General features: G+C 47.1%; 9 protein-coding genes and 1 long non-coding RNA gene across 12 annotated transcripts; 2 read left to right on the top strand and 8 right to left on the bottom strand.

Moving 5' to 3' along the window:
- Window positions 1–1991: 1991 nt before the first annotated feature.
- Window positions 1992–4124, bottom strand: LOC101764241 (purple acid phosphatase 2). The gene is made up of 2 exons (XM_004955028.4): window positions 3227–4124; window positions 1992–3121 (listed from the first exon to the last, which is right to left on the bottom strand). The coding sequence occupies exons 1-2, from the start codon at window positions 3714–3716 to the stop codon at window positions 2232–2234; spliced, it is 1380 nt and encodes a 459-aa protein (XP_004955085.1). The 5' UTR covers window positions 3717–4124; the 3' UTR covers window positions 1992–2231.
- A 75-nt stretch (window positions 4125–4199) lies between these two features.
- Window positions 4200–7277, bottom strand: LOC101766271 (two-component response regulator-like PRR1). Its single transcript, XM_004953063.3, has 6 exons — window positions 6612–7277; window positions 6251–6412; window positions 6032–6165; window positions 5740–5907; window positions 5468–5549; window positions 4200–5356 (listed from the first exon to the last, which is right to left on the bottom strand). The coding sequence occupies exons 1-6, from the start codon at window positions 6769–6771 to the stop codon at window positions 4506–4508; spliced, it is 1557 nt and encodes a 518-aa protein (XP_004953120.1). The 5' UTR covers window positions 6772–7277; the 3' UTR covers window positions 4200–4505.
- A 3628-nt stretch (window positions 7278–10905) lies between these two features.
- Window positions 10906–13114, bottom strand: LOC101765856 (glutaredoxin-C6). Its single transcript, XM_004953062.3, has 4 exons — window positions 12808–13114; window positions 12234–12322; window positions 11419–11517; window positions 10906–11223 (listed from the first exon to the last, which is right to left on the bottom strand). Exons 1-4 carry the CDS (start codon window positions 12861–12863, stop codon window positions 11120–11122), a joined length of 348 nt encoding a protein of 115 aa, XP_004953119.1. The 5' UTR covers window positions 12864–13114; the 3' UTR covers window positions 10906–11119.
- Window positions 13115–16705: 3591 nt separating this feature from the next.
- LOC101765182 (39S ribosomal protein L41-A, mitochondrial) lies at window positions 16706–19410 on the bottom strand. Of its 2 annotated transcripts, XM_004953061.4 has the most exons (4): window positions 19289–19410; window positions 19013–19213; window positions 17560–17624; window positions 16706–17077 (listed from the first exon to the last, which is right to left on the bottom strand). In XM_004953061.4, the coding sequence occupies exons 2-4, from the start codon at window positions 19158–19160 to the stop codon at window positions 16988–16990; spliced, it is 303 nt and encodes a 100-aa protein (XP_004953118.1). In that variant the 5' UTR covers window positions 19161–19213; window positions 19289–19410; the 3' UTR covers window positions 16706–16987. The 2 variants fall into 2 exon arrangements, with proteins under 2 accessions (XP_004953118.1, XP_004953117.1); XM_004953060.3 differs by having other exon boundaries at window positions 19013–19376.
- A 1541-nt stretch (window positions 19411–20951) lies between these two features.
- On the bottom strand, window positions 20952–21779 carry LOC111257374. The gene is made up of 2 exons (XR_002677763.1): window positions 21246–21779; window positions 20952–21160 (listed from the first exon to the last, which is right to left on the bottom strand). It is a non-coding gene; the product is annotated as an uncharacterized LOC111257374 (long non-coding RNA).
- Window positions 21780–24831: 3052 nt separating this feature from the next.
- On the top strand, window positions 24832–32976 carry LOC101764375 (polyribonucleotide nucleotidyltransferase 2, mitochondrial). The gene is made up of 16 exons (XM_004953059.3): window positions 24832–25259; window positions 25906–26061; window positions 26147–26317; window positions 26541–26666; window positions 26735–26896; window positions 27042–27161; window positions 27447–27584; window positions 28072–28234; window positions 29129–29254; window positions 29826–29956; window positions 30071–30290; window positions 30367–30438; window positions 31098–31177; window positions 31332–31475; window positions 31687–32364; window positions 32560–32976. Exons 1-16 carry the CDS (start codon window positions 24909–24911, stop codon window positions 32656–32658), a joined length of 2937 nt encoding a protein of 978 aa, XP_004953116.2. The 5' UTR covers window positions 24832–24908; the 3' UTR covers window positions 32659–32976.
- A 9360-nt stretch (window positions 32977–42336) lies between these two features.
- LOC101763964 (serine/threonine protein phosphatase 2A 55 kDa regulatory subunit B beta isoform) lies at window positions 42337–46080 on the top strand. Of its 2 annotated transcripts, none has more exons than XM_012843244.3 (13): window positions 42337–42643; window positions 42733–42944; window positions 43054–43176; window positions 43244–43357; window positions 43525–43616; window positions 43713–43831; window positions 43951–44074; window positions 44202–44328; window positions 44434–44502; window positions 44644–44735; window positions 44842–44919; window positions 45418–45488; window positions 45606–46080. In XM_012843244.3, exons 1-13 carry the CDS (start codon window positions 42451–42453, stop codon window positions 45743–45745), a joined length of 1554 nt encoding a protein of 517 aa, XP_012698698.1. In that variant the 5' UTR covers window positions 42337–42450; the 3' UTR covers window positions 45746–46080. The 2 variants fall into 2 exon arrangements, with proteins under 2 accessions (XP_012698698.1, XP_004953115.1); XM_004953058.4 differs by having other exon boundaries at window positions 42338–42643; window positions 43249–43392.
- LOC101763556 (ATP-dependent DNA helicase MER3 homolog) lies at window positions 46035–55118 on the bottom strand. Its single transcript, XM_004953057.3, has 27 exons — window positions 54774–55118; window positions 54416–54530; window positions 53975–54158; window positions 53712–53873; window positions 53381–53618; window positions 53240–53276; window positions 53113–53159; window positions 52584–52621; window positions 52434–52455; window positions 52122–52334; window positions 51806–51962; window positions 51677–51728; window positions 50634–50705; window positions 50474–50523; window positions 50236–50353; window positions 50093–50156; window positions 49929–50012; window positions 49187–49312; window positions 48913–49109; window positions 48631–48819; window positions 48299–48547; window positions 48175–48224; window positions 48051–48068; window positions 47703–47785; window positions 47332–47608; window positions 46988–47031; window positions 46035–46869 (listed from the first exon to the last, which is right to left on the bottom strand). The coding sequence occupies exons 2-27, from the start codon at window positions 54493–54495 to the stop codon at window positions 46049–46051; spliced, it is 3672 nt and encodes a 1223-aa protein (XP_004953114.1). The 5' UTR covers window positions 54496–54530; window positions 54774–55118; the 3' UTR covers window positions 46035–46048.
- A 119-nt stretch (window positions 55119–55237) lies between these two features.
- On the bottom strand, window positions 55238–57104 carry LOC101763150 (GDSL esterase/lipase LTL1). Its single transcript, XM_004953056.4, has 5 exons — window positions 56777–57104; window positions 56573–56700; window positions 56225–56467; window positions 55818–56070; window positions 55238–55698 (listed from the first exon to the last, which is right to left on the bottom strand). The coding sequence occupies exons 1-5, from the start codon at window positions 57015–57017 to the stop codon at window positions 55463–55465; spliced, it is 1101 nt and encodes a 366-aa protein (XP_004953113.1). The 5' UTR covers window positions 57018–57104; the 3' UTR covers window positions 55238–55462.
- Window positions 57105–61368: 4264 nt separating this feature from the next.
- Window positions 61369–66495, bottom strand: LOC101763439. The gene is made up of 8 exons (XM_004955027.2): window positions 65025–66495; window positions 63993–64104; window positions 63759–63863; window positions 63545–63679; window positions 63246–63455; window positions 63041–63166; window positions 62872–62978; window positions 61369–62253 (listed from the first exon to the last, which is right to left on the bottom strand). Exons 1-8 carry the CDS (start codon window positions 65433–65435, stop codon window positions 61615–61617), a joined length of 1845 nt encoding a protein of 614 aa, XP_004955084.2. The 5' UTR covers window positions 65436–66495; the 3' UTR covers window positions 61369–61614.
- Between the last annotated feature and the right edge of the window lie 195 nt (window positions 66496–66690).

The raw sequence follows: 66690 nt of genomic DNA, 5'->3' as shown, positions 1-66690 counted from the left end.
AACTGTTGACCTGCATGGTCTGAGGCCAATCGTGGGTGGGCTGGACACGACGGAACGGTCACACAGCCCAAATATTTCAGAAAGCCCACTTCCCGAGCCTCTTCTCCGGTCTCCCCCGTATACCCTAGCCGCCAGGTACCGTGCCGATTCCTTCTCGCCTCCGCTCCGCTCCTCTCCTCCGCCATCCTCTGGTAACTTCGCGACCCCTCCCCAATCTCTATTGGTTTCGTTTGCTGCGATTCTTTCCGATACCGGGAGTAATCACTCTTTTATTCTCGTCGGATTTATCAGGGCTCACCCCTGCTCGTGGATTCAAGATGTATCTCCAGTACTACATCAACGAGAAGGGGGACAAGGTTTACACCACCAAGGTATGTGTGACGTTGCGCTTAATCTTCGCTGAATAGCTGATGGTTTTGAGGTGTCAGCCCGTGCTGATGTGCGTATCTTGTTTCCTCCTTTGCAGAAGGAGTCGCCTCTTGGGGTGCCGACGCAGTCTGCTCACCCGGGTACGCCCCCTTCGTTCGATGCAGCTCCTTTTGTGCCTGCTGTTATCTTACTTGTCAAGATGTAATAATATGGTTTTCTTGTGTTGCGAAGAAAGATGTAGTCATGGACAAACGGTTGTTTAATTATTAGCGTGCGTAGGCATGTTTGTAGACTTGTTGGAGCTCCGCCCGATTTGTCAATAGTTTTTTGTGATTAGATATGCGCTGTAGATCCTTTTGGGGAACTTGTATTGATTATGCTTCTGTTAATCCGTTGCTAAACTCAACGTTTGTCAAACAGAAAGGCATGGTTTATTTGTGTCAATTTTAGTTTCTCAGTGTTGGAACATTATGCTCATGGAGCGTTGCTTGTTAGCACCAGTTGATCCTAGTTTCTGATTTGGTACTGGTGGTATAGTATTATGCTCATAGGATGCCAAGCATATATATTGACATTTTTGTATTTTGTATCTGAATCAATCCTTTTCCATCAAGATATAATTTCCAGTGATGTTTATCCAATTGTACGATGTACTTTCAATTTCTTTTGAGATAAGGATCCTGGATATTTAAGCAGATTGCTTGCGCAACTCTTCTGTAAGATCTTATACAGTGTACAAAATTTCAGATCATTCTTTCTTTTCCAGCTACAAATTCTTTTGCAATATGACTTCAACTGACATTCATATATGACCGATTTTAGTCATCAATGGCCTTAACATGCACTGTTTGCCAGATTAGAGCTTCCTTCTCTTGTACGAGTATTAGACTACGTAGTAGAGATAAGGACCGATTTTAGTTTTCTTGATGTGAACACTTGTATTGTCCATGTGTAAAAAGGATGTAACGGGCAGAACTGGTACATGTGGAATTAGTTCTTTTTCATGGTTGCATTTGTGGTTTTGATTTATAATTCGAGTTTGTCTCACGCCCCTTTCTCGCGTCATGAATTACTGAAATCTTGTACTTGCGGTGCAGCTCGCTTCTCACCAGATGACAAGTACGCTCGCCAGCGGTACCTGTTGAAGAAGAGATTTGGACTGCTGCCAACCCAGAAGCCAGCACTGAAGTACTGAAGTTTCAACTGTCCCACCATGGATGTTGTGGAGAAAACCGTCTGTTTTGCTGCCTGCTGGTTGGAATGTAGATTAGCTATGTGAGAAAAGAAATCAAACGCTGCTAGGCACTACCATGGTGTCTCCCAGCAGATTCAGACACTATGTAATGCTATGCTGTTAATGGATCGCGCTTCCTAATATTATGTATGTGTCCCTCAGATCATTTAGACCTCATTCTCCTTTTTATTTCGACCTCATTCTCTTTGACTGCTAACATGCTTATCTACTAAAAGTACATCGGAGTCTAGACTTGTATTTCCTGGGCTCCTAGGAATTCCAGGCAGCTTCTCTTGGTCTTCTCGTTGGAGCATAACTGGATCCCCTTTCTAAAAAGGGAGGTAATCTAAGGCTCAGCTTCATGCTACTCCAGGTAGGTTATTCGTCGTTGAGTTTGCATGTAGTCGAGGCCTTATGCAGACTCTACCAACAATGGATTATTAATTATTAATAAGGGCTACAAGAAATGGGCAATGTTCATCGAATTTTAAGAACTCTCTACCTCTGATTCTCTAATCTCACAAGCTAGTTCCTCCGACTAATAATCCAAAAATACATTGCAACACTCTTCTATACCAATAACCTTGCCGATGAAACCACCGGTTAGGATCGATCGAGAGCGATTATATTAGTTGGTGTCGGTGGGCAGGAAATGCCGGTTGGTGAACCACGCCTCGTCGGCGACGACCTTGACGCCGTCGTCGTTGCGGTGCCACTGGTACAAGGCGTGCGTCCTGTTCATGATCTCCAGCGTGGCGTGCCCGAAGCTCGCCTCCCGGAACGCCGAGTAGTCCGGCTGCGGCCACCGGAACTTGTCGGCGAGGCCCTCGATGTTGCCGCCGTCGCCGATGTTCACGTACGCCGGCGCCGAGCCGTTGAGCACGGGCGTGGCCTTGCCGTTGGCGACGTCGTAGGCGACGTTGGACACGCGGTGGGTGCGCTCGTACGAGTGCACGTGGCCGGCCAGCACCAGGTCGGCCCTGGCGTCGACGAGCCACTGCTCGAACTGCACCCGCATCGTCTCGCCCTCCATGTAGTGGTAGTCGTTGCTGTTGTACCACGGCGAGTGCACGCACACGACCAGCCACGGCGTCACGGAGCGGTCGACGCGCGCCAGCTCCGCCTTGAGCCACGCCCACTGCGGCGTGTACTTGCCGTACGCCGAGTAGGACGACAGCACGATGACGTGCGCCGAGGCCATCCTCACCGAGTACCAGTGCGGCTGCGTGCTCCCGGAAGCCGCGAACGGCGTCGGGTACCGGTTCCGGAACGGCTTGAAGGGCTCCGTCTCGCCAATCTCCGGGACGAAGTCGAGCTCGTGGTTCCCCGTGGTCCAGATCCACGGCTGGTACGCCACCACCCTCTCGGTGAAGCGGCCCCACGAATCCCACCGGTTGTTGTCGTGCTGCGGGTAGTTGTCGGCGTACGACAGGTCGCCGATGAAGAGCACCGCGTCGGCGTTGGACGCCTCGTAGTGCGTCAGCGTGTCGTTCGAGTGGTACGTCTGCCCGAGATCACCTGCAGATAAAAGCACAATACAATGGAGCAGTGTGAACGATCGATCAGATGCAAATTGCACTACATCCCGAGGCATGCAAGGAATAGAATCCATTATTGACCAACCAATCAAGCCGAACTTGAAGGGCACATCGGGGCCAGGCTTGGGAGGCGTCTTGAAGGAGAAGGTCCTGACGGCGTAGCCGAAGCCGATGCGGTACAGGTACCTGGTGCCGTACTCGAGGTCCGTGAGGGTGGCGTGGTGGATGTACCCCGACTTGTACGACGGCCCGAAGGTGTAGCGCTGGACGGTGCCCTCGGCAGTGAACGTGAGGTGGTGGGCGGAGAGCCCGTAGCGCACGACGTTGCTGCCGGCGTGCTCGGGGGTCACCCACGACACGATCATGGCGCGCCCCGTCTGGTCTCCCAGCGTGATGTGCACCTGCTCCGGCGCGTTGAACCCCGGCGGCGGGCGGAACACGTCGGCGTCGAGCGGCATGTCGGGGAGCATCTGCAGGCTCCTCCGGTACGGGCTCGTGACGCCGGCGGTGGCGCACGGGACGCCCGCGCGCGCCGCGAGGAGCAGGAGCATGGCCAGAACGCGCCCCATCGGCATCGTGGCTAGATCTCCTCCGGCTCTTTCCTCCGTATATCTCTGATACTGATAGTCTCTCTGTCTCTGCTGTTCTATTCTCTCTGACTCGATCTATATAGAACGTAGCGATGGCCGATGGCCGATGGCGGCGGCGGCGGCGGTGGCGGTTGACTGGTTGCTCTTCCCTCGCCTCTCAACAGACTGATGCGGCATTCCGCAACAGAAACTCCGTTTATCCGCGCCGGCAGGTGGCCCCTCTGGAACAGGTCGACCCAGCTCCTCTGGCCCCACTCAATCACGATATTTTCCTGTATCATAGACACAGGTCACTCCAGAATCCAGATTGTGCTTTGTGCGAGAGCCGAGAGGGACTGGGGAAGACAGGCTCAGCCCAAGTACATAATACAATTTCTATCATGGCTAATTCATCTAAACTGCACATGGACTGGGAAACCGAAATGTGGAATCAACTTAGAATATGCAGTATGTACGACAATAGCCCTGTTTACCTCAAAAAAGCAGATATCGGTCTGCAATAAGATTATATTGACTTACACTGGTCTGTGCGTCACTAATTAGCATAACTACAACAAAACTATCAAAAGATGATTCTCCAAAATGTCCAGAGTAACAATGGTGGTATTGCCACATGTAACATGTTTTTCAGGGACAAAAAGGGTATACTGTGTGAGCGGAAGGGTGTATTGCCTTTCCCAGTAGAAGAATGTATTGCCTAGGTCTACTGAGTTGTAACAAAGCGAGCAGTAATCATCTGCACTCTATCTTTTCACATAGAGGACCTTTCCACCACTACTCTGGAGAAGAAATAATCTCTACCTCCCTGGATGATGGATCATCATCTTCATCTTCGGAGATATCATCTCCAGTGCTGATAACATCGGTATTGCTTGCCTGCCTAACAAACTGCCCTCGTACCCTTGGCCTTGTTTCAGCAAGTTTCTTCCGATTTACATACCTCACTTTCTTGTCAAAACAGCGTTCTTTCCTTTTCTGCCTGAACTTGGCAAGTGCTGCGGCCCTCCTTTCAGAGCGACTGCATGTTTCCTCAGGCACTGGGGTGCTTGACACTGATGACCACATGTTTTGTGTCGGTATATGACTTGAGTGCATAACCATACCAGCAGGATTAAACTGAAATGATGACATCATAGGTACAGCATGGCATTGGGGATAAACATTGTACTGTGGGATCATTGTTGGTGGTGTATATGCTTGAGCATTGTTTATGTTTTCTTGAAAATTTTGCGCCGAAGAAAGTGCTATGCTGTGCTCTACCATCCCTGGATAATAAAATGGGTACTGGTACATAGGCGGAGTTCCTGAAGTATCATTTTGGCCTTCATTGCTTCGCTCCATATGTGTGTTAGAGGAAGAAAAGCATACCATAGGGTACTGTACAGGCATCTCAAAGCCTTCTTTATCCCGAATATTTACATCAGTACCAGTGTCACTTCTGTCAGTTGCGCTAGAGCAATTACCCTGGTTATCCAAAGAATCTAACCGACTGCCACCTCTTTGTAATTCACTATCAAATGAGCTGGTGGCTGGGGTGCTTGACTTAACATATGCTAGAAACGCAGACGATTCGCCAACCCTCAGGTTAGTTTTTATGGGGCGTGAAAACATTATTCCTGGTGATGCTGGCAATTAAAAGAATCAAACAGGAAACAGATTAGAAGTAGGAGTGATTAAAAATGAAAAAGGAAGACCAATTATTACAGGAAAAGACAGGTCGGACTGAAATATCTTACATGCTTGATCGGCATCTACAACAGAACCTGGCACACCCTCCATTTTGCCTCTTTGCTCAGGCTCAGCAACAGAAGGATTAGACTGGAAACACGCCAAGAAATGGAACAGAGCTTAAACAAGTATCTGAATGCATACATGTTAGCATGCCGTCATCATACAACATACAAGGAAACCGGGCACATCTTTGTGGCAACTCATCAAAGCAGAAAAATGGAAACCTACTAAAACAGCAAAAAGAATATCTGGAATGCGACAAACTTCCTAATGTTACCTCGTGTTCGCGTTGATTTGAGGTGCCCGTTTCTTGATTCATGTTTTCTTTTGGCCTATCATCTGTCTCATCTGAGAGGAGGGTGGTGCTATTGGTATTGGCGTCACTAGGTTCTGAGAGCACCAACTCGAAGTTGTCATTGAAGAAGTTCTTCTCGGGCAAACCAAGCTGCCAACACCAGTACCCAGTTTTAAAGAACAATTCATACAGGTACAGCAACACCCACAAGCATCTCAGCTTAGAGCATGCTTTTAACACAGAGGCTAAGGTGAATCAGCATAGTGGCCTTTACCATCCGTCGCCGCCGCCACACATGGGTCCATAGGTTCAGCAGCTCATTTGTGCGCAGCGGCTTCACCAGGTACTCTGCTGCCCCAAGCCGCAAGCACTTGACAACAACGGAGACCTCGTCTCTGTTGGACATCACTGCATAGCTCCATCAACAGGAGGACGATCACTACAAGCACGTCATGGGAATCGGTAGAAGACACAGAGCAGGAAGGCAGCTTACTGATGATGGGGATGTGGCGCAGGTCCTTGTTCCTGGCAATGTACTTGAGCATCTTGAAGCACTTTGTGACCGGCAGATCGACCTCAGCCAGGATGATGTCTATCTCGCCACCCTCGTAGTTGAGAATATTGATCACCTGCCGCGGAGACTTGGCGCAAGTTACTGAAACATAAAGTTCACCAGCATCAGCATCAGCACCAGCACAACAGTAAGCACACATGACGCGTAACAGATTCCATGATTAGAAGCGAACATATTAGTACTATATACTACAACTAATGATTAAGCTCACAGCGATAAGCAAAACAAAATCCTAATCCGGGAAACCAGGTACGGTTGAAATTGAAGAGGTTTGACTAACCTTGGTACGAGCAGTTGCAGAGGAGCCGCAGCACCTCCCGCGAGCTGGTGGCGTCGCCGTCGCAAAGCAGGATCCTGACCTTGCTCCGGTCCACGAACTGCTGCCCTCCCCCCACCCCGGCGCCGCCGCCAACGCGATCCCCCTCGCCGCCGCCCACCATACCCAAACCGTCAAACCCCCCACGCACCAACCACGCGCTCCTCCACCAAGCGCGCGACACCAACCCGAAGCGTCCGATTCAGCACCGGCCGGAGCCGGAGACGTGGACTGTCGCTGGATCTGCGGGCGCCTCCTCCTCCGTCCCCGAGGCCGGCAGCATCGTCCCCCCAATCAATCCGGCGCCTGGCGAGCTACCACCACCACCGATGATGGTAGGCGAGTACAGCAATCAGCAGCGGCTGGGGTCGCCACCGGCGGCGGCGCGCTCCTCGGCCCGTCGCGGTCGGGCCCCCACCATTATCCGCGCCTAATCTATTCAGGGGCGGCACCGGCGGTGGCGACTGGCGATGGCGTCCGCTCTCTCCTCCTCTGCTGCTGCGGGGTGCTGCGCTGGAAGCAGGATATTTTCCTCGCTTTTTTTCGCTTTCCCTCGGTGAGTGCGGTGGGGCACGCAGCCACAGCAGCAGCCTGCCTCGCTCGGCGCGGAAGGGGGGAAGGAGAAGCCAGCCAGCCAGCCGCACGGCGCCGCGGCCGCGGAGTAAAATAAAACACGAGGCGAGGAGGCGACGGCTCGGCGCGCTCGGGCGTGCCGGCCGCGCGATCTCGGCCGCCCGCGCGCGCGAGGCGCGGGCGAGCAGGTGCCGTCCGGGCGCGGCTATGGGGCCCAGCCGGGCAGCGGGTGAGGCTGACCGGGCGAAAATATCTAGCTCTGGCTCCTCCGTTAAACGCTTCGCTTTTTGGCCTACGTGTCGGCGGGCGAGGCGTCCCGGAAATATCTTTAGCCCGAGCCGGCCCCACCTGGTGGAGCCACGCTTCTGGTCGCTGGGCCTTGTTAACGGAGACTCGGGGGGACAGACCGGCCAGCTGGGCCAGGCGGGGCTACGAAACGAGAGGCGGAGGCGGGCCGCGCCGGCCGGGGTGGTGGGCCGCGCGCGCCACGTCCTCGAGCTCATCCCCTCCCGTTCCCGGCGCGCCCATGCCCGCCACCTTCGACCGTTGCCCCCCACGAGCGCCGGCGCGGGCGGCCACGGTGGCCGCCTCCCCGCCCCTTGTTCCGGATCACGCCGCGGCCGCGGACGCTGACGCTCAGTTGTGATCTCTTTCTTCTCGTTCCGATCGTGGGAGAGAGTGACAGGCGGTGGTGGCGGCTCGTGCCGCGGGCGGGCCCCGGCGGCCCGGCTACGCTGTTTTCGTCGGGAAAGCTTCCGGAAGTTTTATCCATATCCAACTCCCATTATTTGAGATTCGTGCACGCAATACCAGCCGTTGGATGTGTCTCCACTCCTCCTCAACCCTAGCTTCTCCCACGGGCCACAGCACGCCGCCGCCTCTTGGCCCGGCGCCGCCGCCCTGGACTGACCGGCTCCCTGCCGGCCACGCGCGCCGCTGGCCGCGGGCACCGCCGACCCGCGCGCCGCTGCCGGCCCTGCGCGCGGCGCGCCGTCGGCCGCGGGCGACGCCGCCCCTCTGGCACCGCGCCGTCCGGTTGCCCGCCGGACTTGAGGAAGAAGACAGGGGGAAAAAATGTTGATTCTTATTTGGAACAATGTTTGAATCTTGTTTGTTTAAATGTTGAACAATGTTTGAATCTTGTTTGTTTAAATGTTGAAATAGATAGTGAAAAATGTAGAATGTTATGTTTTGTTACAAAATGTTGATCTATATTTTTAAAATGTTGAATCTAGTATTTTTAGATGTTGACCTGACTTCTACAAAATGTTGAATCTGACTTCTACAAAATGTTGAATCTGATTTGTTGAAATGTTGAATAGGTTTTGTTAAAATATTGATCTGAATTTTAATTGGGGCTAATGAACTTTATAGTTGTGGTAGTCACGGAGGAGCATGGTTTCGTTTGGCCTACCGTCGCCTCGGCTGTCTGCCATCGTGCGTGCGTTCGGCCTTTTGCTCGGTTTGACGATTCAAATGGTGGCTGTGGAGATGCAACCCTAGCAGCAGAATCAGCAATGGGCCATTTGGCTCGCCTCTGTTGTCCGATCAAAGGCGCAGTTGTAAATTCCTGACAAACTGCTGGCTAGAAATTGGCAATGTAACAGCATCAAAAATCGGAAACAACAGTTCATATGTGCCTGCATTGCAGTTACTCCAAGGAAGTATGGCTGCTAGTGAGCACCTGAAGGTCACCATTCCAGCTAATGACAATGAAGAAGTGGAAGCATGGTGGACAAGAGCGTTGCAGCTGTTCAGCACAAGATAGAGACGATATAAGGCAGCGTTCATATCCCTCACAACATGGAACATATGAAACGAACGAAATAGACGAGTATTTCAAGGCCAAACCCTCCGGCCAATGCAACTTTTTCACAAAATTCAGGAGGATGTCTGGCTGAGACGCCGAGCTCGTGGGAATCTAGACCTACGTAGTGTATCTTAGCTTCCTTAAATGCTTAAGAGTAGAGATCAATTTGAATTTTATAAATAAATTAGCAGTGCTCCTGCTTATTTTTTAAAAAAATAAATTCCTGACGAACGATGATCATGACACTGAACAATGATGCATTTTTTTGGCTATCTATTGTGTACTTGTGGATTGTGATAGATCTAAAACGAATAGCTCGGCCTAACATCCTTTTACCTCCCCCACCCTTTCTTATCCATCCACTCGCGCAGCCCGTCGTCCTCCCGACCTCCGCCACCCTCCATCCCACCGCCGCTGCCCTCCGCCTTGCCGACGCTGGCCCGCCTTCCTCCACCGCCCCTCCCTCCTCCCTGCCCCTTCTCCATTTGGCTGCTTGGTTGAGGTCCCCGGCGCCGGTTGCCCCTGCCTCTGTCGCTGCCCTGCCTGTCAGCGGCTCCCGCCGCCATCTCGACTGCCCCCACACTAATTCGTCGCCGGTGCTCGCCCCACCCCTCCACCGCCTAGCCGGGGTCCACCGCTGCCGCGACGAACGGTACCCCCGCCACCCCGCCTCGCCGCCGTCTCTACCGCCACCACCGCCCGCTATCCTGCCACCCCGGAGCTTCCTCTAGGTCTGCCGGAGATAGGTACGCCCCCAACCCCGAACCCTAAAAGCTCGTCGGAGCTCGTCGGGGCTCGCCGGAGCTAGAGAACAAGGGAGAGATGGGGGAAGCAAAAATTCGAGTGTGGGGAGCTGGAAAAAATGCCCAAGCATAGTTTAGCTTTCCTTTTTTTTATTTAGAGAGTGTCCGGGTTCCAGCCTCCCACTCTGGTTGCAGTTTACACAAAAACATGGCCCTCTGTCACATTCTCGCAGGGAATCTTAAACCTGATTGTTTGAACTTTCAGGACCCGTTTGGCATGGCTTTGGCTCGTGAAAAAACAGTCCTGGCTCTAGCTCATCTGAAAAGGTAGCTTTTTCTAGCTCTGGCTTATTTTGTATGAAAACGTTTGAAAATGGGTTCTCCTAGCTTTTTAGAATGGAAAGAAGATATCAAATATCCAAAATACGCTTATATTTTTTTTTCTCTTTTCTTTTTCTTTTTTCTCTTCCTTTTTCTTTTCTTTTTTATTTCTCTTTCCTTCTCCCCTTCTTTCTTTTCCCCTCCTCTCTCCTTATCCGATCGGCCTCTCCCTCCCACTTCCCATCCTGGCCTTATCCGCCACCCTGACCCTCCTCCTCCGCCCTTCCACCCCCCCCCCCATCGGCCCCGGCTCCCTCCGCCGCCACCCCGGCCCTCCTCCTCCGGCCCCGGCTCCCTCTGCCGCCACCACCAATCTTCGTCCGCCCTGCACCAGCGCCCAGGACAAGGATGGAAATGATGAGGAGGAGCCGGAATAAGCCACTATTTTTGGCTTCCGGCGGGTGGAGGAACGCAGAGACCGCATTTTGCGAGGATTCTGCTGGCTTTCGCGGGTGAGCCGTTTTGCATTCTAGCATTTGGCACGGCTTCATCAAAAGCCGCTCTAGAAGCCGCTCGATAAGTCGTGCCAAAGGGGGCTCAATTTTGGGGGGACGACTGTATGCTTGGCGCTACGGGTCTCTTACGCTCTATGTGACATGGTAATAGTGACCCCCTGAACTTACTGTTTGAAATCGTGACTGAATGGGATGTTGCAGACTTGCAGCGCCTAATCGACGCCACTTTACTGATAGGTTTTCTTTGAACAGAAGAAAAAAAATTTACTGATAGGTACAGGGCCGTACAGATGTGGTTAGCAGGAGAAATGATTTATTTGTGTCTGAAGATCTGCAAAGAGGCTTAATAGCCACCTGAAGCTACAATTACAGACTTACAGTCAACACCGAAGCCAAGAGGCAATTGAGGTCGATGAAACCCCTTATTCATCTTTATTATACGACAATCACATTAGTATGCAACAATTGCATATAGCCACCAAGCGACCAGAATGACAATGTAGAACCTGTCTACAAAGACGGAGTGGCAGTGGCCTTGGCACTGGCACTGGCAATTGCTCCAGCCTCCGCCAGAAGAGGCACCAGCTTCCCATCGTTGTGCATTGCTACGGTAGCTGCTCAGGAAGTGTTAATACCACCGTCAAGACAAATTTCAGATGCAAATGAGCAAGATGCTATTCAGCTTAAAACGCAGTGCACACAAAAAAAAAAATCTGACTGGCCAGTAAGACAGCAACAAAGTGAATGCAACTTATAGTTTTCTTGGGATCAGTACGATAATAACATGATTTCAGAAGGCAACGACTCACCATCACAGCCACCGATATGTTGCCCTTTAATGAAGACATTTGGAACAGTTTTCTGCCCAGTCCATTCAGCAAGAGCTGATTGCAAATCAGATCCATCACCTTCGCAAAGTGATAAAAACGTAATAGTTCAGCACAGGATTCTCATAGAATGCATGCATCTTGTTATCTACGAGGAGTACTTGAAACATGTTAAAATTGCTCATGTAATTGCACTGTCAAAAAAAGACACATGATATGCGTTGTTGCTAAATGATCTAATTGATCATGCTATTTCGTTAACATAACATATTTTCGTTCTTCATTCAAGGAGCAAATTTTTACAGTGTATTATTATGATAAATCAATCTGATAATGGCACTAAAACGTTAGGCAGATTCCTACATGGTTTGCAGAAGTACTAAGTAAGCTCTTATTTGATTGCCCCAATGATTACATGCTCAGTAGTATCCAGCCACTTTCAGGACTGCAATTTGATCAAAACAAGTGTTTTGCAGTGAACAATATGTAAAATTTAACAAGAACCAGACCAAAAAAAAAAAATTTCATCTCTTGGTTAAACTTAAGTAACAATATCTTTCAGTTGATAGATGAGCTGATAAGTCTACATATGATTGGTTTCTAGGAGCATCATTAGTCAATATCGTAAAAATTAACCTTCTTTAATAGGTTCAATTTCTTGACTATTAAGGTTTATGAATCAGACTATGTTCCTTGTAATTCTAAAGGAGATAACGGGTTCAAATTTTCAGAACATTTATCTGCCTAATTGCAAACTATACAGAATAAAAGAAGTACACTAAAATCAAAACACTCACTTTCCACATCCAGTTCAACAGCCTTGTAATTCGCCCCCAACTGTGCTAGCAATTGTTTCACTCGGGTGCAGAAAGGACAGTAGGTTTTGCTGTGGTCATCCAAATTACAATATCAGGAAATATCAAAATAAGACTTCAGGAAAGTTGAAGCAAAAATATAAATTCTGTTAACCCGTAAGCATACCAACAGAATTGCCTGACATGTATGCACACCCTTTCATCATAAATGTTATTAATGGATAGCAAAGGGAGTGATCATATTTTAGCTGTCCACTTGTTGGCATGAACAAGAACAGTGAACAAACACACCATGTGCAGCAGCATATTGTTAAATTACCGGTAAAAGAAAAGAAGAAAAGAATGAATCCTGATGTCTATCACAATCCACAAATGACCTTATGTTCTAGACCAAGCCGAGCAAACTGCAAATTAGCAAGGAGGCAAAAAAACAGCACCACCACGGATAAGGGATGACTACACGGTCACCTATGTATGATTCCAACTCTAAGATCCAGACCAAAGTTTGCTCGATCTGTAAAGGGCAGTAGAAACAAAGCGTAGATGGGGGAGAGACCTGAAGACGACGACGGGGGAGGAAGCGACGATCTCCTTGGCCTTCTCGAGCGCCATGGGCGGTTTGCTCGTTTCTTCCGTTGGTCGTTGGCTCGTTGCTGGGGCGGGCGAGGAAGAGGATGTCTGTGCGTGTGATTTTCAGAAAACTGGACAGCCGTGTGATTTCGGAGCCGACCCCGCCCGTCCTGTTTATATACGACCGGGCGGTGCAGATTTGTCGCGGGAACGGACGAAAAGTCGAAAACGAGATGGTTTTCTTGTGCGCCGCCGCTGCCCGTGTCGACGACGCCCGATGGCCTCGCCGCGCACGCTAAGCCAGGAGCGCACCCACGCACGACCTGACGTTTGCGCCGGTCAGCTGCGCGCGGACATTTGTGGGAGGGCTGAGGGCGTGTTTGGTTGCCTGGCTAACTCCTAGGCTAGCCAGGCTCCAGCAGGCCGCCCAACCCATCTTTGGTTACCTGGTTAACGCTTTAGCCAGGCTCCAGCTATGCAGCAACCCCCCATTAGCCTGGCTCCAGAAGAACGCGAGCAGCCCGCGTACCAGCGGAGCCAGGCTCACACAAGCCATGCTGCAGAAATCTCCTCATCGCCCTGTTGCCTGCCGTCCCGTCTCTCCATCCGCGCGGGGACGTAGCGCCGCCGCCTCCCGCACGCCCGACGCCGTTCGGGTCCCCTCGCCCGGCGTCTCGCGTGGAGCCGGAGGCCCACCCCGCCGCCGCTCTCATGCGCCTTCCAAATCGGACAGCTCCTGCAGGGCCAGGCTACTTCAGCCTTCGAATACTTAGACCGGTCGCAGCTGCGATTTCGGCACGAAGGGAGGTCCATCAAGTGTATATTAAGCCCGTATTGGCCCATCTATTTCAATAAGTCCAGATTGGTCCATTTGTGCAATCCATCAACTTCACGAAGTTTAGCCCATTGGTTGAATACACGAGTGGGCCAATCCAGGTCGAGCTCTGACATTGGGCTAAGATCAGCTGGTCTATTCCACGCGCAGAACCTGATATCATTTTGTCTGCCCTCAAAAAAAATGATTCATTTTGCCCAATACTGCGCTGACAGATATTAATCTAGTTATTATTATAGACAACAACCAGTTTCATACTTTCATAGTTTCATGTTTCATCCGCTAGATGCAGAGGATAGCAATGGGGTGACCTTACGGTTTGTATGCTGCTCTATTCAGATTGAATCTGTGTTCTTTTCCGATGTATTCGTCCACTGAACTTCGTCAGACAAACCACAAGTATAAAATTTGCCAACTAAATTGCAAATTCAAAAGACTGAGCAAAACAATGAAAATTGTAGTTCCTCGACGTCCCATCGCATCAAAAAGATCCGCGCCGGATAGCGAGAGGAACAGTCGCTGTTGCTTCACATTCTTGGCACTGCCCACGAACCATACGGGCTCACAGGCACAACGAAATCAAGGGAAGCCAGACACAAGATATGCTAGACCAAAACACTACTAAACAAGACTATAGATGGATTGATAAGCTGCTGAGACAACTCAGTCCCTTAGATGTTCTTTGACCATGCGATCATCTCCGCAGGAGTCATTACAGGTCTGTAGGACTCATCACCGTTGCCAGCAAGAATAAAAACAAAAAATGCTTTCACAAAACAAATCGCACATCAGATTAAACTTTAAAAGGGAAGAACTACCAGATCGATGGTGGGATGCGGCGGTAATTCATGTATGTAAGAGTCGCAGCGTACCCAGCGGCGCCAAAAAGATCCGAGGGCACATTACGAAGGCGAGCTCAGGATACAACAGGGTGATGTTGCTTCAAGGGAACGAGTCTACTGGGAACCGATTGGTACGAGACCGATCATCCCAGAGACCAGATGACGAAGCACAAGGGAGCCGCAATTTTGAAGGGAAATCAAATCAAAACGCAGAGCAAAGAACCAAATCTATTCTAATCCGCGAGACGAAGACGATACCAGCGAAGACGGAGGAAGCGGCGGCGGTGTTTAACCTGTGGAGGAAGGGAGGGCAATTTATAGTCGCCGCTGGTGATTGCCCGGCGGCTTGTGGGTTCGGTCTCAAAACCCTAACGGGCTGATAATGGGCTCTCTGGTTCGTCCGGTGGGCCTCCTAAGCAAATTTGGTGTTCTTTCTTTGCGTTCAGTTTTTTTTCTTTATACTGCCTCTATATATACTCCGAAAATGCTAGCTTCTCCGTAAAAACTAATGGCCTTTGGACTGCCCGCTCAAAAAAAAACAGCTCCACTCCACTAACGCCACCTTTTTAGATTCACTCAGCTAACTTCAAAAAAATAGAGAGTTATATACCTGTTTTGACTAACGGATGCAAATTCAGGTCTAGAAATTGTAGGAACTAGTAAGAACGGCCACTCTTATCTTTGGATGGTTTTTTCCGCGCCGCTTACCCGCGTACCCGTCGCTACAGTACAATAATAGGGGCAAGAATTTACATGGCAAGTGCAGTATGAATCTAATTTTACTCCTACACTTATTTGCCGCAAATAAACACAAAAAAGAAAAAGAAAGGGAAGTAACACAAGTCGCATGATTGATCACATTGCAAAACACAACAGCAAAAGAACACAGGAAAACACATTCTTATTGCTAATTACTCCCCCGAAGCTCTCGTCGTCTCGCTGGCATTCCCAATGGAGAGGAGCCATCACTACCTCCTCTGAAGGAATGCCAGGCGGTCGTTCTCGACGCCGACCACCTCCAGCGTGCGGTCGATGCGGCCGATGACGGCGGACTGAAGCTGAAGGCCTCGTGCGCGCGGCCGCCGCACCTGCACTGCATGCCGACGCCGCTCAGCTCACGCGGGGTGACTCCACCACCACCACCTCGCTCAGCGGCACCCGCTTCCGAGCGCCGCCGCCACAGGCGAGCTCTGGCCACTGCTTCGGCGCGCTCTGCGACCACACCTTCGCCTCCGAAGCCTGCGTGCTCGACATGTAGTTCCGGCAGCCGTTGAGCGACGGCGAGTAGCCCGCCACGGACTTGGGCGTGGTGGCCGGCGCGTGCACATGCACATACCGTGGCGTGGTCTGCGTCGTCGTTGACCGCACCTTCTCCAGCGCGCACTAGTCGTAGTCCGGGAACTGGCACGAGGTCGGCACGGCAATGCGCGGCGGCTGCGGCGGGTCGTCGGATAAGTGGCACGACAGCGGCGAGCACGTGGAGTTAGTGCACCACTCCTCGCCACCGCTGCTGTCGGCGTCGAGCAAGCAAACATCGACGGAAATAGCGAGACATTGGACGGCGCGTCGACGAGAGGCGTTCGTACCAGCGAGTAGCGCGACCGGGCGGGCGGGTGGTGGAGGTGCGGGAGGACGACTGGGACGCCGGCATGGTGCGCGCGCACAGGGGCCTGAGCGCGGATGAGGCGTTGCGAGGGAGAGGGGGCAGCGGCGGAACAGGAGATCACGAGGGAGGGAGCGGCGGCGGAACAGGAGATCGCGAGGGAGGCGTTGGTGTTTTTTTTCCCTCAAGCGTCACGTGTGTAAACAGTGGCATTGGTGTGTAATTTCCACCCAACTTTAAGAGAAGGTATGAAATTAGTTTTTTGGGAGGATAAAGGAGCTCCAGAAAAACCTTAAAGTTGCTCCCAGATCCAACTTTTTCCTGGAATTAGTATAAAGCTGGAGGTGTTTGGCAAGATGAATCAGGAGCGGAGCTGCTAAACTTGGAGCGAAGTAATCCCAAACATGTTCTTAAAAAACAGCTTCAGAAATAACTACTGTACTACTGACGTGAATTTTCTGACACGATAGATAGAGAAAGAGCACGCAGTATATGCCTCTCTACGTTAATTTTGTATACGCATCCGTGTAGTTAACATTCACACCGATGGACCTGAAAAGGACAAAAAAAAATCGAGTCCGTTGCCTGCTTTCTATCCTCAACGGGGTGCAACATAGCTTCAATCTTTACTTCGAAATGAAAATCAAATTTACAGGAAGAAACAGCGACAATTGTGCATGGGTACATGTGAGGACAAGAAAGTCGACACGATTTATACTGCGGCATGAAGTCTGTCATTACAAGAAAGCTATCTGAACAGTCCACATGTAGCTAGGCTGCTGATGGCCTGATGCTAAGCTCCGAACATCGGCACTCTCCACGAAAACATAAACTCTTGAGAGCATTCTTATAAAACGCAAGCATTCACTAAAGCAGATGCGTAAGATCAACTCTTGTTTTCAGAAGATTCAGCTGTAGTCGAGGATGTCGTGGACGCCGTGAGGTCCCTGGCGCATTGTGACACATATGGCTTCAACTGCAGTAATTTATATGGCAAATTTGTTACTCAAAACTCATAAGTGAGTAGATGAAGGAAATGGTTACCACTTCTAGGTCAAATGATACTAGACGTACTACAGGTCCTCTACCTTTGCAACAATGGTTAAGTCGCTTTTGCAATGGTACTGTATTTCTGAACATTCAAGTAACTGTATCTCAAATTCTCAATAAATTAAGACATGGAAGGCATCTCCAAATACTTAACTAATTAACAGAAAACATCAATAAGCATAAACTTGGAAATCTATATTTTGTGCTTGTGCTGAGTTTTCCTTGTGTGCACACTATTTTTTTTTGTTTCTTTAGTTTTCAACTACTTTATTATTTCCATATGTTTCTTCGTTCCATAAAATTTCATCATACAATGAATGGAGTGAAGAGCACAATTTGACACTTGATATCTAGCCAGAGCATGCAAATCAAGTCCATGAACTGTGGGGGGAAAAAACTGCTCATTACCTTGAAATCAGTCAAATCGGGGACTACAAATCTTGGCAACTTTTCATCAACAATCACATATCCACCTGCAAAAGCACACAGACTTTTTTAACAGATGTACAAAAACATATACAACTACAAGTCTAAAAGTTTAAATCTCATCAAAGCGATAGGAAGGATAGGAACTAAGAGTTTTGCAACATGTTTTATACAAACATATGGATTATCATGCAATAGCATTAAAGCGAATGGGGATGTTGACCGAATCAAGTAAAATCAAGATTGCAGTCAGAAAAAGAGCCCGATGACAGGACTATACATTTAACATAAAATCAAACTGCACTGCCATAGATAAGAATTTATACACCATTCAAGGCTTAGACAAGCATTGCCCGTTAAACGCTATCGCAAAGAGCCAACCTGTACTTCTGGAGGAAGAATGGACTAATACAAACGTAAGATTAATAAACAAAAAAAAAAGATAACCAGAGCACAACTTTGTTCACTCCACCTCTCACAATAAGATCGTATACACATAACTCGCTTGATTAAAACAAAGTTTCAGCTTACATCAATATGTAGTTCTAAGTCTTAAAATCTAGTGCAGTGCCACATCAAACGGAAGATGACCTGCGGTGATCCATGGATCGAATGAGTTCTGTGTGCTCTGATGTGTTTCGAGTTTTCCTTCCTTTTATGTGATACAAACTATTTAAAACAACGCTTGCTTTCCTTCTTAAATGAATGAGCAGTGCTCCTGCTGGTTTTTCGAAAATTAGTGTGGTGCCACATCAGCTAATAAGTGTCCATGGTTCAAACCTCAAAGTTTCTTCCGTTGCATTCATAATTCAGAATCTACTCGTATGGATGAATTGTTGCTATTCTATTTCTCAGAGTGGTAAGGCTGTCCCAATATTATCATGATATGAAATTGTTGAATTCTACGCCACATTACTCACTATTCTCCATGCCGTTTTTCAAGCAGTACGCAATAGTACTAAAGACACTCTGTGTCCATTAGCCTTATTGTATACAACATAGGGTGATGCATGCAAATATTTACCTGATAAATTCACAGTAAAAATTTTCATCCGAGCCTACCAAAGGAGTTGACCACTTAAACCCAAGTTTGTTTTCTTAAAAAAAAGAAATGCATAGTGTTCACTACTCATAAAATTCCATGGTATCCTAAGCTAGGAACATTTAGTTAGTCTCATAAAACTCTTCATGCTCGATATGCAGTGATGAATACCTCAATACATCCAAACAGAAACAGGGTAAACAGTTCGGAATCAGCTACCATTCCAAGTTTCATCTACGGTTAGTTTAGTTCCAAATCCTAAAAAATTTCACATTCCACTGCCGCAATCATTACCATTTTGTAAACTACAGAGAAACATAAATTGCAGAGCGAGGGCGACCATGAACTGGAAAAGCTAGACCCCAAGTCACAACCGATTGATTGTACTGTTACCTTTGCGGGTGTGGAACCCCGTGGGCTTGCAGTTCTTGCCCTTGTAGTAATCCCGGGGCGCACGTTTGGAGGAGAGGATGTCTAGCGAAGAAATCCGCTTCCGCCGCATCGACCGCCCGAGCGAACTCAGTATGAGCCCCAGCGGCATCCTTCAGCGCTGCCTGTACCAGCCAAGTGGCTTCTTTTTCCTCCCGCTCGTTCCTGCACACCGCAGAAGCAAAAAGAAAATGATTGCGGGAATGGCGGTCGCCGGAGGCGAGGGTGGCCGGAGCGTACGGGACGAGCGGTGAAGGGGGATCGGAGGCGGAGGCGGCGATGCGGCGGTGGTAGGGTTTGGACTTGGAAGCTGGAGAGTGTGGGCTGTGTTTGGGCTGGCCCACCACTTTGTTTGGTTCAGCCCATTCTCTGTTCGAACTTCGAAGGCCGAATGAGAGAACTTTGGAGCTCTGAAAACTGAAAGGCTGCTAGCGGCGCACGATGGACTATGATTTTTTTTTTTGAAGAACCACTGGAAAGACGAGTGCATTTTGAAACTAGCGCCTTTTGTTTCGAGAGTTCGAACTTTGAAGAATTGGATCTTCATGTTTCATTTAATAAGTTTGTAAAAGGTGGAAGGTAAAGTTTGCACAACTTACTACGGATTTAGCTCAATTTTCATCATATCCATGTATTTTTAGTGGCGGAGGGAAGAGGGCTGCTAAGGAGGCAAGGACTGTGCACACCTGAAGCTGGTACTAGTGCTAACGCATCCTAGCAAATCAAAACATGCTAGTAACTGATCTGATCATTTGAAGATAATTAACTTGGTATAGGGATGGTAACGGGTTGCGTGAGGTGCAGGTGGAGCAAAGAAACACGCGCGAGCCTGTTCGCGTCAGCTTATTCAGCCGGCCACCAAATACTATTTTTCTCTCACAACAAATCAGCCGTTCCAGCTTTTCAGCCGGCTTATAAGCTGAAGTGAACAGGCCCATCACCTGCCCTCGCAAACATCTTGGGGGTGAAATATTGCACCCATACATGTCGATCACTTGTCAGATTTCGAGCATCCTTTTAAGTGTGTTAATTGTAAAAAAGTAATATATTACCATGAATGCGTCAATGTGCACCACAAGAATTTATTTCCAAAATTGACATAAGAAACACATGTAGCTAAAAGGGTCATAGTTGAAAATTATTCCAAGTAATTTAGGCCAATTTTGCCAAAGAACAACATAATGCGTTAGTAAGGCTCGCAGAGGTCTTCTTATGCTCCACCTTGGTAGAGATTAGCAATACTGGCACTCACCCTTTATCCCTAATGGCATGGTTTTTTTACTGGTGGAACACTATTTTTGCACACCTAGAACATGAGGTAAAAATTACTCCACGAATAAAAAAATCAAATAATTAAGGGGGGAAATCAACGAGGAGGGGAGAAGATATCCATAAAGGAGAGTGGGACAAACCACGTTTTTTAGGTGGAAAAATAATTTTCGCGAGTAAATTAAAAAGCTCCATTAGGGTTATGGAGACCGGTGGCAGAATTATTCTCCTTCCGACCGGGTGAAGAAGTTGATAAAGTAGATTCGGTGGGCTCAAACCTCTCCATTCCTTCCACCCACTCCTCCCCAAATCAACAAAAGTTCATAGGCAAACTGGAAAAATTTATTGTTACTTATTCTCTTCGTCCTTAATTATACGATGTTTACTTGTTTAGGATAAACTAATTAGCTCATGCAGATTTAATTATAGCTCTCTCTGAACGAATGATCAAAGTTGCCAGTATATCTGCATTCTGCAACACCAGAGCTGTCGTTTCAGGCTATTTTCCAGTGTCAGTGAAAATTCCACTCATCGAGCAGCGTGTCGGCACTACACCTTCGGAATAATGCAGTTTCACGGTCCCACAGGGGAAGAATAATTCACCAACATGAGCCGAAGAGAGGCTTGGCCATACTTTTCTGAAAACATCAATGTTCCAGGGAAATGTGCAAGATATTTTCCCTGAATCGCCGATAGGTGCCTCAGGAAACAGGGAAATTTTCTGGATATCAGTCGCCTGAAATTACATGTGGTAGTACTACCATCAAACAGTATATATTCTTGCAAGTTGCAGGGAAAAAACATCTTTCGCTTAGCAGTAGTGTACGCAGGGTCAGCTTACAACTGCAACAATTCAGACCTTCAGAAAACCATAAATTTTGTTACTCCAACCTGAGAACCTGACTAGTATGTGAGTAGGATTCAGTACATGTCTGTGAGACTGGGGCACCACCATTCACTGTTTTTTCGCTAGCGGAGTTGGCTTCAGTTCACAGCAAGGGTTGCCAAAAATACGACAACCGTATCCTTCAAAAGGAGATCAAACAAGGTTGCAGAACCAACAACAGAATAGGTTACACGCCATCTTTACAAGGGTAACCACGAGCAGTTCAAAGCAGGATATTCCAAAACAAACAGAAAAAACATTGTCTCCAGAAAGCAAGACTTCTACTGAAATCTTCTGCTCTCACTAGATACAACTCTAAGGTAAAAGGAAAAAAAAGAAGGAATGAAGGAAAACGAGGAACAACAGGAAGAGGGAAAACTTAAACTGGTAGGCTCCTGTAGGAGCTCACCATTGCCGATTTCTGACTTGCCGGTTTCTGTCCAAGCCTCACCAAGCCATCTGGAACTGGAAGCCAGGGAAGAAGGCCATGAGAGGTATGGACAAATACAAACTGATCATTGATGAGGAGGAGGAGCTCAGCTGAGCGCAGCCATTGTCCTCCATCCTTGTGCTGCTGTACTGCTTACGCAGCTCTCAAGAACCATGCAGACGCTCCTGCCATGCGCCCTCCATGATCTGCGGGGTGTGTGTGTGTGTGTGGGGGGGGGGGGGGGTGCTGTGGCGCAGAGGAAAGGAGAGGAGAGGAATCCTTTTACCTGGTTGTAGTCGGCAAGTGTTGATGCAGCAAAAGCTCTTGTGAGAACCAAGAACAGCTTGCACGGTGGCATTATAAAGAGGCTAGCGGTGGTGTGCTTTAGTGGAAAAAAAAAGAATAACGAAAAGTCAAAGAAAGCTTACTGTATGGGGCGCGTGGCAATGTCTGGAAATCCCTATCCATGCTATTCCTGTCTAACCAAACATCAATTCTGCAGCTATTCCTTCTGCTGACAATTCTCCATTCCTATCCTTGTTTGGGGGCTGCCCTAGAGTAAATTACTGAGTGTAAATGTACAGCATCCAGCCATCCAAGGCATTCATGCTGGTAAAAGTTAAGACAACCTCTATACTGATCTCATTTACCTTTTTACTAGTAATAATTTGGTAGCAGCTTTTGACCAATTGCCATGCTTGCTGCCAAAATTTGGAACGCAGATATCCTTCTTACTTGCCACCCAATTGCTTAGCAATTAAGTGTCTAACAACCAACCTGAGGCTTAACCCAAGTAACCAATCTTTAACAACATACTCAGGGTACTCAAATTTTGCCTGGAGACAAAATCTACAGATCCACGATACAAACATAAAGGTGCCTTTCACAAAAAGTTGAAGAGGCAATCTCCTCTTTTGAGATGCACTTTTTAGAACATGGAGATTGGGGAGTGTGGCCTTCCTGTTTTGCCACTACTTCGTGCTTATCAAGCTTTCATTTCCTAATTCTTCAGTTCAAGTTAAAATCACTTCCATGCATCTAACTGAAGCAGTTCTGCCTGATATTGTCACAGGACCATAAAAGGCAAAGAGTAGAGAAAAACACCATGCAATATACTGTTAATCAGTCTGCCAATAAACAATTCTTCGGAATTAAAAGGGACTATATGATGCATATTTAGTGGAAACTGCTTCCACAATAAAGGAAAAGAAATCAATACCACCAAAGAATGGCATTTCCACAAAAGTGAGATTTAATGGTTGAGGCCCAGGGCAGTGGACCCCTTCCAATGGAATTTCTGAATCCCCATTCCATCCTTTGAACAGGTGGAATGGTGGAGGAGCCATCGAGGTGGTGAGCCTGCCTGCTGGAAGTGCACCTAATAATCGCCATCATGGACACTTCACACTACACTGAGAAGCACCAATAATAGGTCCTTTTCGACCTTACGTGTCCCATGACAAAGCATCAACACGCGCAGGGATCAAGAATTTTTGAATTGATAGCCTCCACTTCTGAATGCGTGTGCTCAATGATTTTTGTCCTTACAAGACAAAAAAACAACAAAAAAGAAAAAAAAGGCTTCCTAGAAACCTAATAGCCTAGTTTTCTCTACGTACAGATTTAAAGATCACTCAAGCTGGAAAATACCATCAGTGTATCATGGACGTGGCCATTTGTCAACACCATAAGCACCAGTATTTTTCAATTTGTTCATCTTGTAATGGAATTAAGCTTATTTTCTCTTGATACATCATCTCCCTGATTTCTGTTTAAAAAGTAGCTTAATAATCTATGAAGCAACTGTGAGCTTCCATTCCCTTTCAAAAAATTATGTTGCTATCAATCTTCAGAGTAATATAAAGTAAACAACACTCAAGGGAACATGGTTGCCCCACCAGAAATAACTGGTTTGTTCTTTCTTAGCATGTGGAGGGTGCACAATTGAGTAGTACAGATGTCATTCATCTGACATATTTAATAGCCTTTTAGTCACCAAACGAAATGGCACCTTTCATGGCCAATAGTAAACAGTGATCAAAACAACGATTGCATATAGTTGGTATAGAGGACATGATTAGTCTAAGGAAATATGAAAAAGGGTTTAGTGAGGCATAAAGCACATATAAATTTGAGCAAACCTTTAACACTTGGCCAAATCACATATATTTTAGGATCCTATATTTTACTTAGACTAACTATGATGGAAGATGGTTTAGCAGTTGACACAGAAATATTATTTGCTAGTTTGGGGAACCAACTATTCTTCGCACATAAAACTGTTCTTATCATACTTGGCCACTTGGGTCATTGGTAAGAAAAGTGCCATAATACCACTTCAAGACTCACGAGTGACGGTGTAACAAGATATTGAATAACTGACAGTAGCAATATCCAACAAACAAACAATATGATCGAAGAAATGAAGGAGTGGTGCTTCAGATTTTACATTTCGCTTAATCTTAGGATTTCCGTTGCGTCTTAAGCTTCTTCAGAGATTAAGATCGTTATCATGGGAAAAAAAAAACTAACTCGAACTTACAATGCTCCAGAATATGCAGTGGACGCTCATATAGTCACAGATGCTACTCAGTTCAGCCCCAAGCTCTCATTCAAACACAAAACATATTGCGAGGAAGAGCTGCAACACATCACAAAGGACAAATTAGCACAACACATAAGCATCGCCAAAATTAGGACAAAAGCATCTATATCCAATGACTATTCAACTACTTTACCGGGCATGGAAGCGCGAGAATTTTTCTCTACACATCACAAATTCGTTATCCACCAAGAACGATTCCGATCTCTGGGAAGAAATGAGATATATAGCGAAGACCAGCCATTGCTAGCTCCCACCCGCGAACAGCAACCAGATGCCACGAACGACGGGCGTGTCGACCGTTCAGAGCAGCTCCGTGCGCCGAAGCCCCGAAGGGCATCGCCATCTTCGCCGTCGGTCACGAGGGAGACGACGGCCACGCGGCGTGCTCCGGCGCCGGTGGGGGAACCGCTGGATGCGTGGTGCTCTCGGTCGACACGCCTCGAGAATCCTGAGCCGTCGATCGCTGCGTTTACGGTTTAGATCGCGGGGAGGACAGAAACGCGAGAAGCTGCGGCGTTTTCGCCAACTGACATGTGGGCCATGGTTCACAGCGAGACAAACAACTCCGCCGCAACAGGGGGCAAAGACTGCGAGACCCAACCATTTCTTTCGCTTAAACCCTAACCAAAACCCTCTGCCCCCTGCTCCTCCCAGCTCGCCGCCCGCCACCATGTCGATGGCGGTGGCCGCCTCCCTCCGCTCCCTGGCGCGCCGCCGGCCCCGCCTCCGCTTGCCCGCGGCGCCCCTTGCCGTCCCCGGCGCCCGCGCGGCATTCCTCTCCGGCGCGGCCGAGGAGGCGGCTACGGATGCGGCGCCGCCGCCTCCTGCCCCGGGGCGGAAGGTGCTGGAGAGCTTCCGCGAGGAGTTTGAGATCGGGGGCCGCACAATCGCCTTCGAGACGGGAAAGATGGCGCGCTTCGCGAACGGCTCCGTGGTGATCTCCATGGAAGACACCCACGTCCTCTCAACCGTCGCCGCCGCCAAGTCCAACGAGCCCGTCCGGGACTTCCTCCCACTAACTGTACGGTCCTTCCCATGGCCTGTATAATGTGATTGTGATGTGTGATTTTAGAGAGCGTTGAATTCTACAAGGAATGCCCAGTTCATCTGCCCCCACTTATAAATCCTGCAATTTGATATGGTTATGTTATGCGAGCATAAACAACTTTCAGTTGATGAATCATGCTTGATTTGGCTTCATAAGGATTAAGGAAACTCCAGATTTTATACTGCCATAATTACATCTGCCTCAATACTCACATTTGAGCTTTGATGTTTTAAAATTTGCTTCATGTTTTACAAGCATGTTTTTGATTGCCAAATGATTAGTTTTTGTTCTTAATCATGCAAATAGGCACACAACTGGCATCAAGAATTTGGTGAAACTGATTCCAAGTAGGCAGTATAATCAACCTTTTTTTAGTGCAAGGATATTTGAGTTTGAAATGTCGCAAAAGCTCCATCTAATTAACAAGCTCTTTATCCTATGCGGTATTTTAAGTCTAAATTATAAAAAAATTGTGATGATTTTAGAAGTTCAGGGTCCAAAAGTTATGTTCTGTGTGATCTTGCATTTTTAATGCAATATTCTGTCTTATATTTATCTTTTGAGTACTATTTGGTTGTTTCTTCGCCCCAATGAAGTTTTTCTTTTTGGGTGGCTGTAGGTTGATTATCAAGAAAAACAATATGCGCAAGGTGTTATTCCCACAACATATATGCGCAGGGAAGGTGCCCCTAAGGAAAGAGAACTTCTGTGTGGGCGTATAATTGATCGACCTATAAGACCACTGTTTCCTCCTGGCTTTTACCATGAAGTTCAGGTATTCTTTCTTATGATACATCAAATTATTGTAGTTTGAACAATCATTGGAACTCATTGATAAAATCACACATCCTCTTTTTTAGATCATGGTAAATGTTCTTTCATCAGATGGAAAGCAAGATCCAGATGTGATGGCTGCTAACGCCTCTTCCGCTGCATTAATGCTATCTGATATACCTTGGAATGGGCCGATTGGAGTAATACGTGTTGGGAGAATTGATGGGAATTTTGTCTTAAACCCTACAGTCGATGAGGTAAATTTTGATTGGTTTACTGACACAGGGAACAAATTTGTTGTATCCTGTAAATTGTGCATGTACTGTTTTCATGATGTTGTGCATTTATACTGCTTGTGGACCTTATATTTCCTGGTAGCATTTCATAATGGATCTAACTTAATATCATACTTGGGATCATCTGCACTACTACAAATTTGTTCAGTTGACTCATATTTTTTTATATTACGGTGCTTTGCAGCTAGGTTTGAGTGATCTCAATCTTGTTTATGCATGTTCACGGGATAAAACTTTAATGATAGATGTACAAGCTCGTGAAATAACTGAAAGAGATCTTCAGGCAGGAATGAAGCTTGCACACTCTGAGGTAATCTTATTTATCTTTTATTTTTTGATCCATTGTGAGTATAGTCTCATGCATTTATTATTACTCAGGCAATTAAATGTATTGACCCTCAAATAAGATTGGCTAAGCGAGCTGGTAAAGAGAAGAAAGAATACAAGATATCTCTGATTTCAGATACATCCTACGAGAAAATTAGAACATTATCAGAAGCACCCATTGAGGAAGTCTTCACTGATTCATCATATGGCAAGGTTATTATATTTTATCTTATGCTTGGTGGAGGGGAAGCCAAAACATTCGATATTGATCAACATTTACAAACCCCTGCCACCAGCAAGAAGTGCAAAGTGTTTTTTTCCCTTCACAGCATGGATTTATTGGATATTTTCATTTCAGTTTGAGCGGGGAGAAGCTTTAGAAAAAATCACACAATCTGTGAAAGCAAAGCTTGAAGAAGAAAACGATGAGGACAGCTTGAAGTTTCTTTCCAAGGCAGTTGACACAGTGAGGAAACAGGTAGGCTACATTAATTTCTTTGGCAGAATCTTGCAACAAAAAAGAGGGAAGAAATTACTCAGCATTGAATGCATGCTGTTACATGTCTGTAGCTTAATGTATAATCTTAGTCTAATGATTTTACTCAAATTTCTGAAGATGCTGTACATTAGTTCATGGGAATTTCTGAATATTTGGGCAAATTTATTTAAGTGACACCACTTGATGCTACTTTGTTCATTGCTATATTCTTATTGGATCACTTTCGCTACTTTGATTGACAAGGATTTGTGTCGAATTGTGCAGGTCATACGTAAAAGAATAATTGAGGAGGGACTTAGAGTAGATGGTAGACAACTTGATGAGGTCAGACCATTGTTTTGTGAAGCCAACACATATCCAGTATTACATGGATCTGCCCTGTTTTCACGTGGAGATACACAGGTGCTCTCTATCTCTATATCCTTAACTCTACAGTGCATTTTGGAAATCACTCCCTCAGTTTCTACGTGTTTATTACAAACACACGCTAATGTTTATGCCTGGTGGACACACACAAGCACAAAAATAACAAGTAGTATTTGGTCGATGCGACCACACTAGCCCTCATCGTTTTCTCACATATATGTAGCTGATACAGGGCTTGCACGCTTGCCCATTATAATTAATGCAGTCAATGCCCATATGATCTGCATATTATTCTCTTCAACAAGCTAAAATCTAGCCAGCACTAATAGGAATGAACTAGACACTAGCTGACCCTGGGCACAACTCTCTAGTAACAAGATTAATGCTAACAGTCCACAGTACCAAATGATAAAACAACACATACACACAGTATTATTTGCTTAACTTTGGAGGAACTTAACATATTTTTTGGACCAAGTTGTTGCATATATAATCATGCAAATAACCAGCACCATGGTTGTAGGTTCTGTGTACAGTTACCCTTGGTGCTCCTGGTGATGCTCAGCGACTGGATTCAATTGTTGGCCCTCCAACAAAGCGTTTCATGCTTCACTATAGCTTTCCACCATTTTCGATAAATGAAGTTGCCAAACGTGGGGGCCTGAATCGACGGGAAGTTGGACATGGTACACGCTTTCTCTTCCATATACTAAATGAACTATCCTGAAGTTAGTTAAAGGAATATGTCTGATATCCTCGCCCAATTTGGCTCATATAGAGGCTTATCAATGTGATATAATTAATCTTTAATTGGTAGATGAAGTAGTATGCCCCCTCCATTTCTTTTTATAGGGTGTATTCAAGATTTGCAGTCTTTAGAAACATATGTTGACCACAAGTTTCTCTTATAATCAATTGCGGCAAAATCATTGTTGTATCTGTTCATACAACTTTTGTATACTAGGCATGCGTATAAAACTAATTGTCCGTCAACTTTTATAAAGTTCGACCTTTTCCCTCAAATCCTAATATGTCATATGAAAAGTGGAGGAAGTAGCTGTGTTATATTACTCCAGTCCAAAATGTAGGTTGTTTTAGTTTTGTCCTAAGTCAAACTTCTCTAACTTTGATCAAGTTTATAGAAAAATGCACTAACATCAACAACATCCAATTAGTTTCATTAAATCCACCATATAGTATGTCCTTATAGTGCATTCATTTGGTATTGTGTCAAGTTTATGAGTCAAACTTCGCTAACTTTGATCAAGTTTACAGAAAATGCACTAACATCAACAGCATCCAATTAGTTTCATTAAATCCACCATGAAGTATGTCCTTACAGTGCATTTATTTGGTATTGTATATATAAACTTGGTCAAAGTTAGAAAAGTTCGACATAGGACAATACTAAAACGACATATTTTGGAACAGAGTAGAGTCTGGGGAACTTCAAATAGTGCATGAAAGCTTGAGGATTTGGTGTGGTTTGGGCAAGATTGGGCTACTATGGTCTGTTTTAAATTTGGATAAAGCAAAATGAATACCAGCACTGCAGTTATTTATTTTGTACCATTGTGCAGGCACTCTTGCGGAGAAAGCATTGCTCGCTGTGCTTCCTCCAGAAAGTGATTTTCCATATACTGTTCGGGTAAATTCAGAAGTCATGGCCTCTGATGGTTCGACATCAATGGCATCAGTATGTGGAGGTATGCAACAAACCATTTTCTCTTATAGTGGCGCTGTACTTCAGTTTGCAAGACCACATGCTTCACTATCCTAAGAAATATATTGAATCCCTTGTTTTCTTTTTTTAACAAAGCGAAGCTTTTCATTAGCACCACCCTTTTCCTTTCTGCCATAAATGCAAGGAATCTGCTTTTGATAAAATAATAATTTGTTTAGCTCATGCTCCCTCCATCCCAAAAAGGAATATCATTATAATTTTGTCCTAAGTCAAACTATCTCAAGTTTGACCTAGTTTATAGAGAAAAATATCAATATTTATGATGCCAAATTGGTATACTATGAAAATACTCATCGTAAATCTAATGATGCTTAATTGGCACCACATATTGGTCCTTTTCTGTATTATAAGTTGGTCAAATCTTAGATGGTTTGACTTCGGACAAAGCTAGAATGCCATTCCTTTTTAGATAGAGGGAGTATTTTCTTATTTGATGTAAATTACCTTTTCATTGTTATTGTGACACCCTTGAACAGCTAGAAAATTATTATTTCTTTCTTAATGTTCATTCATTTGTAAATGTGGTTTCACAGGAAGTATGGCTTTGATGGATGCTGGGATACCAGTAAGAGAACATGTAGCTGGTGTTTCAGTAGGTCTTGTAAGTCAAGTAGATCCAACAACTGGAGATATTTCTAATTATCGCATCTTAACGGATATTTTGGTAAGTGTTTTGATGCACTTCATTCAAAGGTTTTTCAGTCAATTGTATATTCTGTTTCCACAGAATGAAAAGGATGTTGATGCTCAACTGAACATGATAATCATTTTTTGTCAGGGTCTTGAAGATCATTTGGGTGACATGGACTTCAAAATTGCAGGAACAAGGAAAGGTATTACTGCTATTCAGCTGGATATAAAACCTGCTGGAATACCATTGGACATAGTATGTGAAAGTTTAGAGCCTGCACGGAAGGCTCGTACTCAAATCCTTGACCGCATGGACCAGGAAATAAGTATCGCACGTGCTATGAATGATGGAAGTGCCCCTCGATTAGGTTTGTTAATGTACTTGCTTGTTGTTTTGTCACAATCCTGATATGATTAAGGTCAGAACTGACCCTCTGTTTGCAGCTACACTGAGCTTCAGCAGCGATTCTCTTAGGAAACTGCTTTTCCACAGGAAGAAAATTGAGCAAGAAACAGGTATCAAGCTATCTATACACCTGCCTTTGTTCATGTTCTTTCTTGTGCTCTTTTGTAAGATACGATTTATTTATTTCATCGGACAAGGTATTGGATATTGGTGCATATTTTGGACATTACCTGTTGTCAGGGGTGAAGCCAGGAACTTGATTCTTGGTGAGGGTGGGGTGAGGAGGGGCGGGGGGAGTAAGAGAAGTGCTTTTCATCTGCAAATTCGTAAGGAGTAAAAACAGGCATTTTCAATAGCTGACTAGATGACTGGATGAAGGGAGAAAACAGTGGGGTATCAAGGACACCGAAACTAATCCATCCTCTACCATTTGGTGATTACATCAGCTATGTGCTTAACATGACTTTATATGGCAATGAGCTGCACATATTAAACTAACTGGGAAACATCTTGGTATAGATGGTTTCATTTGATTTTATATTCCAGGGTCTGTCCCATTTTTCTTTAAGCTGTGACCTTTTGTTTTTTTTGCACTGGCTATACTTATGCGGGCTTTGGGTTTGCACCTCAGTGTGATAAACCAGTGGCACAAAACATGGTTCATCCGTATAATTAATTACATGTTTCAATTATTGAGCATTTTTTATATAACTATGCTGGGTTATATTTCTTCAACTACTGGGTGTTAATTTCTCTCTTCCATTATTAGGTGCACGGGTATCAGTCAGTGATGGTACAGTCACTATTGTTGCTAAAACCCAACCTATTATGGATAAAGCTATTGAGAAGGTACTAGTTCTTATGACACCCACTTATGATAGCGCTTGATAACCCTTGCTTACTGTATACATAATCCCCTTTTGTGCTAGTTAAAATGCTAAGTGCAAGCGACTGGGAAGAAGAATATTCATATAATGAAATCTACCTTTTCTTTTAAATGCAGGTTGAGTTTCTCGTGGGACGTGAAATTGAAGTTGGTCGGACATACAAAGGAACTGTTTCCTCAGTTAAGGAGTATGGCGCTTTTGTGGAGTTCAATGGTGGACAGCAAGGCCTTCTTCACATTTCAGAGCTGTCACATGAACCGGTACTTCTCTTGTGAATCAGTTTTACTCAGCTCTGTTAGTGCACCTCTATGGTTCCAGACTTACTGGATGCTTATTAGAAGTAGTTAAATATTTGTTTCTCGAATAGCTTTCTTTTGTTTTGTCTTACTTATTGGGTTGAATACTGACAGACCAGCTTTTCATCATTTTTAACTATTATTTGTGTATTTTGTTTTGTTGTCCCCCCCTCAGGTATCAAAAGTCTCCGATATTGTAACTGTTGGCCAATCGCTCTCTTTGATGTGTATTGGACAGGACGTGAGGGGTAACATTAAACTCTCACTTAAGGCAACCTTACCCCAACCACGTAAGAAGAAGGATTTAGAGAGTAAAGGTCCTTTGCCAAGTCAAGAAGTAGGCTGGGCTGCTGTAGAGAACATGCCCAGTGTAGGTGCTGATGCTGAGCCATCCAGTAGCAAACATGAAGATGGCACAGCTGAGGAGGCACCTGCATTTTCGACTCCTTCAGTTATAATACGAAGTGAGGCTGACTGTGATGCTCAAGATGCCGCAAATGGTCCAAAGAAGCGGGCAAGGGTTTCCAAGTCATCTCCTAGACCATATAAAGCACCCAGCGAACGTCAGAAGGTTAGGACAGCTACCGCTAAGAAAGCCCCAGGTGCTACCAAGAAAACTGATAAGAAAGTAAAGATTGAGGAATCTGGGAGTAACAGCCTGGAAACCAGTGGGTCAGAAGAGGTTCCAGAACCAACTGCTAGCAACACTCTGGACCTGAAGCAGACTCCGGTGAACTTCCGATCTGGGTCTATGAAGTTGGGTGATGTGGTTACAGCAAAGGTCTATCAGATTCGAGCCTTTGGACTAGTACTTGAGCTGAGCGATGGAGCACGCGGAATGCATAAATTTGAGGTAACTTCATATAACTGTTGAGGGTTCTTTCCTGTTCATACCAACATTATGCAAGTGCTTATTCTGGGGCATTTGTTGCATCTATTCTTTTTATTAATAGTTGTGCCACTATGTTCATGATTGTTAACCCTTGAATCCTATTTTGACCCTTTTCAATGAACTTCTGTTACTGAAATTATGGAGCATTTGTTGCAGGCAAATGGTCAAATGGAATTTGAAGTTGGACAGGAACTACTTGTGAAATGTGCAAGTTTCAACGCGAAGGGAATCCCAGTCTTCTCGTTGTTGGACTAGTGGACAAGGGAGACCAGACACCTGTAAATGTGTAGCAAGCTAGCAGCTGATCTACCAACGTGAGGAACCACGGGGCTAGCGAAATTTTGTTCTTTAGCGGTTGAAAGCATTGTCCTGATTTTTTCCCCCGACATACAAGCATGAACATAATGGAGTTAAAATTAGGTCCAGAGAATCACGTGAAAGTTAGCGTACGAACCACCCGGCGTCCTGAACCTGCTGCAGCAAATGTATATTACTAGGGCAAGGTTGCTTATCTATATACTGATTTAAATAATCCAGACGATGAATACCAGTTGTTCGTAACACGTACTTATAGCTGAATACTTTCTTTGGGGAAAAAAAAGGAAAACAGAACTCCACCTAAACTCCCTCGAAGGATTCGCGATGCGAAAAAAACACTCTAGGCCCCGCGTATATTTGCAGTGCCCGGTCCTCCCCAATCCGCCCCCGACCTCTTTCCCGCGCGCGTGTTTTTCCCCGGGCGCGCGCAGCAGGGCGTCGGATGTCGCGCAGTGGTCGCCCCGCAGCGCCCGCCGGCCGCGCACCCGAGCAGCCGGACCTTCCTGCGTGGCCCCTTCCCGCGCGTGCGGCGGCGGGGCGAGGGGTGGAGGGTCAACGCGCTGCTCAGCTCCGAGTGCTTCGAGAAGGAAGTTGCACACCTCAGGGACGCGCTGCACCGCGCCAACCTCGTCCTCGGCGCCGTGCCCGCCGGGGCTGCCGCCAGCATCAGGATCGGGAACCAGCAGATGGTGGTGGGCCCAGGATGAGAGCCATGAGAGCCCCCCCGTCAGCCCCCCTCCTTCCCCCGCCACCGCGCCACCCGCCGCCACCGGCGACAACGCGCAGCGGCGGCGGCGGGGCGAGGGGCGGAGGGTCAACGCGCTGCTCAGCTCCGAGTGCTTCGAGAAGGAAGTCGCACACCTCAGGGACGCGCTGCGCCGCGCCAACCTCGTCCTCGGCGCCGTGCCCGCCGGGGCTGCCGCCAGCATCAGGATCGGGAACCAGCAGATGGTGGTGGGCCCAGGATGAGAGCCATGAGAACCTCCCCCGTCAGCCCCCCTCCTTCCCCCGCCACCGCGCCACCCGCCGCCACCGGCGACAACCCTAGCCTACCCCCGTAGAGCCCCAGCGAACCCGAAACCCAACCTGATTCTACAACCCCCATCCCCAATCTCCCCACCCTCAAGGAGAGCCTGGGAGCAGTTCGTCAACGCCTCCCCACCGCCACCTCCACGGTTCCACCGCCTGCCGCCGTTCGAGGCCGATTGGGTGCCGGAATCACCGGATCCGCAGGCCACTTCGCCGGATCTGGGGATCCCTTTGCAAGATCTGCGACCCGGCAGCAACAAGCCAGCTCCCGCTACGAAAGATGCGACGCGGTCCTATGCGGAGGTCGTCAGAGGCAGGCGCTTCAATTCTCCAACCGCCCGGGACTCTCTGCGACACCACGGGGAAGAGAGCGCTCCTATCCATGGGAGACGGAGTAACTCCGACGACAAGACGACTACGCGGCGCATTCAAGACTCTACGTCAGCGGCACCACGCCCAGGGCCTCGGTACGGCGAAGTAATGGGAATATCTCAGCACAATCTGGTGAGCCATGACTGGCAGCCAGTGAGGAGTCGACGAACGCGGCGGTAGGCGCTGCCCGAGAAGCCGCGACGCGACGGCGGAAGTGACCGGAGCCGCAAAAGCAATTCAAGGAGGCCACCAAACAGGGCGCTGCTTGCCTTCAAACGCGAGACCGAGGGCCGCTGCTTTCGGTGCCTCGCCCCAGACCACCTTGCCTCGGCGTGCCGCGACCCCGTGCGCTGCTTCCGGTGCCGGCGTTTCGGACACAGAGAGCGCGAGTGTAGGGCGGCGCGGCCACGCCCTCAACGGAGACCCGACATACGCGGGCCTCCTCGCACACCCACGCCACCAGCACAGCCGCGCGCCGCAGCTCCAGCCAACCGCCCGTCGACCAACAATGCCCGCACCTCGACACATCACCACTCCTCCCGCCGCCGGACATCCGCCACCTGAACCAAGACATACCACATCCAACATGGCCATAGGAGACCCAAACACGCGGCCAGAAGTAGAAACCGTGTTCGTCTCCACAACTTTCCACCTCGAGCATGATGCGCGGGATTGGGAAGCCTGCGCGCTTTTCCCGTGGGCATTGCATCTGCCGTCGGACGCCGGAGCCAGGGACATCGCCAACCTACTTACCAGAGAACTCCGCCTGCGGCCTGGCGACGTCACCGTCACGCTCCACCAACCTGAACCATACCTAATTAGGTTCGAGCAGGCGGAGATCGTCGAGCGTGTCATCGGCCACAAGTGTGCCCTGCAGCACATTGTCACCAATCTCCTTCAACCGGCAGACTCCAGGCATATTGAGCTCTGGGCTTGGACGGTGGACCCGAGCGAAATCCCGAAGAAGGTATGGCTTGCCTTCACTCATAACCCAGCGGTAAAATCCTCCGCCTTTGCAGTCTCGGCCGAGCCCCTGCAGCTGTCTTGGCAGCAAGGGACTCGATATGAAGTCTTCATCCACATGCCACTCCTGGAGGACTACTCGGCGGCGGCACGTGATCTTCAGCAAGCCATCGACAATCCGCAGAGCGTCGTCCCAATTCGGCATCGCTATGAATGGCGCTACGGCCTCGTCGACGGTGCACCATCGGATGCAAGGTCGCGCTTTCCGGCGCGACTCCCTCGACCACCGCGAGAACAGATCAGCGTGGATCCACACCATGCTGATCAAAGCAGGGGACGACGTGCACCCGTGGGCGGCCCTAGAGCAGAGCACGGCGCCCGGGCTGTGGGCGGCGATGGGGAAGGCGGAAGAAGGCGCGACGCCAGTGCCCGTCAAGACCAGCGCACCAAAGAAGACCGCACCAGGCGTCGGCCGGCGCGACAGCAGTGTGACGAACGGCCATTCGTCTGGCCGTCCCGCCGAGGAGATGACGACGACGACCAAGACGACGACTATGACCACCCAGGACAGGGGCGAAAGCTCGGCGACGACTACTGGGGATGTGCGGGCACGGTGCGCCGTGACCGCACACGATCACCCCCAAGGCGCAACTATGCCCCTCCGCATGGACGACGCCATGAAGCCGGCGCACCGGGACTAACCAACTTAGCCCCGTCACAACTCCAGGCACTCTTCGTGGCGCAAGCAACGACGCTGAAGAACTATGTTCAACAACAGGTAATCGAGGCACCTCCCATGACTGACATCTCCACTTTGGATGCCAGGATGCGGTTCTGGCACGCCGGCGCCGACGAGTACATCCGTAAAGCCTGCTGGCTCGCCGACCGACTCGGCATCGAGGATACGGTGCCAGGGGAAAAGGCCTGGTCCGAGCCGGTACCACTGCCGCGAGTCTGCAACAGTCTGCGAACGGCGCTGCTACAGGCTCCAGCGGCGGCGGCGGCGTCTCCGACGATCCAAGACGTCGACCGTGCTCTGGATGCCTTGTGCATTGAGGCCGAACAAGAAGACGCAGGCCACACGGGCCAAGAGCACGAGCAGGCCACAGCCCAGAGAGCAGCGGGCAGCAAGCCCATCAATGCAGCCCAACAGACGGGGCCTGAACCACACCGGCAGGGGGCCCAACAGCAAGCCGCCCTAGCAGGCACACTGGCAGGACGGACCTACGAGGTGAGCGGCCCATCACGAGCTGGGCCGCGGTAGACCCAACAAAACAAGACGCTTGCGGCCTCTCCTGCAGGGGACGTAAACGAGCTGGCCCACAACAAAACACAAGCTAGACACTTCACACCAAGCACCAAGTCCACCAGTGCGACCCATTACTTACCACAAACACCATATGACGCCTACTACCAACCAATACACACCCATCCTATAAGGCCGGAACACCACACACCAAACCAGCCATCTGTTGTTGCGCCGCAGACAGCCCAGATCGCGCCTGCCCCACAAATAGATGACCTATTCGCAACCCCGCCGCCGCCAGCACTGCTGCAGCCCCCACAGCAATGCATGAGTCGGGGGCGCACCTTTGACATGAGCAAGGTGCGGAGGAGCGCACGCCTGGCAAAGAAGCCAGCTATGCCAGCAGTTGAACGCGCGCAACGAAACCTATGGAAGAAACTAGGTGTCGGCAATGACGAGATGGCACCAATTGAACAAGTTCTGCAGGATTTTCTTAACATGTTTCAGGGGGCGCTGCCGGACTTCATCATATCTGCTATGACCGCACTCTTTGACCTCGATGATGAATCTCCGGACCAGGTGAACGACGCACTCCTACAGATGGCAGGTGATGATGTGGGAGAGCTCCAGCAGACGGACCATGCGGCTACATGAGCGTTCTGCCACTACATTTGCATCAAGTGTCTTACTACTCTACCATGTATCGCTACCTTTATGTAATTCCTGTTCCAGTGCCTCACCCTGCTGGCTGCGACCTTCGGGGAGGACTCCACCTTAGCCCTGCTGGCTGTGACCTTCGGGCAAAACTCGTGAACTACAAACTATGCCCCGACTACTATGAACCTAAACCTTGGACGCCAACTCCCACAGCGACAAAGTGCGACAACGAACATGCTCTAGCGGCAACAACACCTACGATTTCTGAAAAGCGCGCCTACGGGATCAATATCCTGCGAGTCACAACACCACTGCCGCAACAACTGATACAAAAACTACACACCGGCCAGTCCACCTTCAGCGCCACAAAATAACTTAAATGAACGGCAATTTTCAAATAATGAGCTGGAACGTGCGAGGTCTAAATGCACCCGCTAGATGCCTCACAGTACGCGAAACTATTGCGGCGACAACATGCCACATCGCATGCCTGCAGGAAACAAAGATGCAAAATATAGATGCGGCCCTAGCAAACCTCCTGGGGGGACCTCGCTTAAATAAATTTGCATACCAAGCGGCTTCGGGCACAAAGGGCGGTATCCTCCTCCTCTGGGATGAAGGGGTTTTTGACATACAGAACATTCAAATAGGTCGTTTTTCTATCTCAGCAACAGCAACAGTAAAACACAGTAACTTACACTTCAGACTCACGACGGTATACGGCCCATCCCGCCACTCAGCAAAGCCTGCTTTCCTACGCCACCTGCGGGCCATGAGGCTTGATGACAACACTAAATGGCTAGTCCTTGGCGACTTCAACTTAATTTACAGTGCAAGAGACAAGAACAACATCAACCTAAACCGGAGACTTATGAGGAGCTTCAGAGCAACACTGAATCATTGCGGACTTAAAGAAATACACTTACAAAACAGAAGATTCACCTGGAGCAATGCAAGGCATCAACCGACGCTAACGCGAATCGACAGAGTATTCTGCAATGAATCTTGGGACCTACAATTTGATGATCACGTCCTTCACGCTCTCTCTTCCTCGCACTCGAACCACTGCCCTTTACTACTGGCGCAACAATCAGGTCCCCGCAAGCCGACGCCATTCAAATTCGAAAACTTCTGGACACGGTTACCAGGATTCTATGAGATAGTTACCCAGGAATGGTCAAAGGCGACGGCCCACACTGAGCCATTCCATAGACTGGGCTACAAACTGCGCAAAACAGCCCAAGCACTGCGATCATGGAGCCGAATGCATGTCTCGGATGCCCGCTTAAAAATGCACATGGCTCAAGAAGTTATCCTGTGCCTTGACATAGCCGAGGAAACAAGAACACTCACAGAATCGGAGCACGGATTACGGAGCAAACTCAAAAAAAGGCTCTTAGGATGGGCGGCCATAGAAAAAGCAAGGAAGAAACAATGCTCCAGGATAACCTATCTACGAGAGGGCGATGCAAATACAAGGTTTTTCCACCTCAAGGCAAATGGGAGAAAGAGAAAAAACTTCATTCAACGACTGAAGAGGGGAAACGGCTGGGCTGTAACGCACATACAAAAGCAGCAGATAATCCAAAACCACTTCGACAGCGTGATGTCCGCCCCATCCGCCCGCACCAAAGGCTTAAATTGGGAAAAGCTACATTTCCTAGAGGTGGACTTAACCGGAATCGACAGCCCTTTTTCGGACAAGGAAATACTAAATGCAATGACTGACCTGCCCAAAAACAAAGCGCAGGGACCGGACGGCTTGACTGGCTTGTTCTTCAAATCATGCTGGAACATAATAAAAGGGGATGTTATAGCGGCAGTAAACGCTTTTTACACCGGTAGATGCAACGACCTAAATTTAATTAACTCAGCAAATATCGTGCTAATACCCAAAAAGGACGGAGCTGAAAGCGTCAAGGATTTCAGACCGATAAGTCTCATACACGCCATCGCAAAGATCATTAGCAAAATGCTGGCAACAAGACTTCAGCCATATATGGACAAACTGATATTGCCAAGCCAAAGTGCCTTCATTAAAGGACGAAGCATACACGACAATTTCCTGTATGTTCGGAATATGGCAAGAAGATTCCACAGACACAGAACGCCGACGCTGCTAATGAAGCTGGACATCTCAAAGGCTTTTGACTCTGTCCGCTAGGACTACCTGCTCGAATTATTGCAACATAGAGGCTTTCCCACAAGGTGGCGAAACTGGATAACTCCGTTACTGGCCACATCAACTTCTAAAGTCCTGATAAATGGAATTCCATCCGATTCAATAACACATGGGCGAGGACTACGACAAGGAGACCCCCTATCCCCCTTCCTCTTCATCCTTGCGATAGATCCGCTGTATCAACTAATACACACGGCGACGGGAATGGGACTACTCAAAAAGCTGGGAGGGCGTACGCCACGCACCAGCATCTCCATGTACGCTGACGACGCGGTCATTTTCATAAAGCCAACACAAGAAGACGTCACAAATGTCACAAAACTATTGAACCTCTTCGGGGAGGCCACAGGACTCCAAACAAACCTACAAAAGACAACAGTGGCTCCCATCAGCTGCGATAATGTGGACCTTGATGAAATCCTCTCCGAATGGCCGATCACTCGCACAAGCTTTCCATTAAGATACCTCGGGCTACCACTTGCGATAAGGCGATTAAGGAAATTGGACTTTCAACCCCTAATAGACAAAACAGCAAAGAAGCTATCTAGATGGCACAGTCGCAACATCACACAAGCAGGACGAGTCTGCCTCACCAAAGCCGTGCTTTCTGCGCAGCCATTATACCTACTAACCGTCATAAAAGCACCATGCGAAGTTCTGGACGAACTAGACAAGATAAGGAAACGATTCATCTGGGCCGGAGACAAAATGCTTACAGGTGGTAAATGCAAGGTCAATTGGATCAAATCCTGCTTACCAAAAGAAAATGGCGGACTAGGAGTGCTGAACCTCCACAAATTTGCTAGAGCATTGAGACTGCGATGGATCTAGCATGAGTGGGAGTCACCGCGAAAAACATGGATTGGAATGGGAATACCATGTGACGACTCTGACCAACGCTTGTTCACGGCTTGCACAACTATTATAGTGGGCAATGGACGCAAAACAAGCTTCTGGCACTCAGCCTGGGGACAGGCAACTAGGCCAAAGGACATTGCGCCCAACATATATATGCTATCAGGGGGAAGCATAAAAAATTGGAAGATGCCTTACATAACAGTAGCTGGGTGGCGGACATAAACATCCATGCTGGCCTGACAACGCAACACCTCCAAGAATTTGTAACACTCTGGCGTCTAGTAACAACGGTAAGGCTGCAAACACGACAGGAAGACACAATTCGATGGAAATTCACGCCAAACGGACAATACTCAGCGGCATCAGCATACAAGGCGCAGTTCCTGGGATCCACTTATGCACCGCACCACAAAACAATATGGAAATGATGGGCGCCTCCGAAGTGCAAATTTTTCGCGTGGTTGATCCTACAGAACCGCGTGTGGACAGCTGATCGACTTGCGCGACGAGGATGGCCTCACTCCCCAGGTTGCCCCTTATGCCGTGTACAACAAGAGACAGCACACCACCTAGTGGCCCAGTGCAGATACACCAAGCGAATATGGAGCCTTGTTGCCACTTGGGCTTCGCAACCAAGTCTACAACCCTCGGAATGGCCCCCAACCGACAACACCCTGGAATGGTGGATGAATATGACTACAAGGACCGAAGCCCCTCGGAAAGGAGTTTGCTCTATGGCACTGCTGATAATATGGGAAATCTGGAAGGAGCGGAATCGACGAATTTTCAACCATCATGAGATGGCCACAACCTCATTGTTGGCCAAAATCAAAGAGGAAGCAGGCACATGGATTTTAGCAGGGGCGAAAGCTTTAGCGTTTTTCTTATCAAGAGAGTAATCGCGTAAGAGAAATATAATTGCAACACTCTTATAATAATCTACTCTATCAATGAAATAGGCACTGTCTTGTGCCCATTCGTTCAAAAAAAAAAGCAGATGGTGGTGCAGATCAACCAGATGCAGCGCCTGGCCGCCGACCTGGCCAAGCACCTCGACGAGCTCAAGTACTACGAGATGGTACACCCCCTTTTGCCCTCCCTCCCTCCCGTCTGTTCCTCAGTCCGCCAGCGAGCCTTTGCAAGAACGGGGGAACTACGGAGCCAAGGAGACTTATTTTTGGCCCCTTCTCAATTTCTTTTCTTCAGATCTTCAGATCTCATGAAGGGGAGATAAAAAGTGCAGTTGCAGTATCTCAATTTTAGATAGTGATGAATGAACACTACTTTGTTGTACATGATCTGATACATGATGTAGCACGAGAAGTCTCACTACATGAATGCCTTACAGTTGATGGCTCAGATCTTCAAAAAATCTTCCCATCAGTTCGTCATGTTGGCATCTGGACTGAGTTGGTTTATAATGAACAAAACATAGAACGTAGTATAACTTTTGAAGAAAAGCAAGATCAAATTCAGAATAATGTTATCCTGACAAGCTTGGAGAGTTTAATGCTGGTAGGTGTGTATGATGAGAACTTCTCGACAAAATTTGTGAAGATTCTGGATCAATTGCATTATATCCGAGTACTTAAGATATCAGCAATGCCCTTCAATGCTGAAATTTTGCTATCCAGTGTCAAAAAGTTCATCCATCTTCGCTATTCAGAGCTGAGATTTGATTCTGACTTGCATAAACCTTTGCCTGATGCAATATGTAAGCTCTACCACCTACAGGTATTAGATGTTAGACATTGGAGAGGTCTGGATGACTTGCCAAAAGGGTATGAGTAATCTTGTCAACCTACGCTGTCTGTTTGTTCCAGGGTCAGGATCATTGCACTCGAGTTCGCCATTGGCCAGGCGCTCGGTGGCCACATGCGCCGCCACCGTGCTGCCGAGGCGGACGGCGGCAGCAACAACGGCCTCGGGCTAGGAGTGCTTCGAGAGGGGAAGGAAGGTGCTTGGTGTCATGGGCCGGGAGGTGGGTAGGCTAAGGGTCCAATAATGACGACGTGGCCTTTTTAAAATTATTAAGGGTAGTTTTTAGCGTTTCAGTGTGGATTGATATGTTTTTAGGGGAAAGTTTTTTTTTTAGCATAACCTCCAATACCTCGTTTTGGAGAAGAATATTTTAAAAACTTTTTGAAGTTGCTCTTGTGCCTGCCTGGGCAGTGCCCGCTTACAAGAGTGACGTTATTTGTGGTTTCTTTGCCTGAGAATTTTTCGCTGCACCTTTTCTCTCTCCTTTTTTTTTATTAAACTCAGCTCATGACCATTTTGCGACGGCGATAGCCGATAGGTGATTCGGCAGGAAAAGCGCAAGAGCCAACAACAGATGAAGATAACAGCCGGCGAGTGGCTACGGATGCTCTAAAACCAGAGCACTGTCCATTCCCGATACATGATCCTATAGGCTGAGACGATGAGCAGCGCCGGCAGGCGGCGGCGGACCACGAGCTCCATAACCCCGTCCCCGACCTCCTCTTCGTCTTCCGGCAACCAAGAATCGCGGCCCTCCCAGTTACCCCAGTGGAAGTTCTCCCAGGTCCTCGGCGAGCTGCCGGCGCCCGCCGCCGGGGGGCACCGCAACGGCCCGGCCGCACTCCAAGATGACGGTACCTGTCAATGCCAAACTCAAAACGTCAGAACCCACATGTATGTTGCAGATGAAATAATCAGTGCTTTACTTGCACGCGTGTCGCAGCGGACGAAATCTCGGCCATCGAGTTCGACGGCCGCGGCGAGTACCTGGCCGCCGGTGACCACGCCGGGCGCGTCATCCTCTTCCGAAGGACCGACGACGACGACGCGCCCCCGCAGGCGTGGCCTCGTGCCGAGCTGGAGCGCACGGACTACGCCGTGGCGCCGCCGCCGAGGTACAGCTTCGCGATGGAGTTCCAGAGCCACGAGCCGGAGGTGAGGCACCGGTCGATCGAGCTGTTCATCAGATGAGCAGGGCGAAATCTTACTGTAAATCTAGCGCACGCACTCCGTTGATGATCCCCTGCCGGTACTTGGTACACAGTTTGACGTGCTGCACAGCCTGGAGATCGGCGAGAAGATCAAGAAGGTGAGGTGGTGCGCGCGGCCGAACCACCGCTCCCTGTGCATGCTCTCCGCGAACGACCGCACCGTCAAGCTCTGGAAGGTACCGAACGCGGCATAAATGACACGGACAGAAGAAGGATTCGAGTATAATGACGCTGTTGCTTCAGGGCAGGTCTCGGAACGCAAGGCGCCGAAGAAAGGGGACGGCGAGCGGCGCCGGAGCACCTCGGCGTTGCCTCTGCAAGAACCGCACTCTGAATGGGCGGCCACGAAACACAGGGGTTCGTCTGCAGATTCCTCTGAGCTAATTGAAAAGGTTTTCTCTCTGGATTCTTCAGCGTTTGTAGTTGTGGTGTTTGATCTGCCGGGCGCATTTGATCGATGTAGTACTGGGTGATAATGATACTGAGATGTTTATGAATTTTTTCTGTCATGCTTGATCGATCAGATAGGTGATGTCGGAGATGGGTACTCTGCAAAGTGCCGGAGAGTCTTCGATCGTGCTCACGAGTTCAACATCAACTCCATCTCGAATAACTGGTAGGCTAATCTTATTCTCGCAGGTTCATTCTGCCCCTGGACCTCTGATTTTTTTTCTAGGCAAAGCAATGGCAGTACTTGTTAATGTGCATACAGTGACGGGGAGACGTTCGTGTCCGCGGACGACCTGAGGATCAATCTGTGGCACCTGGAGGTGACGAGCCAGTGCTTTAACATCGTCGACAAGAAGCCCGCGGACATGGAGGATCTCGTAGGTGATTTGGTCATTTTTTTTTACCATCGAGTAGTAACACTTGTCAAGTTCGTGAATGTCAACAATTGGTCACTAGCAAGAACTGACGCTTGCGTTCGACTATGCTGGATGATGAACCAGAGGTGATCACCACGGCCGAGTTCCACCCGTCGTCCTGCAGCCTGCTGGGCTACGGCAGCTCCAGCGGCCTCGTCCGTCTGGTCGACCTGCGGCGGTCGGCGCTGTGCGACCAGAGCGTCAGAACGTGAGTGCCCTCTGCATTTCCGCAACCACCCCTCGATCTCAACTCTCGACGCTTATGCTTCTTAAGGCCACTCGTTTTGCAAGACTAAAACCATCACTCCTGAATTGAACTATCGCTTACTGAACAGATTCAAGGATCGCCAGAGCCGACCTCAGCCCAGCACATTTTTCACCGAGATAATCTCTTGCACCACCGATCTGAAGTTCACTGGCGAGGGAAGATGCCTTCTAACTCGAGACTACATGAACCTCAAGGTGCTATGAAACTCCATTTGTTCCAAGCATACCAACTATGCAGCTACCTGTTGTTAGCAAGCAGCAACGCAGCAACGGTTCACCCTGAAGCCTCACTGTTTGCAGCTCTGGGACTTGCGGGTGGAGACCTCACCCATCGCCACATACAAGGTGCACGAGTTCCTTCGCCCAAAGGTACATATACTTCATGCTTCATCCAACATGGAAATAATTCATTATCAGACGTTGCCTTCAACAGTTTGTCAATTGAATCTGTCCAAATTTCAAATAAAAGATGACAGTATCAGAAATGTTCCTTGTCTGCTGATGCTGCAGCTGTCAGAGTTATACACCGAGGACTACATTTTTGACCGGTTCAGCTGCTGCGCCAGCAAGGACGGGAGCTACTTCGCCACTGGATCTTACAGGTTCTCACAACTGAAACGCATGAGCACAGAGTGTAGTGATCTCATTCTCCCCTCCTTGGTCGTTTCCTGATTTCCTCATCGTTCTTCTGGCTCTTATGATAAGCAGTAATACGTTCAAAGTTTTCTCCCGTACTGCTGCGCAGACCTCTGGCACTACGTTGGAAGCTAGCACCAACCCTTACAGGTATTTGCTTCAAACATCTATGTTTTTCCATCTCTCGCTTTGAAAGGACAATCTGGAGTACTGTTTATCATAAAAAAATATTGCGGATATGTGCTATCAAATATAACATGAAACTAAGGTGGTGTTTGATACTAGGTGCTAAACTTTAGCAGTGTCACATCGGATGTTCGGATGCTAATTAGGAGGACTAAACATGAGCTAATTATAAAACTAATTGCAGAACCCTGTGCTAATTCACGAGACGAATCTATTAAGCCTAATTAATCTATCATTAGCAAATGGTTACTGTAGCACCACATTGTCAAATCATGGACTAATTAGGCTTAATAGATTCGTCTCGCGAATTAGACTCCATCTGTGCAATTAGTTTTGTAATTAGCCTATATTTAATACTTCTTAGCATTCAAACATTCGATGTGATAGGTGCTAAACTTTAGTAGGGCCCTAAAGCAGCGAATGCCTTTTGCCCCTCTACTGAACATTGCACTTTCGCCACAGGGTACAATCACATGCTCCTACAAAGATTCCGGTGCTCTTCAGCAGTTTCTCTCTTGGAGTTGGTAGAAAAGGTTCGGAAACAGCCATTTGCCAAGTTCTCCATTTGTGCTTTCAGTTAATGTCTCGGCGAAGTTATTGCCGGAGCTCATAGTGTGCTCTTGAAAATCTCTTGTCTGCTTGTCGTGCAGGTCAGGATGGTCCGAGGTCAGACGGCAAGGAGGAAATGCCATGCAACATGGCATCAAGGGTCACACATATAGCGTGGCACCCGATGGAAAACTTCATCGTTTGTGCAGCCAATAACAGCTTGTACATGTACCATAGATAAGCACACTAATGTCATATTCCCTCCGTCCCAAATTGACTTTTCTATGTATATGACTTTTGCTACGTATCTAGATATATTATGTACCATCTAGGTGCATAACAAATCTAGGTGCATAACAAAAGCTATAAATCTAAAAAACCCAAACGAATAGTAATTTGGGACAGAGGGAATATTTATTACAGAGCAAATTGCAGAGTAGCATTCATAACTGTTCGTGCCCAGAAAAGGAGATGCGTTGCCACGTTACAGTGCGTGTTTTGAGCACAATAACTGAATGTACATTGTTCAAGATCTCCCAGCAAATCAGAGAAAGGAAAAGACGCTCCTACAATTAAGAAAAGAGTCGCCGTTCTCGCTATCCTTTGGTTTCCGCAATATATCCTTGACATATTCCTCAATATTGAAGGGTTGATATGCAGCTCGGACTTCTTGCTTTGTGCATTGCTCAGCCTGGAAGCATGGAAGGGAACTGCTGAAGCTGAATTTCCTCTTCTCAGATGGGCTGTCACGTTTAGCTGCAAACTGAGGAGAGTTTTCGGCTGGAGTTCCTTTTTCGAAAGGATTTTCAACTGGAGTTCTGATCAGGATGTTGCTCTTCTCCAGCGGGCGGTCCTTTCCACCTGCAAGCCCAAGAGAGCATTCATCTAGAGTTGTCGTCATCTTGCTCTTCTCAGATGGGCTGCCACGTTTGGCTGCAAGTTGGAGATGAGAGTTTTCAGCTGGAGCGTTGATCAGGATCTTGCTCTTCTCCAATGGGCTGTCATTTTCACCAGAAAACCGAAGAGGGCTTTCGCCTGGCGTTGTCATTATCTTCTTCTCAGATGGGCTGTTCCTTTTGCCAGTAAACAGCATATTGGTTGGAGAGACCCTAGGCTCAGCAGGTTCAGAATCCATTGGCGTGACCCCGCCCGTGTGCAGACTGCTCTGTTCTACCCCAAACTGGTCTCTTGATGTTTTCATCTTCTTCAGTATCAGAGGTTCATAAGAGCTATCCATGGATTTTGACAGCACCAGAGTGGGGAAATCTTTGGATTTCTTGCGTATGTGATCAAAGATCGTGTTGCTTGTGGCACTTATGCATTCTGCCTCTGCTGGTTCAGGAGTTGATGCAGCAGCTTGCATATCTAAACACGATAATGCACATTTCAGCAAGCTAATAATAAAATACTAGATTTCAAAGGAAGGAGCACGAATGAAGCATAAAGTGCACATAGCTATATACTGTTCGCAGCATTGTCTTACCTCCGTACTCTTCCTCAGACAGCAGATCAAAGCTGGGGACCTCCCTGTAATAATGAAAATACCATGTTACAAAATACTCACCTAAGGTTCAGAAAACATGGATTGATTGATATAGACTAAATAAGTACAGAGTTGTGAAGTAACTGCTAATTTGATACGTGCTGAATTTTTTTCACTTGTAGCTGTGAAGTAACATAATGACTAATTCCAACCTTCCAGATATTTGGAAACTACAGATTGGATATTCCCCAGTTTGATTAGTATTTTGGTTTATGCTGATGTCTGGCAATTAATTCCCAAATCATTGGCCAGCAAAAGAAAAAAAACAAAGATTAACCACTTACAGTGAAGCCAAGTTGTTAAATTTTCTGGTTCCTTGTACATTATCAGCTTTCTCGAGAGCAGTGACAGCATCATCTTCTATGACATATACCTCTTTGGAAAGAGGGCTCTGTTCAGTGCGAGACTGAGATCGGCTTGTTCGAATTGTTCTGGAGCTAACCAAACAAATCTCTGCAGGAAGATTGTATGTGGGTTCAGCCTTATCTATCCCATGCGCTTTGGTGACATGCAAATCATCTTCCCTGCTGATTATATGCTTCTTGTGCACATCAAGACCAACTTCAACATAAAATGGAAGCGTAAACAGTGTGAGCATACACATGATGTGTGTATTAAATGTTTTAAAGAAAGCATTCTTGGTTGGTGATATTACCATATTCTTCAAATATTAGATCAGCCTTCAGAGTGACCCGTGCATTCGGGGGGCATGGCACAAAAACTTTTACAGAATATGGGCTGCATTTTAACAAATTGGCAGTGAGGACTGAGGAACCCTGAACAACTTAGGATTAAACTTAGGTATCTGAGAGCGCAGCTAGATACTTCTATAATGATATTAGTCCCAATTTGTTCATTTTTGCTATCATTGTGATCTGTTCATCTGTTATATGAAATAATGCTACTTCAGCTTATTTGTTCAGATGATGTTATATCCCTCTCATTTGACGGTGAAGAAGAATGGTCAAACATATCCTGGAATAATAAAGTTGAAAAGTGTTACCTGTGGAATTCTTGAGTCCTGGTGGCAACAACCATAAGAACAACAAACAACCATCCACATCAGTAGAAGAAGAAAAAATTGTCAAAGGTATCAGTTTGACAAAGAAAGGAGGGGGTACACTGACCTTATTTTCTCATGAAAGAGGATCACATTGTCTTCCTCCGAGCCCACAACCTGACAAAAGAATATTATAAAACTTAGTAGGTATTAAAAGCACTAAATGTTTGGAAGCAAAGCTGATAGGGTACCATGTCAGCAAAATTGCGTTTATTGGATTGAATTGCCTGTGATAGACGAGTCAGTGTTACAGTAATGGTCGATTTCCCCAGTCTGTTTCCAGCATCCTCTATGTGTATGTCAATTTTGGGTGGTAATGATGACATTAATTCCTTTATATGATTGCCAAATGGATAATTGCGCCCTGTTACTGATTCTATCTTTCTAGCATCAGCAGCTGCCAAGGTGTCAAAGTCACAAATTCCAGCACTCTTCAGAGCCTGTGGCAAGTGATCAACTCAAGCATTAATTATGCAGGCTGCGGATAGAGAAGTGTCTACATAACAATAAGAAAATTAATAACCTTTGCTGTTACAATTCCAATCCCAGGCAGTTGTTTCAGAAGAAATGGACTCCTCTCCCAAAGCTTTTGATGTAGACTATTTGCAAGGATCATAGAATTTATAGCAGATCTGTAACTCTTTTTGTATATAAAGTATTCTCTCATGCACCTGGCAATCCTACATCCATTTGAGCATATTGAATTCATCTCCTGCACGGGAAGCTCACTTAAGTCGAAGCTCACTTAAGTCAACATAGCAGGGGTGAAAATCAAGAGGTATTTTAAATTAGACAAACAAACAACCTGGTTGAGGGATAAATCATGGATCAGGGGATCCCCAGTTAAGCAGTCATTTGCTAGCAAGAATATTTTGTCTTCTCTTGTCTGAACACGCTTCTTCTTTTTTCCATTCTCCATGACAATATGGAAGAGGAGTCTACCATCTTTGTCAGTGTTTATGTCATTTAGAACCTTCTTCTCATTTCGGCGTAGTTGGATCCCTTGATATACCAAAACATAAATAAAATTAATATGATTGACGCTTAATAATTAATTCAAAACATGTGCAACTACCTACAAGTAATCTCTGCAGAGTGACAGATGATATGCAATAAATCTTCCAAACTGCAACAGGCAGAAGCTTTGACGATAAGCTTCATTGTATCAAACTTCAGGTAGAATTTTGCCATCAGCTTCCCAGGTTCTGAGTATGAACAATTATAGATCTTAAAAGAGAGTCCTTTTGATGAAAAATTGCAAAATAGACACATGCGAATGGAGTGATTAATTGGAATACTACCATCCCTAAATAGCAGGAAAATATATATTTGAGGGAAAATGGATTCAAAATAATCGAATAATAATCCTGGTTATCACATAATGTTAGACTCCAAGTAACATTCCTGCATGGCTGCATGTCAACCCTCAGAGTTGGGAGGAGGAAGAGATAAGGTGTATGCATGTCATTATCAGAATGTTCTGAAGGAATCGGCACAGTATTAGAACTGTGAAATAGGGTGCCCCATTTTCATATGGGAACCCTGGGGATTTAGACATACAAATCCAACAAACCCAGATCATGGGATAAGGACAACGTATCCAGACCAATATAGTCATGGATCTGGCTGGTTGATATATATAACATATATTTTAGTCTACAGTTTGTTTTGCATCCTGGGCTGGGTGCACCCAATGCATAAAGGGTACGGTGCAACAAAAAAAGGCAGTATTTTATCACTAAAGATTGAGCATTGCAGTATATGACATCTTCTGATTGTAATTTCTGCATCTGCATAGTGTTTTACAGAAGAAAACTTTACCTAATGGTTGTAGAAGGAAAGCGTATTCATCTGTCAAAATCAGTCCATACTCTACCAACTCATGAATCTTCTCAACACATATACCTGTATATTAGATTGCTTAGGATCAAAGCATAAGGCATCATAATAGAATCATCAAGCCAACAAAGTCCAAAAGGAGTTACCTTGAATTTGCTTTTCAAGGAGATCTCTAGGAGTCCCCCTCTTAACTCCGTAGTTCTCAGGATTCTAGCAATATATTTCATTAAAGTTACTACATTCATTAAATTACATAGATTTTAAATGTTAAACAAGAGTGTATCCATACCTTCTTTATCCTGATGTACAAATATGAGCACTTGATCCACTCAATTGCCAAACTTATGTCAGCTACTGTCAGCTGAACAATTTCTGCATTTAGATGCTCCACTGCACATGGCAGCAACCTGGTGATAGTATAAATACTTGGTCAGAAGTATAAAATTGTATGCAGTGCATATCATAGTCATCTTTTAGGTGAAATATCACATAAAACACTAGTTTCTGATTACACATGAAGCACTTACTGAGACTCCACCATTTCACATCCATTTAGAAGGTTCTCATATAGATGAACCTAAAAGGAAAACTTACAGCATGTTAGTCCAATAACCCAGGAAATATTTTCCTGTCAAAATATGTCACAATTCACGAAATCTATAAGAGTGAAAACACAGGACGAATTACTGTTTCTCTTCTTGTCATAATTATAATTGTTCCAGTATCATCAAATGGTGGGCGTCCAGCCCTCCCACACATCTGCAGATCATCAAAAACAGAAGCTTTGTCAGAAATAAGAGAATAATCATATAGTATGTTTTATATTTAATACTCCCTCCGTTTCAAATTGTATGTCATTTTGGCTTTCCTAGGTTCATAGTCTCATAGATAGTATTATGCATCTAGGTGCATAGCAAAAACTATGCACCTAGAAAAGCCAAAACGACCTACAATTTGGGAAGGAGGGAGTAGTGAAATTACTAAATGTGCTAACTTTTACTGTTCAATTTGTATTTTATATATATGTAAATTTCAATACCGTCTTAGATTTTCATGTTGATGTTGATGTTATTTTAGGGAACTACTGTTGTTTGATAAACAACAGATTACAACAAAATTAATTACAGTACAAGCATAAGCAGAGCCACTAGTGAACTGAACTACATAATCCAGTCAAGAAATAAACAGAAAAAAAAAACTTGACGGGAAGGAGCAGACCGCACCCCGCTTTGATTGAAGAAGATGCAGGGCTCGAAGTCAAGAAATAAACAGAAATATAAGAGTCTTGGTAAATGAATGTACAAATGTAGAGCCACTTCATAAATGAATGCCTTTTTTCCAGGTAGCAAAGATATAAATTAATTAACTACAGCACTTAATTCATTGAAGTTTTTCAGTATACGTAAAATTCAACCTATATAGATAAGTTAACATATCCAGTACTCCTGCTCTTTCGATACAGAAATGCCAATGATGTATTTCAGAACCACCTTCTAATAAAGATTTTAGCATTTGAGTTACAATCACAGAAACAAATTCAGTAGTTTTTATGCCTCAAACCTGACCTATTAGTTTAGACAGAAGTAAAAGAAATATAGCAATGGACATACAACATTGAAGCTATATTTTAACCACACAAAATCACAGTAAGATGTGAAGCGAGATGGAATATTTATTATTGTATATCAACAATAATAGTTTATAGGACATATTGAGACTTAGTAGTACACCTGAAGCACCATGGACCTCTCATATTCTACATATAGGCCTTTCTCTTTGTTGCTGCAGAATAGAATCGATGTCAGAAACTAGAAGTGTAGATCAAGTTAATTGATGCCATATCTAAATTTTATTCTCACAAAAATTGTGTTGACTTTATGACAACTGTATGTGCTGGTAAGTTGACACCATGCGCCAAAGTATTTGTTGTGCATAGAATTTGAAGATCACCCTTGAGAAAAAGACCCTCAACAAGATTCCGATCTTTTAAGCAAAGACCACCATTATGAAAACCAACTGAAAATGGAATAGGATCACATCAGTTAAGCATTCCATTAAAGTTTTTAGGCCAAGTGTATCACCTAGCATGGGTATCAAAAAGACAACTAAAAAATTGGAGGTTGCAAAGTTAAGGAAGGTATTATGGGTGCCTAGGGAACAAGATTTCCAGACAACCTCCATGTACAATGCAAGCCTGCAGTTGCTTGTCACTACAGGTTAGAGAAGCCTCCCTTAGATGTTCATACTGCTGCATTGATTGCATAAATGGATTCGAATACCCAAGCGATGCTCCAGTTTGTGAAAGGCACTGCGCTGCTTCCTGTGCACCTTTTCTTGTAGAACAGAAAACAAGTGCAGACTTCCCTCTTGAATGTTGCATCAGGATATCTGTAATCAGTATTTCATTTCTATTTTTAGTACTGAAATTCTGATACTGTAATTTGCATGATGTGCAATGCAATTGAGGGATGGGGGGATGTTACTTACCGTAAATAAAACTTTGCAACCTCTACAAGTTGAACGAAAGAAAAGGAATTAAGTGGTCAGAATCGAACTTTAATTGAATGCTTAAAACTCACCACTAATTTCCTCCTCTAATTGTGAAAGAAAGAACGTTGGGATTGTAAAGATGCATACCCTCTCAAAAAGGAAGTCGTTTTTAGCTGGAGCATAACCTAAATAGCACAATAGTAAAAAAGAAAGAATTAGCAGCACAGAAATTGCTGATGAAGTGGCAGCTGAAAGATCATTGGAAAGGTATTAGGCAATTAGTACAGCATGTATATATATGTTCATAATTTTACCTAGTAGCATAAAAACGCAGGTTAATTCTATGGCTGAGAAAATCGTGGCTATTTCATACACACAGGTGTTTTGACATAAGTAAATCCAATGTAATTTGTGGCATAGAAAAACAGTCAAATCATTGTTGATGGAAATTGGAACAACCTAGCCTTTAATGACTTGGCGTTGATCCTTCAAGGCAACACATGATAGGGAGAGCATTTGCTGCCAGATTAGTTGAATAGTTTGCTGCATCATAATTAAGTCTGAGCAGTTCCAGGATAGCTAATCTTAAGGGTTGGCAAAGTATTTTATCAGGTTTTGCTATGTACGAGTACATGACATTTGCTAGCCTAGATTCTAGTATATAGGAAAATCGTACCAAAGACCTTGGTTGTCAACTTCACTGGCCTCATTTCTTCTCCAAATCTGCAAAAGCAGCATACCACAGATAAGTTAAATTTATTGGGAGTACTCCATAAAATCCTCAAGTAAATTTTGTTAGTCACCTTTTAACTCCTTCTGGGGGTGCTAGGAGCCACTCCGCTGAAATTTTACAATGTTAATGAGAAACATAATTTCCTTTATTGGAGTGTGTGATATGGAAAGGTAAATAGTATGTTAAGAACATACTGCAGAGATTTACAAACCTATGTCCTCAATATTAGGGATAGTGGCAGAAACAGCTATGAATCGAACATTAGCCAAAGGAGAAGATTTCATGTTGCCCTGTCGCGAAAGCATTTTAATTCTACTGATAACTGCTTCCAATGCAGCTCCACGTGGATCATTGAGAAGGTGAACTTCATCAATAAGGACAAGAGCAATGTCACTGAAGAAACCCAATCTACCATCTCTTACACCATGTCGGCTCATAGAATCAAACTTCTGCATGTATTACAATTTCAGCGAGAATGCAAGAAATTGGTTAGCAAGCTATCATCTTAACTTCCACATATCAAAATAAGTAGTGACATAGACCTCAGGAGTGGTGAGGATCAAATCAGCATCGTGTATGGCTTTATTGTTGTAGAATTCATTGTCACCAGTCATCTCCAAGCAATTGATCCCCAATGGGCCCAGCTTCGTGTTCCAGTCCCGCAGCTTCTCCTGCACTAGCGCCTTGGAGGGTGCAATGTAGATCTGCAGTGCCATTCCAGTGAAGAACTATCAGAACCCTAAAACCCCATTTACATTATAAGCCCCCTATGCTTTTTGAGGAAAGGCAGTCAGAAGGCACATACTGTTTTCAGAGTTCCTTTAACCAAATTGAACCTCAGGTCTGGTGAAAGGAACCTAGAGAGGAGCCTCAGGATGCAGAGCTCAAACAGCACGGTCTTCCCACTCCCAGTAGGTGCAGAGATAACCATGTTCACATCTGAGAAGAAGCACACATGGAAGCACTCGCTCTGCAAGGAATTGAAGTATCTGCAGAGAAACCAAAATGTTAATAAAATCCTACCCTTACAGCAGTCGATCAAAATGGCTTCATATTTCCCATAATCTCAACTCTCAAGTTGTTACCACTGTAATCTCATGCAATGTGCGAGACTATTACTCAATTCGAATCATCTACAAGGGGGTGCTGCAATCACACAACTGAACAAACACAGCAGTGCAGAAACACTCCGTATGAACACCAAAAAGTAAACGCAGAGCTTGAATGATCAGCACACGGGTCGCACCTGAACCCAAACACGGGGCGGAATGGCGGGGGCAGATCGGAGACACAGCGTAGCGCGTACGGGTCGACGAGAGATCCCATCGTCGGTCGGACGCTAAGCCGCACAGACTCGCCTCCTGCAGAATTCAAGTGATCGGGGTGAGCAATCCAGCTGGTGATCGGTGGCGGAAAAAAAAAACAGAGCGTTCGATGATGAGAAAATCCGAGCGATCAGTGGCGAGGAATCCATCGCGGGGAGTATAGTCGAACACCTTGCGCGCGGCGCCGCCCGCTGGGAGCGGACCCGGCGGGGGGTTACGCGGCCGAATCGGCGGGCGGGAGCGAGAGGTTGGAGACGAGCGGGGGAAGGGCGCACTTACTCGCTGATGGGTGCGGGATCGGGTCGGAGGAGAGCGCAGCGAGATGCGGAAGCGGCTGCCGACGAGACGGCGGGGAGGAGGAGAGGATCAGAGGAGCCGCCTGCTTGCTTCGCGAGGGGCCTTAGCTGTGAGCGCAGCAGCGGGAGGAGACGCGCGCTGGGCTTATGGCGTTAGTTCGGTGGCGCCTCGAGGAGGACTGGAGGAAGGGGAGACGTTTGTGAGCAGGAAGCGATTCAAATTTTGCCGTGGGTTTTGCAGGCGGGATGCGTTGTTTGGCACGGCTGAGTGGCTGAGTGGCTGACGGCTCTGCCGAAAAGGTCAGGTCCAGACGTGCAGCCAGCAGCCGTGCAGGGTTCCAGACTTCCAGCATGCACGAGACACGACCCTGAAGATCATTTCTTCTTCTTTTTTTTTTAAAAAATTTTCCAATGGCCATTTCACTTGATACAACTGACACCAACAAATTAGGCACCACAGCACAATGCATAACTCGAAAGTACCAATCCCAACCAATTACTAATTCCCGTTAAATCCATGACAGATCAAGGAAAACACTGTCAAACTCAATTGTGTCACGACACCAATCAAATTTATGCTGCCACCGTGCAGGACATAGTGTGCTCGATCGGCACGTGACATGTACGTATATAAACTCGTGGCCGGCCGGCTGATGACGCTAGAAAAAAAATCTAGAGCCCCTCCCGGTCCATGGCGAGGATGGTGCTGAGGTTCATGGGGTGCATGTAGTCCGTGTCGCCGTTCATGAACTGGCCGACGATGATGCGGTTGGCCCTCTCCGTGGGGTGGAACGCGTCCCAGAAGGCGAACACGTCCCGGTTGTTGCACACGTTGGACGCCGGCGTGCACAGCCCGATCCCGTTGTACGGGCCCTGCCCGCAGCACGCCACCTGCACGTTCGTGAACCCTGCATGAAGAAAGCACAAGAGGATCGATCAAGTCACCAACCCGAGCGCCGCTTGATTTCCCATGCCGGATCTGGAAAAAAAATCTTGGGTTCGGCCGCAGCACGTGACGACTACTCACCGAATCTCTCCGGGTTGTTGATGTAGTCGAAGTTCATGCGGAGGGTGTTGGCGGTGACGAAGACGTCGGCGCCGAGTTCGCGGTTGAGCCCCCGCGCCATGTCCACCAGCTGCGGGTTGAAGAGGTTCACGGCGCGCGTCAGCTCCGTGGCGCACTCGCCGTTCTGGCTGTGCAGCGCCAGCTCGGCCGGCACGCACCCCAGCGGCCCCGTCCCCGTCACGATCACCTTCCGCGCGCCCAGCTCGTACAGCCTCTGCACACACACACGATGCACGCGGATCAGTCGGTGCCGAGCACACAGGTGACTCTCGCCTACTGAACTGATGGAGGCGGTGCAGCGCACATGGCGCGGCGTGCCCGGAGTGAATTGTACAGCTGCGTGGAGACGAGAGAATGGATTTACTTACCAAGAGGATCTTGCGGTACTCGGAGACGATGAAGCGGACGTAGTCCGGGAGCGCATACTGGCGCGAGCGCACGGACATGGGCACCAGGTAGTAGTTGTTGACGAAGTCGTTGCCGCCGAGGGTGATGAGCACCAGGGCCTGGTTCACCAGCTGCGCCGCCTGCTCCTCGCCGATGAGGGCCCTCAGCTTCCGCTGGTACTCCCGGAAGTACTGCAGCTGGTCGCCGATCCGGATGATGTTCACCTGCTCGATCGGCCACACGCATGCATCACGACGCATGGGCGTCAGAATTATTTGGAGAGTATTCGTGACAGGGCAGCGACAAGTTAAGATAGAATTGAGACGTACGAATTGTATCCCCGTGTCGTTGAGGATCCCGACGCCGGCCGACGCGAAGTTGGCGCCGACGAGCAGCTTCTCCCCTCGGAGCTCCGGGCTCAGGTACGGCAGCGCAGGTTCAGCACCGAGGTGCTCGCCTGAAACCAAATGTCAGTGCAGTGCAGTACGTAGCACACCAAGCTGATCAAGTAGTAGAGGCACTGGTTCTCTTACTGATGATGTCGGGGATGTTGAGCCCGTTGGAGAAGCGCCCCGTGGCGCGGTGCGTGGGGAAGTCGATGCCGTAGGGCGGCGCGTCGGCGCGCGCCGTGGTGAGCAGGTAGTTGTTGTTGCCGTTGTCCACGAGGGAGTCGCCGAACACGAAGAAGGCCCGCGCCGCGGACGCCGCCGGCGGCGCGGCAGCCGCCAGCAGGCAGAGGATGGAGACGAGCAGAGGCGCAGGAGCAGCGTCCATCGTGCAAGTCTCGTCAGACGCTAAGCTACGAGAGGAATGGCCAAGTGAACGGCGGCCTGCGCGTGCTCAGGGAGGCTGCTGGAGGTGGCGATCGCGTGATTTATAGAGGAAGAGGACGTCCTCGATCGCCATCTTGCATTGCACCAAGCTGAAGGACACAGCTCTCACTGGCCACCCCTAGCAAATGCACACATGCGAGGTGGTTGTGTGGCTGCCTTGGATCATGTGCCCCAACAGCTAGCCCAGCAGGAGCCCGTGCCAGTCTGTGTGGTTGCAGGATAGGACACAGAAGCTTTTTGTTCTACAACCAATAAGAATGGGTTGCACTGCCAGAGTGATCTTATGATTTGGATACGAGTTGTTAATTGCTGATATTAACACTCGTAGGAGTACGATCGAAAATCTGTTTAAATCTTTCGTCGTTTGTGCTGTTTGGCGTCAGTGAAAGAGACCTTTCTCAGTTATTTAAGAAGGGGTTAATGCATGCTAAAACCAATCTGGTAGATTAATTCGTTCTACTGATGAAGCATACGATTTTTCGTACTCGTTCCATAAAATAGAGCATGCTGTAAGAAAAGTTTGTGAAATTAGGAGAAGAACGGTCGCTAGTTAACTCCAAATTTGCCATTAGTTCATTATTAGTTGCATAATGTTGTGAAAATTCGTTCACTATTTACAAAGTTGTTTTTCAGCAATCACTGAGGCCTGGTTTGGTTCGTTTGCTTATTTTTAAGCACCCGTCACATCGAATGTTTATATACTAATTAGGAGTATTAAACGTAGACTATTTACAAAACCGATTACATAAGTGGAGGCTAAACGGCGAGACGAATCTATTAAGTCTAATTAGTCCATGATTTGACAATGCGTTGCTACAGTAAACATTTGCTAATGATGGATTAATTAGGCTTAATAGGTTCGTCTCGCTGTTTAGCCTCTACTTATGTAATGGGCTTTGTAAATAGCCTACGTTTAATACTCCTAATTAGTATCTAAACATTGATGTGACACTTACTTAAAAATAAGCAAAGGGAACCAAACACCCCCTGAATCGATGGACGGATAAATGTTCAGCATGAGTTTTTCGTCTGTAAAATATTCAGGTTTTTCTTTTTACCAATTCGTGATCCGCCCAACAATTCTGTTGTGAAGGTGGAAAACGAGATCGATTCACGTACAGGCAAAATTAAAGTTCCTAGAGCGCATCTGCCAGAGGCGTTCCTACCATCTTTGCTGTCTCGCCAAAATCAATGTACCGCGCATGCAAGTAGACCGAGTTTGGTCACCCATTCAATTTCGGTAGAACAGGGGCGATTCAACCGACACCTACCATCAGAAACTTACCAGAAAGATACACCTGCTTCCAGTCCATTTACAGTATTTACCCCCACTTTTTCATTTATGGTGCTACCAGGGCCGCTCCATGGGCAAAGTTAAACTAGCACGCCATGTGAAATCCATAAAGCGGTGGGGTAGAATGTTAAAAGCTGAAACGACGCCGTCTTGAAAATCCATCGCGGTACCACAGTTTCGCGTACTGCTGGATCCCAATTCACAAATCACAACTCTTCACCAGCGTCGTCCTAACATTCTCTGAAGTCCCTGAACCATACAATGCATGTGAGTGTTAAGTTTCTACTGCTGTAGTTTCTTTTAAGTCTGAAGAGATTGTCGGCGGGCGGCGGCTCTACCATGGCCATGGTGGAATCGAGGTCTTGTTTACTTCACCCCCAACTTACAACTTTGGCACTATGCAAAAAGAAGATTCTTCGTCACATCAAACTTGCAGTACATGTATGGAGTACTAAATGTAGACGAAATTAAAAACTAATTGCACAGTTTTGTTGTACTTTGCGAGACGAATCTTTTGAGCCTAATTAGTCAATGTTTGGACAATAATTCACAAATACAAACGAAACGCTACAGTGTTGCTACAGGAATTTGGGTTGTCTAAAGTTGGGCAACTAAACAAGGCCCGAGCTGGGAATTGAAGTGAAGTAACGAGGAGTGTTTGAAAGCGCGCTCGCACGACTGTTCTTCCACCACGCAAGAGCAACGGCTGCATTCATTGGTGTGCTAGCGTCCTGAATCCCTGATCGTGCTGCAGTACTCCTGCTGTATCTGCAATAAAAACCGCCGAGACTGGCCGAGCACTGGCGTATGACAGACCGTACTGCGTGCCCCTGCTGGAATTCTGACCTGGGTTGCGAACGCACTGTAGGAAAGCGAATTTACCGGCCACCTCATGCTGTGGGGATCCAGTATTTCACCGTTGGGTGGTTAGGTGACGAAGCTGCGAGGACTGGTCAGAAACTCAGATCTCACCCGGATTGAATTCTGTGCGACAGACAGTGTGCATGAAACTCGGAATGTACCCGGAGCCCCTGACGGTTTTACACGTGTGCCTGTTCATCCATCCACAGTGACATTGCTACATTTACATGCCACTGTCTTTATCGTCGAGATCGTCCATGACTAGCTATCGTAGTAACTGAGGCCTGTTTGGTTTCAGTTCCTCCTAAAATTCCCGTAACATCGAATGTTTAGATACTAATTAAGAGTATTAAATATAGATTAATTATAAAACTAATTGCATAGATGGAGGCTAATTTGCGAGACGAATCTATTAAGCCTAATTAGTCCATGATTTGACAATGTGATGTTTCAGTAAACATATGCTAATGATGGATTAATTAGGCTTAATAGATTCGTCTCATGAATTAGCCTCCATATGTGTAATTAGTTTTATAACTAGCTCATATTTAGTTCTCCTAATTAATCTCCGAATATTCGATACGAGGACTAAAGATCAAACACCCTGAAATATGATTCCTTCTCTCAAATCTAGCCTCGTGTACAGCCATGCCATGCGCACAGTGTACTCTCTCTCTGTCTCTGCATGCCTAGTTCGTTCTTCATGGTGATTTTTAATGAAGTGGACACGAGAAGCTACCAGCGCTGGTTTACCTCAACTGATGAGTTCCTCCCCAGGCCTGAATTTACTGCCATGCAGATCGGAATCACAGCGTCCTCATGCATGCGGTACAAAACCTGCTTTCCGAAAGCTCGAGGAATGAAGAGCAGAAAGACCCTGTATTCCTGTAACTGTAAAGCATTCCGATCCGAACTACTATGAGTTATGCCGGAGTAATTGGCGTCGCCCTGCGATTCATTGCTGCTGACATCTTCGACTGGCAGACGGTGCACTGCAGGAAACGGCCGCGGTACAGATCCGCAGTTGGCACGGCGTCGGAGAATGATTTGCCGCCCAGAGCTGGTGGGAGCGGGAGTACGCGGGCGCCAGCCAGAGACCCGGCTGTCAGGGTAGACAGAGGGTACTGCAATTCTCAAGAACGATAAAAAGTTTGGGAAGTTCCAGAGGTATTTTGACAGGCAGATTTAGATCCAGAGTAGTACACGGACTAAACAAAACAAAAGATAAGCGCTGTTCTTAGTTTGTAATAAAGCTGCAGAAAACTGAAATTAGGCGCGAAAATAGATTGAAGGTTGAAGTCTTGCGCTTTAAACTCGGCGATGCACTCATGCACGTTGCGACTGCTAAGCATCTGGAAGGCCGAAATCAGTTCCTAGCTGGTTCTAGTTGAAACATATCTGCATTGTTTGAATTGATAGGATTAACAGGAACTTCTAGGTGCTAATCTAGCTGGTCTACTGCTTGATTTAGATAAACAACATGATGTACTAGATCTACACGGTGACATCCTGGAAAGAGAGAAAGAGACACTGACCGTCGGTCTTGAGTGAAGTGGTCGTCGAGGACGCCATTGGGCGTTGTCGGGGTAGGAGAGGTGCGTAGTGAAGCGCAGTCCGTCAGTGAGGAGAGTGGCGGGTGTGGCAGTGAGCTTCCCGTCGCTCTCAGCGCCTCCCTCTAGATCGGTCTAGGGTTTGGGTGTCGATGGCTTGGTGGCACGGCGAACATTGGTTCGCGTGCCCCGGCTGCCATCTCTTTATATGGCGCTGCGCGACGGGGGCCCACCAACCATATATGGTTGGGACGCCCCCGATCAGGGCGATGATTGGGGATCCTTCTCGGATTTGGCCGTTGGACTAAATCCGGAAAGAGATCAATCCTAACATGAATTGCAGTTTAGTATGCTTTGTAGCAGGAAAGACCTTCATGTCACAGGCAAATTTAGCAGCGCTAAGCATGCAAGGACTAAAATTACAGTAGTCCACTAAAAGAGGGCAACGTGACGATCATCAAGCACGGAGTAATAACAGTCACGAAGTGGAGACGGCAATGTTTTCTTTACGATGACAATGTCTAAATTTGGAGTACCAATTTGCATTTCCCTCAATCTAAAAAAGCAATAAACCAACGATGAGCTCGTCAGCGTCAACTGGTATCTACTCGGCTTATATTGAAAAAAGCCAATCAATGTTTGTGTTTACAAGCATCCTTACAGGTTGCTAGGTTACAAACCAACTAGAGCACAGAGGAAACAAACAGAGCATCTACTGTTCTATCTGCAGATATTTCACCTGGACACTGCACTTTCTTCGTTCTAACATTCTGTTAAGGTCTGTACCATACTACCATACAACGAATGCACAGAAAGGAGAAGATACATGTTTGCTAGCGCAACTGCTCGCGCGTAAGGAGCTCATCTCTTACTGACAGAGATCTAGCATTGCGTCCATGCTGACGGAAGGTGTAGACAGTTGCCTTTATCCCTTTGACTTTCGGGTTCATAAGATCGTCAACCGGTGCAAAGTAATACTGCAGGTAATTCCCAGTCCGTTTCGCCACACACAACATGAGCCCCGCAGGGAACGAACACGGCTGCCAGAGGAAAAGATCTGAACCTTCAAGCTTCACCTTGGGCAGTCTCTCTTTGCCAGCCTGCACCTTGCCTCTCCGGGACTGCAGCTTCTCGTCTTCCACAGCTTCTGCTGGTTCACAAGCACAGCCACAGCGCTCACATACCACCAGACGGCAGCACTTGAGCCTGTAGAAGGCCGTCCCCTTGTGACACGCCTCGCACTTGTAGAATGGTGGAGGGTGAGGGTCCCCGTACCCACCTCCGGTGCCCAAAGTGGTAATATAAGCTTCTTTCTTCCTGGCACCCACAGTGCCACCTGATTTGTGAGCTGAAGCTGAACGGACAATGGCCGCTTTGTCTTTAACTTTTCCCAAGGACAATGGAGCAAACTTGCTACTGTTTGATGCGGTGGAAGAGGATTGCCCAATACATTTGGTGGTCACAACACAACCCTAAGAAAACAAAAAAAATATAATGTTATTTTTTGAATATGGACTGCCAAGTGGAAATCTTACTACAGGTTGGTACAATACTGAAGAAATCCTAATTTGCTAGAAAAAGGGATCAAACGTGAACATCGGCGTATATATTCCTAGATTACAGCGTGTTGTGTGTGCACCGAAGGTTATAGGAACAAAGGCCCTCTAATATTTGGACATGAATTATTATAGAAACTAACAACAATATTAACAAATATAATCGAATTAAATAAATATAAAGATATTTAGCATAACTGATAGGTAATTAATTTTAGATATTGTTTTGATGCCAAGATTTAAGACGGGTAGATTGTAAATAAAAATCCATTATTAGGATAGTAAAGGAACAGTAGACATAATGAAACACAATCTCTAAAAGTAATAGCAGAACTAAAGCACAGTCACTGCTAGTTTCTAGAAAAGGAGTTTAACTGAAAGGTAATCAGGAATTGTTAGCATTCCATACGCATAACAATTTCCACTGACTGGAAAAATTCTGAGATAAAATGTATGCACCATGGAACGCATACAAATTTGCACTTCTAACAGAAGAAATGTATGCACCATGGAATGCAAGATGCTATCACTGACCTTGTGCAATCTCCATTCATCGATAGTATCTAATGCATCCACATGTTGATGGTTATTGTCTGAGGAGCAACCTCCACACATAAAAGGTACTTGATTGATTCTGTCAACTGCATATTTGAAATTGATTTATTGAACAGGCATTGGAAAAGCAAAAAAAAAAAAAAACTACCTCTCCTGCTCAGCAGAGAAGGGTGCCTGGGTATCTGCAGTCTGATGTTTCGTGGCATAGCAGAAGGCTTCACTAAATGCGCACTATGCTTCCTACCCTCAAAGGCACCATCGGACTCATCACAAGCTGCAACAAACATGATAATCCGACTTTTAAGATTTTATTACTGAATATCTGATGAACTTCAATAGATTCAGGCCAATACCTGAGGATATATGAGTCGGCGCGGTATCAGTCTGCCAGTCCTGTTCATTGACTTCATCCTCCTCTTCACTGACTTCAGGAACTATGCTGTCATTGATAGGATCTATTACATACTCATGTTGATGGCAATTATGTGAGGGGCCTTGGTGCATCAATCTAGCTGGTACAGCCTTGTGGATGGATCTTGGAGGCACCTGATTGCCCCCCTCAACTGCATATTTGAAATTGATTTACTGACATGAATTGCAAGAAAAATGTGCAGTTGGTCTATGAACAGAGGAGACAAGAAAAAAGATCTACCTCTCCTATCCAGCAGACAACGGTGCCTAGGTGTCTGTATTCTGATGTTTTGCAGCATAGCAGAAGGTTTCATGGACATCGCACTGTGATTGCTACCTTTAAAGGCACCATCGGACTCAAAATTCTGATCACGAGCTGAAAACAAAAAAAATGATTGTCCTAAATATCATATTACGCTGAAGAACTGATAAACCCAGGGGGCTTCAGGCCAAACCTGATGATAGACAAGATGACACAGTATCAGTCTGCCAGTTGTTCTTATCACAAACCTCATTCTCCTTTCCTCTCGCCTTAGGAAATCTCAAGTCATTGACAGAACCTATTGCACCCATATATTGACGAAACTTATGAGAGGTGACTAGGTGAGAGCTCCACGCATCAATCTAGCTGGAGTTGCAAGAAATAATTGCCGCTGATCTATGAATGGAGAAGACAAACGAGAACATACCTCTCCTATCCAGCAGAGAAGGATGCCTGGTTGTCTGCAATCTGATGGTTCGCAGTGTAGAAGACGGCTTCATGAAATCTGCTCTGGTTGGCAACCTCCCTTGCCCTTTTTCCTGCAGTAGAAGATTTGGATCGATTTATTTCCGATTAACTGTGGGCTATGAAAGATCAAATGGACAGAGAAAATAAAAAAGTGCATACAAAACCAGGAGCTGCATGAAACAATTGAATGGAACCAGATGCTAAGTAATCCAACTTTGGATAGATGATGAAGAAGTTAACAAATAAATGAAGATAGTAATAATATGATAATGATTGAGAAAATATTTCTCTTATTTTTGGCCTTCCAGAATTGACGAACAGAAATGTGAGAATAAGCCCAAATCGTCCAAAGTGCAAGATTCTTTACATGTCAGTTAACTAGCATGTGGATTCCAAACAATTTTAATACTCCAGAATTATTAGCTGATGAAGAATATATGCAGGGAAAAGAAAGATAACACTAAGCAATAGAGCCGTCTGTTCCTGCAATTCATGAAAGAAAGTGAGTGCTTCCATCCAAGAAAATACCACTAATCCAGAAAATAATTATCCAGCAGCATTCAGAACGTCAATCAAACAATAAGAAAAGAATTAAGGCCCAAGAAACCGTCTCTACTCCAGAAAAGAAGAATTAACGTAATATTTTCGGCATATTCGAACAGCATTCTAGAACCGCAAACTATTAAGAAAGTAATGGAGATCGACTTAGCCCATCCAAGAAATCTCCTCTGCAATCTCCTCTGCTCCAGAAAAGAAAAGCTGACACGATGTATTGGCGTATTCCAAAAGCATTCAAGAACCGCGAACTACCAAGAAAGGAATTGAGATAAAAAGGCAGGCCAAGAACCAAGAAACATCGAAACCAATTCCGTCTCGAGGAATTGGGATGAAAAGCATGCCAAGAACCAAGAAACATCGGAACTAACTCCGTCTCCAGCAAGAAACTGTCTGGAACAACGCAAAATGACACCAAGAGAACATGAAAACTGACCAGTCTCCGCGTGACGGATGAGGAGGCGTCCTCGCCTCCGTGCGTCTGGCGGTAGCCGCCGCCGCCGCGGATGCACGAGGAAGGCGAGGCGGGGCTGGGGTGGGTGAGCGATCCGGCTCTGTCGGAGTGGGGCGGGCGGCTTCCGTAGCGCGGGCTGCTTCCGCCCGTGGCGGAAATTGCGAGCAGCATCTTCGTGTTGTTCCCCGCGGAGGCCTCAACCTCGGGCTTCAGCTTGGCGTCGGCGCCGTAGCAGGTGGCAGCCCGCGTGGCCTTGGAGCGGGCCGGGGAGGAGCCCGACGAGGCGCAAGAGGCGGCGGCGGGCTCTCTGTTGCAGGGGAACGGGAGGAGGTGGCCGGCGCGGCGCGTGTTGGTGCTGCCGCCGGAGGAGAAGCCGCCCCGGACGGCGGCCATGTTTTTGGTTTCTTGTTCTGCTCTTCTTTCCGAAGCTTTCCGTTGTCCTGGTAGTTGGAGAGCGCGGACGATGGGAAGAAATTGGCAGGATGTCTGCGGGCTTTATATGTTTTGGATGAACGATTGCAAGGCCTGCCTGGGCTATCCGGTTGTTGGGCCAGAATATGTGACAAGTTGGCCCAACTCTGCAGCGGATGAAACACACACCTCGGCCTGCATTTCTAGAGCAGCAGCTTAGTTCAGTCAGAGACACCAGCAAGTTTGAGCAATTTTTACCAATGGCTCTCTTCAGAATCAATCAATCAGAACTCAGCACTTGACGGAAAAAATTCACTCTTTTAAGGGTACTCAGGGAAATCTCAGCTTGTTATAATCTCTGGACTAGCAATTGTGCTTCAAATTACCGAATTCTGATCACTGAAGAAATTATGATGTGCCCTCTTGTCTGCACTCTGAAGTTGAATAAGGGGAACCAGACTTTGAAGACCAAGGGCACCAGAGTTTGCCCTTTTGACTTTTGAGAACCAAGAAATGTGGCTGACTTTGGGCTGAAATCGAAGAATTTACACCAGCTTCTTCGATGGACTGTGCCTGTTGAATAGTTGAGCACCTTCCCTTTGATCGGGCGATGGCGATCTGAGCTCCTCAAGCTGTCAGGCATAGCATTGCACCGGCCCACAGCCGCGATGCATAAGAACCTCCCTCGCAATCCGCTACAATCTGACCAATCTTGGAACCAGGGATGCATAAGAACCTCCCTGGCAGTTGCAGTTGCCGTTGAGGGCGGGGACGTCGCAACAATGCAGAGAATCTGGAGGCGCATGAAGTCGGAAGCCGAGATCGGTGTACCGGTGGAGCTGATGCTCTTGCGACGCCGGCATCCGCCAGGGATAAGCCCGCCAGACTCCGCGGTGGCGGGGGACCGAGAGGCGGCGGAGGTTGGGGAAGCTGGCGGCAACGGCCGTGACGCCGCGGTCGAGCTCGTCGTCGCCGACGCCGAGGAACCAGGAGGCGCTGAGCGGCGGGTCCGCACTGGTGTCTAGAGTTAGCGACACCACGCCGAAGGTGAGGAGCGGGGAGGTGGGTCAGCGCGGTCGGGGGCTCGGGGCGGCAATTGAGGCCGGGCCCCGGGGAACCGGGGCGGGAGGCGCATCCAGCGACACGGCGCCCGTGAGGCGGGGCCCCAAGAGGTAAGCGAGTATGCGGAGGGCTAGCGGTTTGATCGGGCGGCGGCGCGGGCGCCATCGCAGCAAAG

Source organism: Setaria italica, chromosome I, assembly GCF_000263155.2.
Source record: "Setaria italica strain Yugu1 chromosome I, Setaria_italica_v2.0, whole genome shotgun sequence".
In the NCBI taxonomy this organism is placed as follows: domain Eukaryota; kingdom Viridiplantae; phylum Streptophyta; class Magnoliopsida; order Poales; family Poaceae; genus Setaria; species Setaria italica.
Note: the sequence above shows the minus strand (reverse complement) of the source record. Positions and strands in the feature narration are given on the sequence as shown.

Bases quoted from the DNA above. Each gene is read 5' to 3' on its own strand.
- LOC101764241 (XM_004955028.4), bottom strand. From the start codon at position 3,716: ATGCCGATGGGGCGCGTTCTGGCCATGCTCCTGCTCCTCGCGGCGCGC. The intron at 3,122-3,226 runs GTTGGTCAATAA...TTTTATCTGCAG, and splicing joins CTTCAAGTTCGGCTTGATTG to GTGATCTCGGGCAGACGTAC.
- LOC101766271 (XM_004953063.3), bottom strand. From the start codon at position 6,771: ATGGTGGGCGGCGGCGAGGGGGATCGCGTTGGCGGCGGCGCCGGGGTG. The intron at 6,166-6,250 runs GTAAGCTGCCTT...GGAGCTATGCAG, and splicing joins GCGCCACATCCCCATCATCA to TGATGTCCAACAGAGACGAG. The intron at 5,908-6,031 runs GTAAAGGCCACT...TGGTGTTGGCAG, and splicing joins TGTGGCGGCGGCGACGGATG to CTTGGTTTGCCCGAGAAGAA.
- LOC101765856 (XM_004953062.3), bottom strand. From the start codon at position 12,863: ATGGCGCTCGAGAAGGCCAAGGAGATCGTCGCTTCCTCCCCCGTCGTC. The intron at 12,323-12,807 runs GTCTCTCCCCCA...GGATGACCACAG, and splicing joins TCCCCCGTCGTCGTCTTCAG to CAAAACCTACTGTCCTTTCT. The intron at 11,518-12,233 runs GTGAGTGTTTTG...CACTTTGCGAAG, and splicing joins TGTTGAACTGGATGTGGAAA to GTGATGGATCTGATTTGCAA.
- LOC101765182 (XM_004953061.4), bottom strand. From the start codon at position 19,160: ATGCCGCTGGGGCTCATACTGAGTTCGCTCGGGCGGTCGATGCGGCGG. The intron at 17,625-19,012 runs GTAACAGTACAA...GTGCTTTTGCAG, and splicing joins GGGGTTCCACACCCGCAAAG to GTGGATATGTGATTGTTGAT. The intron at 17,078-17,559 runs GTAATGAGCAGT...AAATTACTGCAG, and splicing joins CCGATTTGACTGATTTCAAG to TTGAAGCCATATGTGTCACA.
- LOC101764375 (XM_004953059.3), top strand. From the start codon at position 24,909: ATGTCGATGGCGGTGGCCGCCTCCCTCCGCTCCCTGGCGCGCCGCCGG. The intron at 27,162-27,446 runs GTAGGCTACATT...CGAATTGTGCAG, and splicing joins TTGACACAGTGAGGAAACAG to GTCATACGTAAAAGAATAAT. The intron at 31,178-31,331 runs GTACTAGTTCTT...TTTTAAATGCAG, and splicing joins TGGATAAAGCTATTGAGAAG to GTTGAGTTTCTCGTGGGACG.
- LOC101763964 (XM_004953058.4), top strand. From the start codon at position 42,451: ATGAGCAGCGCCGGCAGGCGGCGGCGGACCACGAGCTCCATAACCCCG. The intron at 42,644-42,732 runs GTACCTGTCAAT...CGCGTGTCGCAG, and splicing joins GGCCGCACTCCAAGATGACG to CGGACGAAATCTCGGCCATC. The intron at 44,075-44,201 runs GTGAGTGCCCTC...CTTACTGAACAG, and splicing joins TGCGACCAGAGCGTCAGAAC to ATTCAAGGATCGCCAGAGCC.
- LOC101763556 (XM_004953057.3), bottom strand. From the start codon at position 54,495: ATGGGATCTCTCGTCGACCCGTACGCGCTACGCTGTGTCTCCGATCTG. The intron at 52,622-53,112 runs GTACGATTTTCC...TGTGCTATTTAG, and splicing joins GTTGACAACCAAGGTCTTTG to GTTATGCTCCAGCTAAAAAC. The intron at 50,524-50,633 runs GTAATTCGTCCT...TTTTCCTTTTAG, and splicing joins TTATGACAAGAAGAGAAACA to GTTCATCTATATGAGAACCT.
- LOC101763150 (XM_004953056.4), bottom strand. From the start codon at position 57,017: ATGGACGCTGCTCCTGCGCCTCTGCTCGTCTCCATCCTCTGCCTGCTG. The intron at 56,701-56,776 runs GTAAGAGAACCA...ATTTGGTTTCAG, and splicing joins CAACATCCCCGACATCATCA to GCGAGCACCTCGGTGCTGAA. The intron at 55,699-55,817 runs GTGAGTAGTCGT...TTCTTCATGCAG, and splicing joins CAACAACCCGGAGAGATTCG to GGTTCACGAACGTGCAGGTG.
- LOC101763439 (XM_004955027.2), bottom strand. From the start codon at position 65,435: ATGGCCGCCGTCCGGGGCGGCTTCTCCTCCGGCGGCAGCACCAACACG. The intron at 63,680-63,758 runs GTTTGGCCTGAA...TTTTGTTTTCAG, and splicing joins GTCATCTTGTCTATCATCAG to CTCGTGATCAGAATTTTGAG. The intron at 63,167-63,245 runs GTATTGGCCTGA...TGTTTGTTGCAG, and splicing joins GCCGACTCATATATCCTCAG to CTTGTGATGAGTCCGATGGT.